Source organism: Phascolarctos cinereus, unplaced genomic scaffold, assembly GCF_003287225.1.
Source record: "Phascolarctos cinereus isolate Bilbo 61053 unplaced genomic scaffold, phaCin_HiC Scaffold_5;HRSCAF=322, whole genome shotgun sequence".
Lineage (NCBI taxonomy): Eukaryota > Metazoa > Chordata > Mammalia > Diprotodontia > Phascolarctidae > Phascolarctos > Phascolarctos cinereus.
The window spans coordinates 250,404,255-250,476,343 of record NW_027555958.1 but is presented as its reverse complement, the minus strand read 5'-3'; the positions used below and the strand labels follow the sequence as shown (position 1 = coordinate 250,476,343).

Below are 72,089 nucleotides of genomic sequence, written 5' to 3'. Positions count from 1 at the left end.
AAGAGGAAGAAGTAGATGTCAGAGCTGTTCGGAGAGGAGGGAGAGCATTTGGCTTATCTTGGGACGATACAGCTTTCCTGACAGATGTAGGAATCTAAAAGCCCTTACAAACAGGATGAGGTCCAGGGCAGAAAACAATCAAAGGAAATGGGGGTGGGGCTGGGTTAATGGACAAGGAAGGTGGGGCAGTCTGGACAGGATTCACTTGAAGGGTGAGAGCCCTGGCCAGTGAGTATGGAGGAGACTGGACATCACAGGATCTCAGATTCTGGGCAGAGTAGGAGAAAGGTGATTGGGGCTTGAAAGACAGCAAAATCCCTTCCCCAACTCCCTTCCAGTGGACTGCCTGGTATTGCAATTGCACCAAGTTGGAGACAAGCTGGAGAAAACGAATGGGCTGAACTGTGTAGTCTGCTTCACAGTGCCTTTCTGCTCCAGAATGGACTTAGCTCCCTGTCTCAGCTCTTGTTGCTGGAGCTTACTGAGGTCCTGGTTGCTAGCTTCAGGACAACCCTGCTGGTGGAGCTACTCTTCCTATCCACTCCTCCAGAGGTGGTGATGAGATAGCCTTATACATGGCATGATTTTTCAATCATAAGGCATAGATTGTGGATGGCCTCTAGTAACTTATGGGACAGGTTTTCTGGAATCATCACCCACTTTTTCCCCCTGGCACTACTGAGTCATCCATTTTACAGTCAGGAAGCATTGGCATCTGTCATTAAGAGGAGCTGGGACCTGGAAGGAGCAGCACTCTTTAAAGCTTTTGGCCAGCCAAATGAGAGGCTGCCATTTCTTTGGTGCCTGGTGGTGTTGCACTCAGTGGTTTCCACAGTCTTTCAGTGGCTTACGTGGTACTTTTAAAACTGCTTTCTCTTCGGTGTTTCCAGAGTCAGTCATCAAAGATCCAGCCAGGATTCTGTTTGTTCTTTTCATCATTATGCTAGTGAATTTACTAATGGCTGGTTCCTTAAACAAAGAACTTATCTTCTGTCCTAGCAGAACTGTGTCAAAGCACTGGTGGCAAATGTGGCCAGAACTGTTACTCTGGTTGTCCCATGGATCAACTGAAACCACTCTGACCATCACAAGTTCCTCTTGATCCTGTGGAATCTGGAGGCCCAGAACTCCATCGTCATCATTCAGGCTCAGGGGTAGCTTCCCTTCAGGTGGGGTCTGTGCTTCAGGGATCAAACCCGGGTGTTTTTTTTGGTCTTGTTTTTAGGTTATAAGGGTCTTCTTGAGCTTCTCTTAAAGGGCACTCCTTAAATATAATCCCTGTTAATGAGAAGAATAATACAAACCATTAAAAGTCCCATACACATGTTTAAGAAGACTTTCAGGTTAATTCAATGAGAGCAGCCACTGACCAGTAAGGAAAATCATAAACAAAATGGTTTAATAAGGAGAATAGCTAATAGCTAACATTTACATGATACCTACCATATGCTAGGCACAGTGCTAAACATTTTACAAATATAACCTCATTTGATCCTCATATAACAATCCTGGGAGGCAGATGCTATAATTATCCCCATTTTACAGATGAGGAAGCTGAGGTAAACAGAGGGTAAGTGACTTGCCCAGAATCACATAGCCAGTGAGTATCTGAGGCCAGAAGTAGCCCCCTTTAAGGACTCTGACCACTCAAGTAAGAGGCTCACAGTTCTTTGGTACCTAGTGAAAGATATTGTATGGGGTTACACTCAATGGCTTTCACAGTCCTGCTGTGGTTACATGGTACTTTTTCCCTTAAGTCTTCTTGACTACTCCAGACCTAGTGCACAGATCATCAAAAACATTAATGACTTAACTGTGACCCTAGGGGTCTTAACTGACACCTTGGGAGACTTTTTAGTACTTCCAGTTCAGTCTTTAAAGCAGATATGAAGCAAGAGAAAAATCCATTATGAATTACATTGGCAGGCATTTCTAAAATAGGAACTTCCATTAAATTACAGTCATAGGACCTGAGTTTGAAACTGGTCTCACTTGCTTTGTGATTTGGGTCAAATTACTTATCCTATATGGGACTTGGTTTCCTTATCTGTAAAATGAGTAGGGGGAAATATCAGGGGTAAAGTAAGAATGTCCATTATTACCACTACTACTTGGTACAGTGCTAGAAATGTTAACTACAGTAATAAAACAAGAAAAATAAATTTAGAGAATAAGCATAGACAAAGAGGAGACAGTTGATTGGTTATTTTTTTTCCCAGATTACATGATTGTTTTTAAGACCACAAAGAATCAACTAAAATTAACTGAAATAATTTCAGCAAAATTGCTGTACATAAAATACATCCACACAAATTATGAGCATTTCTGCATATTAACAATAAAATTCAGCAGGAGGAGAGAGAAATTCCATGTAAAATAACTACAGAATATTTAAAATACTTGGGGGTCCAATTACCAAGACATACACGGAAACTATGTTACAACTACAAAACACTTTATGGAAATAAAAACAGACCTAAATGATTAGAGAAACATTAACTACGACCTAAATTAATTTACTTATTCAGTGTCACACTAATCAGACTACTAAATGATTACCATATTGTGCTGAAAAAATAACAAACTTCATTAGGAAAGGGAAAAAAATCAAGAATTTTGAGATGAAAAAATGAGGAAAGGCAGGGTGGTTTAGCAATATGAGATATCAAAGTATCATCAAGATGATTTAGTACTGGTTAAGAAATAGATCAATTAGTGGATCATATTGAATATACAACATACAGTAGTAACCTAGTATTTAATAAACCCAAATATCTGAGCTACTAGAGTAAGAACTATTTGACAAAAACAGCTGGGAAAAATGGAAAGCAGGGGCAGCTAGGCGGTGTAGTGGATAGAGCACTGGCCCTGGAGTCAGAAGGACCTGAGTTCCAATCTGGCCTGACACATAACACTTAGCTAGCATGTAACTCTGGGCAAATCACTTAATCCCAACTGCCTTGCCAAAAAAAAAAATGTAAAGCAGTCTGGCAGAAATTAGGTATAGACTAACATCTCACAATGTATACCAAGAAAAACTCCAATTGGATATATAATTTAGACAGTAACACTGAAAATCAGAGCCACAAAAAATAAATCACTTTTTAGATCAATGGATTTAACAAAGGATAGAGAGGGTCACAGAAGATATAATGGCCAATTTTGATTACTGAAAATTAAAAAGGTTTTGCACAATTAAAACCAACACAGGTATAACTGGAAGGGAAAAAGATAACTGGTGACAAATCTTTCTCTGAGAGAGGTCTCATTTCCAAAATATACACAGAAGTGGTTCAAATTTTGAACAAGGGCAGTTTCCAGAAGAACAACTACAAGCCATATGAAAAAATGTTCCAAATCACTAATAATTAAAGAAATGCCATTTAAAGCAACTCATACCCCTCAGATTGGTAAAAAAAGGAAAATGACAAATGGAGGGGTTAACAGAAAATAGGGACACTAATGGTGAAGTTGTGAATTAGTCCAGCCATTCTGGAAAGCAATTTGAACCTACTAAGCAATGCATGTCCTTTGACTTGGCAAAATCATTACTTGGCCTATACCTCAAAGAGATCAAAGAAAAAGGGTGAAGACCCCATATCCGTAACAATATCCATAGCAGCTTTTTTTCTTTTTGTGGAGGAACAAACTGCGGTGTATTATCATAATGGAATATTATTAGAGACAGCTAGGTGGCATAGTAGATAAGAGTGCTGGGTGAGCCTAGAGTCAGGAAGACCTGAGTTAAAATGCAGCCTCCGAAACTTACCAGCTGTGTAACCCTGGGCAAGTCACTTAATGCTCTGTTTGCCTTGGTAAAATGAGGATAACAATAGCACCTACCTCTCAGGGTTGTTGTGAGGACTAAATGAGCTAATATTGGGAAAAGTGCTTAGCACGGTGCCTGACACATGATAGGTACTTAATGCTTATTTCCTTCCCTCTTTATTGTACTTTAAGAAATGATGAAAGGGACACTTTAGGAGAAGCCTGGGAAGACTTGTATGAACTGATAGAGTCAAGTGAGAAGAGCCAGAACTCACTCACTCACTCTCTCTCTCTATGTATTCATATACACATGTATATATACACACACATATGCATACAGCATTGAAAGAACTCTGATCAGTGCAATGACCAAGTTTCCCAGAGGACTGATGATGAAACATGCATGCTACCCACTTCCTGACAAAGAGGTGATGGGTGGATGGATGAACTCAGGTTGCAAAATAAGGCATTTTTCGGATGTGACCAATGCAGGAATCTTTTTGGGTTTTTTTGCTTGTCTATGCATACTTGTTACAAGTTGTTTTTTTAATAGGGGGAGAGGGAGTTTGGAGGGAGAGAAAATGGATTTTTGTTAATTGAAAAGAAATTAAATTGTTTATAAATGGGGGAGGAGCTGGAATAGATAGTCCCTGAGGTCTTTTACATCTCTATATCTAAGATCTTGTGATTTGGATGTTATTTATTCTGTAAACATCTGCTGAAAGCCTACTATACATACAAGACACTGCTAGAGATAGAAATTAATATGCTCTAACACTGTAGAGATGAAATCCACTTTACATATAAATAAAGTGAACATATGTCAATTCTTTTCAGAATGATAAACAAGTTGCTTAACATTTTGAAAACAATTATGTTCTTTTATTAGTGTCACCAATATACTCTTGCTACCCTTTTGTCAGTTTTAATATCTTAATATGTTGAATTAGGCAAAAAGGCTGTAGTTTATCAATTAGGCAGGATATGTTAGAGGAAACAGCTTGATGTAGAAAAAAAGGATTGCTGGCTTTGGAATAAAAGGATCTCAGTTCAAATTCTCAGTGTGTAACTGAATAATTTTATGATCTTGGACATGTCACTTAAACACCTTACATGGCTATAAAATGAGGGTGTTGAAGTAGATAGATAGGTGACCTCTAAGTTCCCTTCCAGCTATATATCTATGATCCTGCATAACATCTCATCTGTTTATATCATAATCATTGGAGGTGATGTATTAAAATGGATCAGAATTTCAATGAGGCTAGAGATGGTAAAAACTATTTCTGTTCTTTAAGTCACAAGATTTAAGACTGTGGGAAAATGTTCAGTCCATTGGACACATGGGTCACCTGTGGCCTTTCATCTATTCCTTCAGGAAGATTACCTATATGGGCCAAGGGGCTTTTGAGATTCTCCATTCCAACATACTCATTCTTTACAAATAAAGAGGCTTCTGTTCTTGACAGTCACCCAGTTTAGCCCTGCCACAGAGACTGGAACAGAGCCCATGTCTTTTAATTCTCAATCCAATGTTTTCCAAGACACCACCTGTACCTTCTGGACCACTAGGAAGGGAACGGCCAGTCAGACCTACTGTGCTTTCCCTGGCCCTGTGGGCAGGAAGTGTTATCTTACCAGAGGCATCCTGGGCCTGGCCTTGGATCCCACTCACAACACCTTGGTTGGGGATGGAGCTGTGAAGGACCACAGGAGGCAAATTGGCCCTGGTCACCCTGAGGCACGGTCTCATCTGTGTACTCACAGGTTGTGAATGATTTCCTATTGAAGTACATGATTTGTAGTATTAGTAGGGCATGTGGTTGAATTCCACCTTTCAGGGGCTTCCTCCTCCAGTTTAGGGCTCTTGATAGCACATACTACTAAGCTCCTCGCAGAACATATCAAGCAAGTTAGTATTAAGAGGACAGGCAGGACGAAATGGAGGAACCCCTTACAAGGGATACGTTCCCATTCCTGTGTGTGACTTTGAATGGTCAGACCTTGAATTTACATAGGGGCGATCCTGTTTGACCATGCCCTTTTCTGAATGCAGCCATACAGTGCATTGGGTTAGTGTGGGCTACTTCTCCTACTCAGCCCATGAATGGGTGTGGGATGTTTGGCTTCATGCAGGAAAAGTGCAGCAGCTTTTTGAAGCTAAATGGAGATTGTGGGAGAAGGGAAGGATGGACCAGTTTGGAAGACAAAGGCCAGAGGCCTGTCAATTTCACCATTCCAACATCTATCCAATAGATAGATTTTCTCCTCTCTTGACACTGCCACTACTCTAATGCAGACCTTCATCACCTCACATATATCACTTCAATAACTGCTGGTGGGTTTGCCAGCTTCAAGTCTCTTCCCTCTCCAATCCATCCTTCATTCAGCCACCAAAGTGATTTTCCTAAAGCCAGGTCCAATCATGTTACTTTCCCTCTCCCTATCCACTCAATAAACCCCAATGGCTCTCTCTTGCCTCTAGGATCACATACAAAATGCTCTGTTTGGCATTCAAAACCCTTCATAACCTAGCCCCTTCCTACCTTTTCAGTTTTCTTATACTTTACTGTCTGACGTGCTCTTTGATCTGGCAACACTGCTTTCCTGGCTATTCCATAAATAAGACACTCCATCTCTTGGCTCTGGGCATTTTCTCTAGTTGTCCCTCATGCTGGGAATGCTTTCCCTCCTCTGCTCCAACTACTGACTTCCCTGGGCTCCTGTAAGTCCCAACTAAAACCTCACTTTCTACAGGAAGCCTTCCCTGACCCTTACTTCCAGAGCCTTCTCTCTGTTAATTATCTCCTATTTATCCTATATATATAGCTTGCTTTGTATATATTTGTTTGCATATTGTTCCCTGCCCCTTATTAGACTGGAAGTTCCTTGAGGACAGGGACTCTCTTTTGTCTCTTTTTGTATCTCTAAAGCTTAGTATAGTGTTGGGCACATAGTAGGTGCTTAATGTTTATTGACTGATTGAATTTCTCTTCATATGAAATAATGTTCCCTGTCCAATACCCATATTGCACGTTGAATGTAGAAATTGGGGATCCTATTACCCATGTAGCCAGGTGGTTTTTTTCCCCTATACCCAGTGACAACAGTCTCTTAGACAAGGATGTAGGGGTGTATTGCACAGGGAGATACATCTCAGGTGCTGTGAGGGACAAACACTCCAAATCCCAATCCCCCAGTCTGCTACCCAACTCTCAAATTGGGTCCAAAGGCAGTCATAGGGAATATATTCTGAATTTCTTCATAAATTCCCACAAATACAGAATTGGTTTATTAATCTGGCTCTGAGTCCCTGCCCTGGTTTATTAAATACTGGAGAAACTTCTTTTCCCATAAGCTCTTTTATTCTCAGTCTTAAACCCCAGTTTAATAGGCTCGAATATCAATGCCACTGGTAATATTAACAATAACAGATAACACAAATATATGTGTGTATACTATATATATATATGTATATATATATATTTATATATAATGTGTACACACACACATACACACACATATGTTATCTGCTACTCTCAATAAATATAGATGTATATGTAGGTCACAATGAGTCATCTCTAACTCTCACCTGAAACTGCTGACTTCCCCACAGACATATGAACCACAGACTAAGAATAACTCAGTTCTTTCAGGACAGCAGTTAATGTTTCTTCTCAGGATGTCTTCTCCTGTCAAACTCAGTTCTCTCCGAATGTCTCCAGATTCTCAAGGATGACAGTTAACTCCTATGGTCTCCTTAGGAAAGTTCTTTTAGTCTTTTCTTAAAGCTTTCTGGTCACAAACTAACTGTTGGTCCTCAAGATTCTATTCTTAAGATCAAGTAACAATACCCAAGTCTCTGTGGGAAGGGCCATTTAAACTGGAGTTACACATATGCATTTAGGAAAACCTGTACATGACTGACTATATCCTGAGATATTCAGAGGCTTTTCTGGAGGACTCCAGATGCAAGCACAAAACTGAAAGGAGAAACTGGGACTGAACCCAGGGTATTTGGTGGGTGATAGAGGGACTGCTCATAATGGATGTCATCTCACCAATACAATTATTACCTTCATCACTGTAGACTGTAACCCATCAATGCCTTCTCATCCTGTGTAATTCTTATCCATGTTCTCCTATAGATAATTCCTAGAGGATCTAGCCAACATGCTACAAGTTTTTCCATAGGTGTTGTTACATTTTGTGGGTACCAGGATAGCACATGACCTTCCTGTCTCTTACCCTTTGCTTTCAGTACACGACCAGCCTTTTCTAGTTATACATGTCCTTGATTATATCGCTGACATCAATTCCAGCATGCAGACAGATCATTAAGTCTTAAGACTTAAAATCATACAGCATTACCGGGAGAGCATGTGTGCTTTGAAAAATTAGAGTTTTTGTGCCAGAGTATAGCTTGGGATTGTTGAAAACATGCACAATTTCCCAAATGCTCTTTTCCTGTTCAATTCTGGGTCCAATTTATTGACCATTGACATGAATGCTCCAGATACATGTTCTGACATGCCACCTCAATGAACTAGTCATCTAACTGCATGTCACTGTCTGGACTATAAGCATTTTGAATCTATTTGGTTTTTCCTGAATGGATTATTATTTTTAAAGTAAGTTTTAATTAATACTTTTTGGAATTTTTTTGACATTATAGATCATTAAATGAATCTCTTTGAGTATCAAAAGTCTTTTCATCAAATTCTATCTACTTTTGCAGTCTTTTTACATATTCATTCTCCTTCACTCATATTAAGGTCTGGTCATACTAGTTTTTATTTTAAAAATAAGTTTCATTGATATTTTCTGTTTTTTACATCACTATAGCATATAGTATCCCATATATCCCTTACCCTTTCCCATCCAGAGAGTCATCCTATACTGACAAATAGTATTTTTTGGAGCGGGGGAAAAAAGAGTCAGCACAACTATTTGAAAAAGTCTGAAAACATGTGCAATGTGTAACACTTGTAAATCTTTTACCTCCCTAAAGGGGTAGGTTAAGGGTGTCTTTTCATATCTCTTCATTTGAGTACCACTTGATCTTTATAATTTTGTTACATGTACTTTTACTTTTTTGATGCTGATTATTCTTTCCACTTACGTTGTTGTAGTTACCGTGTATGTTCTTTTCATTGTTTTCCTTGATAGTCTTGATTTTTTTTTCTTTTTTGCTTTTCCAAATGCATTTTCTTACCACTTTATCAAGCTTTGTAAAGTATCCCCTTGGTAATTTGACTGGTATAGCATAAAAGTGTAAATTAATTTCAGTGGCATGTCTTTTGTTGTATTGGCCCAGCCTGGCCATGAACAATGAATATTCTTCCAGTTATTTAGATTGTTATTTCTTTTTTTTGGTTTGTTTTTGCTAGGCAATGGGGTTAAGTGACTTGCCAGGGTCACATAGCTAGTAAGTGTCAAGTGTCTGGTCTGAGATCAGATTTGAACTCAGGTCCTCCTGACTCCAGGGCTGGTGCTCTACCTACTGTATCACCTAGCTGCCCCCAAGATTGTTATTTCTTTAAGAAGTGCTTTGTAACTGAATCTATAGGAGTCTTTTATGTGTTTTGGGATGCTGATTCCTCATATCTCACTCTTTTTGTAGTTATTTACTATTATATAGGAATACTGTTGATTTTGAGGCTCTTTTTGGAGCCTGCAATTTTGATGAAGCTATTAATTATCTCAATAAGTATCTTTGGGGACAGCTAGGTGGCACAGTGAATAGAGCACCGGCCCTGGATTCAGGAGGACCCGAGTTCACATCTGGCCTCAGACACATAACACTAGCTGGGCAAGTTTAATCCTGGGCAAGTCACTTAACCCCATTGCCTAGCCACAAAAAAAAAAAGTTATCTCTGTTTCTGAGGTTTTCCAAGCAAACCGTCATAACATCAACAAATAGGAAGAGCTTTATCTCCTCCTTAACTATCTTTATTCCTTTAATTCTTTTCTCTTTTCTTAGTGCTATTACTATAATTTCCCGAACTATATCAAATAATAGTGGGGATGGTGGGCATCCTTGCCTCACTTTTGTATTTATTGGAAAAGGTTCTTGTGTATTTCCATTGTATATGATGCTTACTTTTGGTTTTAGATGCTTTTTTAAATGATGTTAAAGAATGGTCTTCCTATGCCTATCCTTTGTAAGGTTTTTTAAGATAAAAGAGTGTTGTACTTTGTTAAAGGCTTTTTTCTGAATCTATTGGGATGAACATGTAGTGTAGGACGTTCTCATTTGTAACATGATTAAGTTGATTATTTTCCTAATATTGAACCATCCCACTGAATTATAATGAATGATTTCTTAGATGAATCACTGTATTCTGTTTGATAGGATTTCATTGAAAATTTTTGAGTCAATGTTCATTAATGATGTTGGCCTATAGTTTTCTTTCTCTGGTTTAGGTATTGGGATTATATTTATTTCATAAGAGATTTCTGGTAGTATTCTTTCTCAAATTTTGAGTGCAATTTGTGAAGCACGGGAACTAACTGTTCTTTAAAAGTTTGATAGAATTCTCCTATGAATCCATCAGGATATGAGTTTTTTCCTATTTCCTTTTCCAAGGTCAGTTTATTTAAAATCTGATAGCTTTGGTTTTTTATATTTTTGAAGGTGTTCTATTTTTTTTTTTCAGGGGGGGATTTATTTGATGCAGAGTAAATTTTCCCCATAATTTTAGTTTTATTTTGTGATTGCCTTTGTTTTCTAAATGTCTTTCTTGTAAGCATCTGATTGTATGATTCTGTCCAATCTGTCACTCTTACACAATCTGTCATTCGTTTTTGCTTTTTTGGATAGTTTAATCCATTCATATTTAAAGTTGTAAGAGCTAGATTTATATTTTCCTCCATCTATCTCTAAAATTGTTTTTTCCCCTGTTGGACTTTTCCCCCTCTGCTGTAAACACAGTATTATGTTCCTTCAGTTACTTTACTTTAATCTTTTTTAAGGTCTTATTTCCATCACTTTTCCTCTTCTTACCCTTGATCCTTTCCTTTTGTTTGTTACCCTTTCCCTTTATTTAAAAAAAAAAAGTTCATTTTTCCCTCTACTTTTATCAGGTTCTATATTTCTTTCCCCCTTTTTTTCCCTCTCAGTCAAGCAGATTTCCCTTTTCCCTAGTCCTGTTCATTAGTTTTTAAGATTTCATTTTTTTGCACCCCTTTCCAAAAAGGAGTTCTCTCACTCTCTTCATTATCTCTCTGTTTTCTCTAGAAACTAATTTTCTTCTTCATGACCCCTGTAATTATCTGGTCTTTTTCTTTTCTCTGTATTCTTCATGTAACAAAATCTTCCAAGGTATCCATTCTAGGCTCTTCCCTCCAGGGGCTTTCTGCCACTGCCTTGTAGGGCTTACTCCATGGATCCTCTTTTCCATTGTGCCTCACTCTCAAAATAATGCCCATTATTGTAGGTGTCAGAGAGCACAACACTGCCCATGGTGGAGTCCTTCCCCCACCACTGATCTATGCCCTCTCTTGTTGGGTTTTTTTTTTCCTACAATTACCTGAAAATCTCCTCTCTGTGTCCATGCTTTCTCATTCTTCTATGTGCCAGTCTCTCCCAAGGGTTCTAACTAAACTTCCCTCCCCCTACAAAAAGACAGGGAGACCTTTCAAGCACCAAAATCCCCCCTGGCCTCATCCAGTGTAAGGCTCACCTCCCTCACTGACCATGTCCACCCATAGGAGTGTTCATCATTGGAACCCCCTTCCACTTCCAAAATAAGGCCTCCTTTCTTTCTCTCCTTTTGAATCTTTGCCCCCTCCACCTCACTCAGTCCCACGTAAGGCTCTTTTCTTTCTGAGCCCACACAGGTCACCTTCCCTCATTGCTAGCTCTTGATTTGACTTCGGTGCATCACACACTCCTTTCTATCCTTTGCTCCCCTCCCTCCCTTTATGTAGCCTCCCATGTTGCAATGTAGTCCCAAAAGAGAAACACTGATTCACCTGTAAGTAGAGTGTCACCAAATTCTGTCCATAATGCCCCTATTCATCTCTTCACTGTTAGCTCTACCAGATTTCCGCCTTCATTCCTGTCTCCTTGTGTACATTTATAAAGAAGTCTCTTACTAGCTTTTCTGTTGTCACTCTGTTGCTGTTACTGTCTGCATTTATTCACTCCTCCAGCATTTTTGTTGTTTGGGACATTCCAGAAGTAAATAATCTCTTTAGTTATGGCTTTCTTTCTAAAAAATGTTTTAAACTCTCCTTTATTATTTTTTTAACTTTCTTTTGAGGGGGAGGCAATTAAGATTAGGTAACTTGCCCAGGGTCACACACCTAATAAGTGTCTGAGGTTGGATTTGAACTCAGGTCCTTCTGACTCCAGCGCCAGTGCTCTAGCCACTGCACCATCTAGCTGTCCCCTCTCTTTTAGTATGTAGAACATCTATCTTTTGCCCTTTAAGGTTCAGTTCACGTTTGCAGCATATGTCATTCTGGGCTGCATTCACTCTGACCTCCATTGCTCTTCAGAACATTCCCTCCTCCATTTTCTAGTGGGTGAGGAATAGTCTTGCATTATTCAAATGTCCTTTCCTTTGGAGTTGAAGCTTTCTCCTGATGACTTGCAGAACTTATTTCTGAACTGAATTGTTAAATTTAACCACTATGTCTCTAGGAGTTTGCAGCCTTGGGTGTTTTCTCCTGGAGGTGATCTGTGAATTCTTTCAATTAGAATTTCATTCTCAATGTTTAGAATTTCTAGGCAGTTCTGCTATTTCCTTTAGTCATGGCGTTAGTTTTTTGCCTGTCATGTTGGCAGGCAGTCTTCCACGTTTTGGAAGACCTACAATCCTTTGGCTGTCTCTGTGTATCCTGACTTCAAAATTCACATTTTGCTTGCAAAGTGAGCACATTTTCTTTTAATGTTATTCTGTTTTGCTTCTCTTCTTCTGGGTTGTTTTTCCCTCCTGTGTATTTGCATTCTTTGTTTTTATTCTCTATTATTGTTCTCCATTTTGTTTTTTGGTTAGGCTTACCATTGCAGATTCAAGTTTTCCTCTTCTGCTCATTATTTTTGCCGTGTAGGACATAAATTCTGCATTCATAATTCCCATTTCTGTTTTAAACCACTCAGGAAGTTTTTTGTGGTTTCATGTTCTCCTTAAATTCCACAGGTTTCCCTGTCTCATCAAGTATTGGATCATTTTCCTTTATTTTGCAGTATTTATTTGTAAATTCCTGACCTTGTTTACTAGACCTCGGGGCCATATTTCCTTTTGTTGTTACTGCTTTTCCTGCTGATTTAATATGTTTATGTTCAAAATCTTTGAGATTTCTTCTTCCTGAAATCTTTGGCACTTTCAGTCTCCCCCTTATTTTCCGATAACTCAATCCTTGACTCCCTCCCCTCTTAGTACAGTTTCTTAGGGGGATATATCTCAAAGTGTCTCCCACACTGGGCAAACTCACAGTTACCAGGCTGGGACTCTGTCCCTTTTGGGCAATCAGAAATGGCTCCTGTTGGATGCTGTGCTCTTTCAGACTTGGTGGAGTGCTGCACAGACTCCCACATGCACAGGGTCCTGTCCTGGTGACCTGTCCCTCTGTTCCTCAGTTCTCTGGTCCTGCACAGGCAGTCTAGAGCTTTTCAGTACTGATGCTTCTGAGCTGCAGCACTTGACAGGCTTTTGCTCCTAAAAGGCTGTGGCCAAGCTGACTGTAAAGGCCCAAGCAAACTTCTGCAGTCCCGAGGGAAGTGGGTGCAGTCAGGAGTGGAAGGGGTGGGGAAGGGGGGAGCAGGGTGTAGTGGTGGGTTTTGTTTTAGAGCCTGTGATTTTGTCTTTGCTGCTGGTACCATGGGAGGTTGGGGAGGAGTGTCATTCATTATGACAAAGATGGATTTATACTACGGATGCAACAATGCTTCAACGTTAGGAAAATGATCAACATAATTAATCATACAAAAATAAAAACATACAAGACCATCTGATTATCTCAATAGATACAGAAAATACTTTTAACAAAGTATAACATTCTTTTATGCTAAAACAACAACAACCACCACCTACCTACAAAGGATAGACTTGGAGGGATCTTTTTTTAATATCATAAAAAGTATCTATCTAAAATCAAAAGCAAGCATACTATGCAATTAGAAATTTTCTCAATAAATAAAGGAGTAAAAGCAAGGATGCCCACTCTCCCCACTATTATCTGATATAGTTCTAGAAATGCTAGCACCACCAGTATGAAAAGAGAAAGAAATTAAGAGTGTAAAGATAGGCAAAGAAGAAATAAAACTATCCTTTTTTACTGATGATGTGATGGTTTACTTAGAAAATCCTAAGGAATCAACAAAGGTACAGTAAAATAGCTTTAGCAAAGTAGCAGGCAATAAAATAAACCCATAAAAATCACAAGCACCTCTAAATAATAATCACAGAACCCAAGAGGCAATAATAGAAAGGAATAACTCATTCTAAATAATTAAAACATAAATAAAACATATGGAGATTAAACTACCAAAGCACTTGTATTTTTAAAAAATACTTGTATAGAGTCAATTCCAAAATGTTCCTCAGGGAAATAACAACAGCTTAAACAGCTGGAAGAATATGCAGTGCCAATGACTGGCAAGACGAGAATAGCATGACAATACTATCAGAATTAATTTACTGATTTAATGCTATAACAATTATAGCATTATCACATAAAAGGGATAATTTGTAAAATTCAATAAAATAATAACAAAAAAATTCCTTTGGGAGAAACAAAGGATTTAAAATATCAAGGGAAACAGAGAAAAGAGGCAGAGATGAAGAGAGATTAGCACTTCAAGCTACATTACAGAGCAGTAATTATCAAAATCACTGGGTATTAGTCAAAAGATAGAGAAGTGAACCAATGGAATAGAGTAGAAATGGGAGAATAGAAATAATGAAACTCAATAACCTAGTATTAGATAAATCAGAAAACATAAATTACTTAGGAAAAAAAATCCATATTTGAGTTTTCTTAAGTGCTCAGAAAACTAGAAAGCAGTTTGGCAGGAATTAGTCTAACATTTTACATCATATTCCAAATATATTTAAAATGTATATAGGACTTCAATATTAAAGATCATTCCATAAACAATTGCCAGAAAACAAATCATGTATCACTTACATCTTTGGGTAAGAGATGGATTCTCAACTAAACAAGAAATAGAAGCACTTACAAAAGATAAAATAGACAATTTTGTTTCTATGAAATGATAAAAGCTTCTGCACAAATAAAATGAATTCATTTAACTTAAGGAAGCAATCAAATGGGGAAATATCTTTGTATCATTTTTCAGGTAAGGATTTGTTTTCCAGACAATTAACACACACACACACACACACACACACACACACACACACACACACACCCCCATTCCCCAATACATAAGTAGTTAAAGGATAAGAACAAGCAGTTGTCAAAAGAAGAATTGGAAACTATTAGTAATCATATGAAAGAATGCTCCAAATCACTAACAATATGTGAAATGCACATGGAAACAAACCATTTTATCTAATGCTCTGCAATCAATGTTGGAGGGGTTGTAAAAAGATAGGAAGACCAGTGGATTGTTGGTGGGTCTGTGAATTAATACAGTCATTCCAGAAAGCAACTTAGAAGTACGCAAATAAATTGACTAAAATTTCTATACTCTTTGACCCAAGTATTCTACTACTAGGCATATATGCCAACAAAGTCAATGACAAGAAAGTTCTCATATACACCAAAATATTTTTGAGCAGCACTTATGACAGCATAGAACTGGAAATAAAGTAAATACTCAATACCTGGGGAATGGCTAAACAAACTGTGGTACCTGAACGTAATGGACTATTACTGTACTATAAGAAATGATGAGTACGGAGCCAAGATGGTGGAGTAAAAGCAGTGACTTTCTTGAGCTCTCCCCCAAACCCCTCCAAATACCTATTAAAAAATGGCTCTAAACAAATTCTAAAGCAGAAGAAATGATGAGTAAACTGAATACAGAGAAACATGGAAAGATTTACACAAACTGATGTTGAGTGAAGCAAGCCGAACCAAGAAAATAACGTACACAATAATTACAACAATGTCAATAGAACAACAAGCACAAAACAATCAAAACTGAATGTCGCTGAATTACAAAGAACAAGCAGGCCTCAAAGAAGAGACATGAGAAGATACCTCCCCCGCTCTGTGGAGGTCAGAGATTCACAGGATAGAATACTGCACATATTTTTTGGCTTTGTAAATGTATTGATTGGTTTTGCTGATTATATGAGATGGCTCTCTAGGAGGAATGTAGGAAGAAATCTAGGTGATGTAAAAACAAAAGATACTCAATAACAACTTATTTTAAAAATGTAATAAAGCACTTTTGGACCATCAAATACAATAAAAGCACTTCTACGTGCCAGACCCTGTGCTAAGTGATGGGAATACAAATATAAGCAGGAAGAAAGATGGTCTTTGCCCTCTAGGAGCTTATATTCTAATCAGAGAAGACTACATAGCTGAAAAGCAGGGGTTGGAGTAGGTGGGAAGAGGGTGAAGGTACCCACTTCAGGGGCATGGTAGAGGGTGTAGCCTGAAGAGGAATGAAGATATGGTTGGCCTAGATACCTTCCTTAAAGTACAGGTTCTGGGAGGAACCAGCCAATCAGAAAAAGAGGCCTCGGGGAGGAAAGTATTTCCAATGTCTGAAGTCCAGGGGTGGATCAAGGTTCCAGGGTAAAGGGGTTTCTGTGGCATCTGGAAAGTCAAGAGTGAAGTTCCTGGAGAGAACTTTATTAACAGAGTAAAAGAATAAAACTTCCAAAGTCTGATGACATTAATTTTAATAATAACTGGCCATTCTAGATCAAGAAGGCATTCTCCAGAGGGCAACAGATGCACCAGTAAAACTTCTGACCTTAATTTCCCATAAGCTTGGCCTTTTATACTTCAGGCGTCAAGGAAGCTTCTCTAATCCTTTAAGGTAATACCCAGAACATGGTACTGTATCCATGGTGTGTGGGGCCTTACGTGGGTCCCAGGAGGAAGGGAAAAGGAAGGGAAGAGAATAGGGATAAAATCATAAGGATGACGATGAGGAGCCAGACATACACTCCAGCCATAAGCACTGCAGTCATGGCAAGCTGACCATTCCTTCCTAGCAACAGTCCTCCCCTCCCCCATTTCCCATCCCACTTGCCATCCATCACCAAATCACCAAAAGGAGCAGCAGCAAGGTGTGATCAGCTATAGTATTACAAAAAGGGTATCCTGCCCAACACATTTCGCCTCTTGATGTCAAAGTCCTGCAGATTTTCAACTTCCAGCACAGAAATAACAAAACAACCTTGGTATAAGTAGCATTGCAGGAGGAACCTAATACAAATAATATTACATAACTGTAAATGATAAAAGCATAAAACAAAATAAATAATCTTTAAAGAGTGTGGGTAATTTCCATTCATAATAGGTCTTCTAACATGATATCTTGGTGCTAGGAATAGTGCTAAGAAGATGAGGTCCATAGCATAGATGACAATACCTCCAATGGTGCCCATTGCAGGTCTAGATCATCTGCACTGAGGTAACTAAGAGGTCACAGGCATCTCACATGCAACTTCTTGTGGAGCCTGAGTTGGTAGTGGGACTCACTAGGTATCACAACTCACCATCATGATTATAAAAAGACAATTTTACCTTCCCTTATCATTAAAGAACAAGGTACCTCCCAATAATTCTACCCTTGGTTCCCCATGTCCTTTCTAAAAGGAACTGTCTGAATCATCATAGGGGAAAGGACACCTGACAATTAAGAGGGAACTGAGTTATTTCCTGGACCATAAAGAACTTTCTAATGGGACAACAACCTCAAGGCCCATATGGCTATACACAAGGATGAAATAATGAAAGAGGTCTAGAAATGGTTACTTCGGACTATATTCAAAAGTAGTGATCCTGATCAGATAAGTTTCTGAAGGCTGGATCCAAGAAATTGCCAGAAAAGAAAGCCATCTACTTTTTTAAGGCAGCAATGATTTATCAAAGATACACCTCTAGGAGACAGGATACCCAGCCCTGATAATCAGGGATGTTATGAAGAAGCTCTTGTTTTAAAAGTCCAGTCTACCATTCAATAGTAAATACTAGCTGGCTGAGAGTAGTATGGGAGAAGGAAAACCTAGTCAATGAGGTGGCAATGGGCCCAAGACCTTCTTCTCAATAACATGAGTATTTTGATCAGAAGTGATGGTACAAGGGGCAGGGCCATAAGGAAGGATATGTTGTATATTTTTGATTGTGGTTGCTAGAGTAGCACTCTTGATTGGGAGTGTAATCCCATATGCTGAATATCTAATCAACTTGTCCTGAGACACAGGAAAAGTGCCAATATGATCATTCTGCCAGTCAGATATAGGTTAAGAACTATATTCTGATTAACACAAAGAATGTCACTGAATGGCATAATCCTTAATTAAGGATTTGGCCTTGAACCCACCACAGTATAGGATCACAACTCACACGTCCAGATCTGTGGACCCAATCTTCAGTCTGCAATTAGAACAGCTCAAGTGGGAGGGAAACTTCAGCCCTTGCCCTAAGGCAGTGACTCCCATTTAGTGCTTTGTGATGATGCTCCAAGGAGTTCCATACCACAAATTCTTTAATGGCACCTTAAAGCAGTAAACAATTGCCCATTAATGTTGTGTGTTTAAAGCATTACAGGTTTGTTTCTGTAGCAATTCAAAACTGTCATGATCACGAACATAATGAATTTGGTATTCACGTAGGGATTACATAGAACCGACTGCTTCCAAGCACACTATTTTCTTGCAGTTCCTCAACCTTTTATCAAATTGTTTCCAAAACGCCTCAGGCATTCAAATACAAGCTGATCCTCAGTGGATGGTCAGATGCCTGGGCACACCCGCATTTGCATTTTATATACTGCACCAGAGTAGCTTCCATGTTCACCTGTGATTTTGCAATCATACCTCGTTAGCTGTGTAATTGTATGATCAAGATGTTATGTTTGCTTATAGCACATATGTCAGGATGTTTGAAAACTATGATTGCTGGGTATGCACGTTACAAGCTAAATGGAAACCATCTCAAGTGTTCTACAGAAACAAATCTAACATTGCCTCTCATTTCACTATTAAGGCTGTTTTACGGTTTAAACTTATCCTCTATGTTACTATGTTAGAGGCAGCTAGGTGGGACAGTGGATGGAGCACTGGGCCTGGAGTCATGAAAGAAGACCTGAGTTCAAATACGGCCTCAGACATTCACAAGGTACATGATCCTGGGCAAGTCACTTAACCTACATCTGCCTTAGTTTCCTCAACTGTAAAATAGGAATAATAATAGCACCTACTCAACAAAGTTATGAGAATCAAATGAGATAATATTTGTTAAGTGTCTGGCACACAGTAGGCACTTAATAAATGCTTATTACATTCCACTTTCCCCATCTTCCTTCTGGTGGACTTTCAAATGAACTCACTGGCAACATTAGTCAATTATAGTAGTGTATCTGAGAGTGTATCTGATGTGCCAGTTATAAAAGAGAAGAAAGTAATTTCTGAAGAGATTCTTTCCTTAACAAAGGTTAGTTTCTATATAAATGTTGTTAAAAACAAAGCCATATGTGCAACTGAACTTTAAGTGCATTTACTGTTCAATATAGTGCTTGTCATTAGCCAATAGAAAAGTAAATATTTTATATCAGCTAGTTATTCATTTTAATTGGTTGTTTAGGTGGCTAAAAATAATGAATTTTCACCTTTTCATTAAGAATTTGTAAAATTCTCCTACCATTTTCCACCACCTGTAATATGAACAAGCATTTTCACTTTATTCTTGTTTTAAATCAAAGTAAAGAAATAAAGTAGATGTGGAACGAAATTTAATAAGACTATATTTGTCTGGTGTTGAGCCTAGTATTGTAAACCTTTGTTCAGATAAAAAAGTTTTGTTATCAAAATTGTTTATATGTGGTTATTATATTATAATATCTTCCCAAGTTATAACTTAGTTCATTAAAACATTTATATTCAACAACAGTTGTGAAATAAATTTAATGTGAAATCTTGCAATAGTAAACATGAGGTCTTGCTGGATTATTTCTTTTAATTCTTACAGAGTATCCCATATAAAATGTTTGTAACTATTTTCTAATTAGAACTTTATAATTTTATATTTTATATATTTACATACAAGTTGAACAAAATTTTGCAGTTATAATTATATATAACAAATTTTAATTTGGAGCTCTTGGGGGCAAAAGTGATCTATATATAGTTATTTTAAGCATGTAAATAAATCTAAGAGAATATTACAAGTGGTGTATTCAATCCCTGGGAGGGTCAAATTTTTTCTTTTTGCTGTTGAAAGGAACAGAAAATGTTGGGACTGATTGTTTCAGGGGGACTAATTCTAACAGTCCTCCAAATTTATACAAAAATCAACAATTAGGCAGGGTTGTCCTAAGAGGGTGAGGATATCCTAATACAGGCAAGGTAGAAGTATCCTTACTGCCCTGGTTCTAAATCTTCTGATGGAATTTTACTAATACCATTGTGTGTTAACCATGAACCATCTTGGTGACCCCATGTTTCAAAAGCCAGATCTAAATTTCCATATAGGAAAGGGTATCATCATCATTTGCCTATCTATCATGGCAGTGGTGACATCGTACCTCCTTGCATCATGTTCAGACCACTTACTTATGTGGACAGCTTCTGGGACTGCCTCTCTCTCTCTCTCAAACTTCACCAACTGATTTGCCCAGGTGTGTATAGTGAATGGTCTGGGCTGGGAAAGGCCCATAGTTAAACTCTGACCCGATTCTGGTGAGGCTGCCCCCAAAAGGCAGGATCTAATTGTATTTGAAGCAAGCTGGTAATGAGGTATTAATAAGGAGTCCTAGGATTCCTTATATATTCCTAGGAAGGAAACATAAATCCAGCCCCCCAAACCCATTTCTTTTAAAAATTCGTATTTATAGAGCCAAAGTGTACAGAACCCTCTATAAAGGACAATCTCCATCTAGAGCTTTCCATTGATTCAGCTGAATATAAGAGATGTAACTCTCCTGGACAATGGACCTGATAAAAATCTGAACCGTCCTCTGATCAGCCATTGTTTGCTCACTGTCCATCAATCCTCTGCCTCCAGAGGAAGAGACTCCTTGGGAAGACAAGGGGAGAAGGGGAGTAGTAGCAGGATAAGATATCTCAACATGAGTTCTAGTTCCCACTCCTACTCCTACACCTAGTCTTCTCATAAGCCTAATCTTGGCAGGGTCTGACACATTCTCCAGAGAAATCTCCAGGGCAGTGATCATGCATCCCATCCACAGCCTACTAGTCCCTACCTCCATGAGAACACTTTTTTTACTGATCCACTGACCACTCCTCTGCCCTCAAGGTCCACATTTTTTTAAAGATCAAAAGCTTATTTAATTTAATTTCAATTGCCTGATTTTGCTGTTTGCTGTTGGTCAGTCACGTCTGACTCTTAGTGAGGTTTTCTTGGCAAAGCTACTGGAATGGTTTATCATTTCCTTCACCAGCTCATTTTACAGATGAGGAAATTATGGCAGTGACTTGCCCAGAGTCACACAGCCAATGTCTGAGGCTGGATTTGAACTCAGGTCTTCCTGACTCCAGGCACTACACTCTACCTCGCTGCCCAATTGCCTAATACTATTAATAAAAGCTAGAGAATATTTTTGCTATCCCTATCAAAACCCTCAAGCATGTAACAGACCAATCCCACAGGATGAATGGGAACATTCTCCTTATCCCACTGACAGGGTTCCCCTCAGACAATGCTTTTACTTCAGAAAGCCAAAATACTCTATCTGGCCATCCCATCAACCAAGACTCCCTGTCTGTCACAACATCCTTTCTTCCACTTAAAAATGAATTTAATCATTAACTACACAAAATATTTTGGCCCAGGCCAAACCCAGGCCACAAGTAATTCAGATTTCAGCGATGAAATGTATTGAGACACCTGTGGACCATAAAATGAAATAAAAAATAACTTTACAAGTTAAAAATGGGCATTAACTCCAATAAAATTCTATTCTCCCTTTCATCCCCAAAACCACCAGGTCAGGAAGGCTTTCTACAGAGCCCACTTCCCTTGTGTTGAGCAGTAAGGAAGTCAAATAGCCTGCCTTAAGGATCAACCCTGCATACCCTACAGGAGCTACTGTCTGGGATGCTGACTACTGGATCAGGTGGAGAGCAAGGGGCCAGGAGTGAAGAAGAAACAGAAAAGAGAGTATCCAAAAGGAGAAGGTAATCAACACTGTCAAATGCAGCAGAGGAATTAAAAGGAATCAGGACTGAGAAAAGCCTATTATTGGATTTGACACTTCAAAGTCCTGCATGCTGCCAGAGGAAGACAAAATTCTGTCAGCCTGTCTCATTCATCCATGCTGTCCTGTTTCATCTGTGATATAACTGAGCAACACTACTACTCATCTCACTGACTTTATAGAATACCTCTCTTCTCATTCCCAATCTCCCAACTGCTCCTCTCTCCTTGGGGCCACTACCCCACGCACCATTCTGGGTAAGGTGACCTTGCTTCCCAGGACTTCTTTTTGAATACAAATTCCTTGTTATAGCTTCCATTTTCCCACAGTTATCTTCCTTGGGGTGTCCAATCCATTTCACTCAACCCTTTACCCTTCCCCCCTCACATCTGATTCCCTGCCCAGTCACATTCAATGGTTGGTAATCACTAAGATGGAAAAAGTGCTTTCCTCACAACAAAAGTATGAGGTGGGCGGTGCGTGTCTTATCTCCATTTTTATCCTTAAGGAAATTGAGGCTCTGAAAGGCTAAACTATTTACTCAAAGCCACACAAATAATGCCAAGATACAATCTTCGATCTCTTGACTCTGTTGAAAAGCTATTTCAGTGCTGCCCATATGAAATATTTGCCCTCCACGTTTAGATTTGCATATTTAGATTTTAAGACGTTCATTCACCCTACCAAGACCTTGGATCTGTAATGAAGGATCTGCAACAGCAGGTGGTGGGGCCTCTGTCAGTGCCCAAACTCCGATACTAGGATTCAGCCATGTTTACTCCTCATATCCTGGTTATATGTTTTTGATTATCATCATTATCTCAAGCTTCCAGGTTAGGCTACTTAAGGTGCGAGAACAATCTTTCTAAGTATCAAAGCCTTGCTTTTGTGGCTGTATCCGTCCCCTTTTCTTCCAGTTCCTCTGGACCTCCTAATTTCTGTACACCTGCCTTTCTTTGTTTGAATACCTCCTGCAGATTTTTTGATTGCTATATATTTGTAAACATTTCAGATAAGCTGTCTGGGCCAGTCCTGTTGTACTTACTGATTTCTATTTCTTATGTTGCCCAAATATTTTTGTGTCATCCTCATTCTGACAACTCATCCAGTTCCTTTGGCCCAGTGGTTAACTGAAAATGCAATTACAACTATTAACTTTCTAAAGTAAAAAACTGTATGTGTTTATGTATGTTATATACGTGCAATATATATTAAAACACACAAATATAAAGAAAACATATACATACATGTATACACGTGAACTCCTCCTCCAATGCCTTATTACAGCATGGGGTGACTCTGGAGTCTCAAAACCTGTACTAGCATAGCATAAGCTCTCATAGGCCCTACACCAAGCTGGAAAATCTTTAAGTGAATGATTATCTGTCATCCAAGGGCAGCATAAGTAAGTTCAAAGATGCTTATCAGCAAGGTTACAGATTTATTAACATGCCTACAGGGTTATATATTTTTTTGGCCACAGCAACTCTAGAAGACCATCTACAAAGTTGAGAGGTTGCAATCTTATCAGTGAAGAGGTTGAGGTTGTATTGTGTATCAATAAAGGGAGTACCCATACTAATGAAACTGCAGATACTTGAAGTATATAACAATTAAAACAGTTAAACACAAAAACTTTAAAGACTACAATATTTAGAGATGAAATATGTAGAACAAGCTTTAAAGGGGAAAAAAGGCAACTTAGGTACAATTCATTATCTTTTTTTATTAATCCTTATCTATTACAAATCACCTTTGAATCTAACCCTGTTTTATCCCCAAACCTAATCAGAAAGCTTCTTTCCAACTCACCCTGGATCTTAGTGTCAGATCTATCCTGAAGTGAGTACATGGTTCCCAGATTTCAGGCCACTAAAACTTAGGTTTTTTCCTTAGTCATTATTAACTACATTGAGAATCCTGTGACTACCATAGTTATAGGATATGACTGAGTCATATAGTCATGACTATTTTGAACAACCAGTGGCTTCTCCATTTTCCTGCTGTATATTTTTCTAGTCTTTCTAACATTCAAGTGGCATGATGAAGAAACTGCAGCCTTTATGTCTGTATCTCTTCTCCCTGTTTACTTTATTTTCCTCTGTCCTAATGAGGAAATATGCAAAACATAGCTATGTCTGAGAAACAAATCCTTTCTGGCCAAACCTTATTCTTGAAGGATTGGCCCTACTTCTTCTCAACAGGTATTTTCAGCTGCTAGCTAAGGTCTTCTAGCAATTTCCAGGCAATGGTGCCCTTACCAACTGCTACACTAATACTCAGGGAAGATAAAGTACCACAGAAGAAATAGGAGAAAGGCCAAAATCTCAAAGGTGTGGTTTAAAGTGAAATAAAACTTGATTCCCTTGAGTGGTAGCCAGAAGTCATTCCGTTTGGGGGTTGCCTTAAGCTCTTAATAATTCTTCATTGATTCCCCATCCTAATTTCTACAGGAACTATAAAAGTATGGGGACTGTGTGTATATGTTGGGGAAAAATGGAGGGCAGGTAGGGTGTTTAAGGCCTCTCTGCTTCTGTCTACTATGGATCAGGTCTACAGGCCTTCTAAGAGCCATCAACCAGAAAAATAATTATTTTCTGCTCAGTCTTTGTTTCTGGGAATGTTCTGTTCTAGCTCTCACGTAGTACTTATTATTGTGACTGAAGTGGAAGCTACCACTTAAATTTTTCTTAGATTTATTATGCTGTAGAGTTTTTCCCCAGGGGCCCCTCTTTGACATTTAATAAGGAATAAGCAAATTCTGAGTTTTCCCCATATCTGCCATGTTTTTCTCCCTTTGGCATGTGTACTCTCTGGTGCTGAGAAAGATTTGACTTAGTACAGAAAGCTTTCTCACATTTACTACAATGATAAGGCTTCTCCTTAGAGTGAATCCTCTGATGTTTAATAAGATTTGAACTATGACTGAAGGTTTTCCCACATTCGTTACATTTATAGGGTCTCTCTCCAGTGTGAAGTCTCTGGTGTGAAATAAGACCTGCTTGCTGACTAAAGCTTTTCCCACATTGATTACATTGGTATGGTTTCTCTCCAGTGTGGATTCTATGATGCTGAATGAGGCTGGCTTTGCTTCTGAAGGTTTTCTCACATTCTTTACATTTATAGGGTGTCTCCCCGGTGTGAATTCTCTGATGTTTACTAAAGTCTGGGCTATTACTGAAGGTTTTCCCGCACTCCACACATTTATAGCATCTCTCTCCTGGGCAGAGTTTACTATGGATTAAATTTGAGGCTTCCTTTGACCCAGTCTCTTGGAAAGAGTATTTCCTTGTTCTTTCTCCTATAGGTTTTTCCCATTGCCTTTGTAATGTACTCTCATGGTCATGTGCCTCTCTGTATTTGGTTTTCTCAGCAACATCACCTATGAATCTTCCTGATACCACTGCTGGAGGTTCTACTTTGGATATTTCATTTTTAGGTGTTGACTCTTCATTCTGAAGCTTGGACTGACAATCTGAAACAATAAATAGAATAGGCACATGTCAGTTCTCTGTGCTGGAAGAAGATAACTAATGGACTTTGCCCTCCTCTAATTTGAAAGGTATTTAGGTTCAGCTTAATTATTGTCAGTCACAATAAAAAGAACACATATAAATCACCACTAAAATCTAATGATCTTGGTGCAACTACAAACTCAAGTTTCTGAATTTATGTGTACACAAGGTCTTCATTATCCAAGCATAGCTGGTACCAGAAAAAGGCCAAAAAGTAAATGTCCTTAAAATGAAGACCAACACTTCAGAAGTAAGTAGTAAAAAGCTTTGATGGCAACTTTGTCAGGAAAAATGAAACAAAAAAATTAAGAAAATAAGTTTATTTTTTATTTTAGGTTTAATAAAATTTAAGTTATAAGTAGAACCATGTATGAGTTCTCTAAATGAATTAATGATGTATCAGGTGTTGCTTTTGAGGGGGGACAAGTTTTATGATAGCATAATACAACATCTTTCATGTTTGACTTTTGCAAAAGGATCACAAAGAGAGCCCCGGTTACAAAAACATTCAAGTGCTTCACCAATTTTCCCAAGAGCCTTTCTTAATGTTTGTTATTCAAATAAGTCTCTTTTGAAGTATCTACTGACAATGAGTAAAGAGATTTTACCCATAAAAGATGCTGACATAATGGGTGGTGATAGAAGCCAGTATTAAGTGGGTGGTAATGTATGAGTGGGAATAATTTTTATAACTGGTTAATGAATTCAACAGTGAATTTTTTAAAAAGTATGACCACTTTCAATTCTCTATGTAACTTCTTAGAAAATAATGGATAGGGAAAGGCCTCAGAGTGAGGAAGGTCAGGATTAAAGCCCCACCTATGACATATACAGGCAAATCTCTTAATCTTTCAGTACCCCCAGCCAACTATCTAAGATTTTAAGTCAAAGAATAGTTGCCCATATGCACTGGAAGAAGGAGCTTCCTCATTAGCAATTCACTACACCTATGAAGTCATAGGTCCATATGAAAACAAAAAGCACCCTAACAGAGCATGGTATAGAAGTAATTTTGTATGACTACATAACTGATATTAAGGAGAAAAGATGATGGGGCCAAGCAACAGGGCAGGGAGGGTAAATTGTGTTTGTGAAGGGGTCAGAAAAGAAGGCAAAAGCAAGGATAAGAGAATAAAAAGGGTAAAATGAATAAATGCAGGACAAAGTAACAATTCTATTTTTAAAATCCCCAACCTAAGGCCTATTTGTTTGGACGAAGACACTAATTCCCATGAGGTTTTAGTCATCAAGTCTGTCTCCTTGTTATACTTAGAAATCAAGTAATTGAGAAAAAAATGGGGGGAGATCTGATTATACCAATTATTCCTTGAAACAAGAAGCCCACAAAGAAACCACTTTGAATTCTGTTTCAAAACCTTGTTATGTTCTGTTTAAATGTTTTGTGATTAGGGAAGGAGAAAGGTGTGTTTTGGTGAACTTAGATGGCTGAGTAATCTGAAAACAACGTAGGGAAAAACTCCCTACACAATAAGAAAACCATCTAACAATATATACTACAACAAGCTTAAAATGGATACTAGTGAATATTAAAGGTCGTGCCATTAAAAAAAAAAGTAATAGAACCAGATCAGAATCTTTTCACTGCTGTTAGAATTCTTAACTAAAGGGGCAGCTAGGTGGTGCAGTGGTAGAGCACCAGCCCTGGATTCAGGAGGACCTGAGTTTAAATCTGACCTCAGACACATAACACTTACTAGCTGTGTGACCCTAGGCAAGTCACTGAACCCCAATGCCTAAACAAAAAAACAAAAAAAAAGTTTACCCCCCCCCCAAAAAGAATTCTTAACTAAAGAAGGGATGCAAAGGGATCACAAAAAATAAAATAGATTACTTTGATTACATGAAATTAAAAAGCTTTTGCATGAATAAAATCAGTGTAAAATCTTATCAATTAGGATAAGGAAAGGAGGGAGGGCAGGGAAGGATTTATATAGAGTGTGCTACTACATGCTAAGCACTGTGCTAAGTGCTTTCTAAATATTATCTAATTTGATCTTCATAACAACCCCTGGGAAGCAGGTACTATTAATATCTCCATTTTACAGTTGAGAAAATGGAGGCAAACTGTGACTAGCCCAGGGTCAAAAAGCTAATAAGTATCTGAGGTCAAATTTGAACTCAGGTTTTCCTGACTCCAGACCTAGTGCTTCATGCACTTCACAACCTAGCTGCTTTAGAATAAAAAGGTAAATTGTCAAATGAGAAAAAATCTGCATCAAATACTGCTGACTACAGCCTGATATGCAAGAAATATGAGACTAACACAAAAATGTAAAACAAAGAATTGTTCCCCAATAGATAAGTGGTCAGAGGACAAAGAGAACAAAGTCTCAAAAGATTTGTAAGCTATTAATGACTATATACAAAATAAAAAGAAATCAATAATAAGAAGAAGAATGCATATCAAAACAGCTCTTCAGATTCAGGAAACTGGCAAAGATGACAAGATGGGAATGGTCTATGTTGGAAGGGCTGTGAAAAGAAAGGCACGCTAATACACTACTGGTCCAACTATTATGGAAAGCAAGTTGAAATTATGCCAACAAAATATTTACAGTAACACTTTTTGTGGTAGTAAAGAATTGGAAACAAAGTAGATAGAAATGATGTATATAAGATTATAAGAGACTAAGAAGATCTGATCTGATATGATACAAAGTGAATGAAGTAAGCAAAACCAGAAAAAAAAATATACACTATGATCACAACAATGTAAATGGGAAGAAGAAAAATTAAAAAATCCAACTGAATACAGTATAATTATAATGATCCAATTTGGCCCTAAAAAGAGAAGAGAAAACATACTTCCCTGGCCTTCTTTGCAGAGTATAAGTTATTATGAATATTGAAATTATGAGTATGAAACTTTACATATATTGTCAGACTTGGTTGCCATGTTAGTTTTGCCGAGTTGCTTGCTTTCCTTCCCTTTCTTTCTTAATCTGATAACAATAAATAATTCTCTGTGTAAGGGAGGGAGGATGGACATATCTGGAAATGAAGATAGTATAAAAACAAAGCATATAAATGAAAGGGGTTTTTTTGGGAAGAAAAATAATAAAGCAGGATAGGTCAGAGACACATCCATGATAGTTATTAAGAGACCAAACCAGTGCAGATTAGGAATAGCACTGTTCTAGATTTAAAAAAAAAACAAAAGAAATGGTTGGCTGGTTAAGAAACCTTTTCTGGGGAGGAAATCCAAGCACAGCAGCTCATTTACTCAGTGAAAGGATGCAGTGCATAACTGGAATCTCTCTTTTAGCAATTGTGGCTCAGAAAGGCAAATGTCTTCCTCACAGGAGGAGACAGAAAAAGAAATTAGCTAGTTAAGAAATAAAAATGCTGAGTATCATCAGCCAAATTGAAAGCCTAGCTTAAGGCCAGGATACTGGCTGAAGGCGGTGCTTTGGGTTAACCCCCCATGCTCTCACAAGACCAACTGGGGCTACTTTAAGCTGACAAACAACAAAGCAGACCTGGGCAGTTTGAGTTGACTTTGCCATCAGAGAGCTTGGTCTGGGATAGCTATTCATTCTTTGGCTAAGGAGGATATAAAAATAATTTTAGGACTTCGGCAGGAAGCTCTTGAGACCCCACAAACTTCCTTACTAATTGCTGTTATCTTTCTGTAGTGAGGGCTATTGGAAATGTGTTTATTAAAAGGAACTGTTTATCTGAACCCTTGAGCTCTGAGTGACCCATTGCACTAGATGTGGAACCATGACCAGGTCAATGTCCACAGAAATTTAAAAACACTCAAAAACCAAGTTAAGGCCTCTAACAGATAAAAGGCTCCTAGGATTCTCACTTCTGGTAAAGTTGTTAAAAATTAAAAAGTTATACAAAAAAGCATTTTTTAAGAAGGAAGCGGTCCAGAGTAAGTTATTTCTTACTCAAGCATGGAACTAGAACTAGGTTAAAATTAAAGCAGGGCTTAAAAATAATGAATGATTAATGGGAAAGGTATGGAATTATGTCTAGGTATAGTATAATGGCATATCCTATTTAAACAGAATTTCTATGCTTATTTGTTATATATTTTATGGACTTACTAATTTTTATGTGTTTTAATAATTTTTATAAAAATTACCAAACTCCCTGTGATCTCGTAGAAAGAGCATTGGCCTAAGAGACAGTGAACTTGGGTTCTTGTCCTAGATTAGCCACCAACTAGCTCTCTGACTTCAGGCAAATCACAATCTCTCTAAACCTATTTCCTGAACTACAAAACAAAATCTCACAAGGGTATTGTATTTTGCAACTTAAGTATTTTGTAAAGTATAAAGTGCTATATAAATATAAGATGATGATGACTATTGTAAACTATGCCTAAGGAAAATCTTATTGTCCAATTAATTAATTAGAAAACAATGAAATACCTATTAAGTGTCAGGTACTATGCTAGGTTCTAGGCATACGCAGACAAAAAGATAATACTCCCAACCTCTAAGAACCACCCATAAGAATGAGTGTGTGTGTGTGTGTGTGTGTGTGTGTGTGTGTGTGTGTGTGTGTGTGTGTGTGTGTGTGTTGGGGGAGGGAAGAAGAGGGAAGTGGTTACTATCAGTTGGGAAGACTTTGAAAGGCCTTTGAGGCAACAAACCTTGATGGAAAAAGCAAAGAGACAGGAGACAGAATATCATGTACAGAGAATAGCAAGTAGCCCAATTTGGCTGCATACAAGAAAACAATGTGTAATAATCCTGGGAAATTCAGCTGGGGAAGATTGTGAAGGGCTCTAGAAGTGAAACAGATGAGTTCATATTTTATCCCAGAGGCCACAGGAAGCCACTGAAGCTTCTTGGATAGGGAAATGACAGAGTCAGATATATCTTTAGGATATCACTTTGGTAGCTATGAAGAGGGCCCAGGACCGAGTCTTGGGATATATCTAGAGTGTTGTTATGGATAATGACCCAGCAAGGACTAAGAAAGGATGACCAGACTAGTAGAACAGTACTACAGTATCACAATAATATCATAAAGACCAAGAGTGAGTCATCATAAGCTCAAAGACTAGAAGGGACATTGGAAGCCTTCCAGTCTAACCTCCTTAATTTATATTGAGAAAACTAAGGCTTGAGTATGCAGAAGAAGAGATCAACAGTGTCAGTTACTATAGGGAAGACAAGAAGACTGAGAACTAAGAAAAAGGTCACTGGATAAAAACAGTGGTGATTTTTGTGGATTTATTTTTTTAATTATTCCTTTACTGAAATTACTGTTTCAATGAATTTATTTGCTGATTCTCTGGGATTTCCTAAGCAAGCTACCATGCATTCAACAAATAAAGAGTTTTGTCTGCTTTTTGCCTTTAATTTCTTTCTCTTGTCTTATTACTATAGCTAACATTTCTAGAACTATGTCAAATAACAGTGCAGAAAAGGTGCATCCCTGCTTTATTCCTGCATTTATTAAGAAAGATTTTAGTGTGTTCTCACTGCAAATAACACCAGCTTTTGGTTTAAGATATGTATTTTTTCTGTCATATTAAAAAGTGGTCCTTCTATGCCTATGTTTTGTTAGTTTTTTTTTTAACATAAACGAGTGTTACACTCTAACATAATTGTATGGTTCTGAGTAGTATATGTTTTATTTTCATTTTTATTAGGAACTTGAGAAATATCAATAAACATAGACATCTCTGTTTTGTTTTTAACATATTAAATGTGTTCATTAATGTTGTCTTCCTAATGTTAAACTACATTTGTATCCTGAAGATTCAATTTGTCATTGTTCATTTAGTTGTGTCCTCATTTGGGGTTCTCTTGGCACAGAGCAGTTTGCCATTTCCTTCTCCAGATTATTTTAAAGATGAGGAAACTGAAGCAAAAACAGTGTTAAGTGACTTCCCCAGGGTCACACAGCTAGTGTGTGATTTGATTTCAGGAAGATGAATTTTCCTGACTCCAGGCTGTGGCACTCTATCCACTGTGCCACCTAGCTGCCCAACCTGAAGATAAATCCAACTTAATTTTATGAAATAATTTTTCATGTTACTATAGTCTGTTAGCCAGGATTTTATTTCAAATTTTAAATTGATATTCATTAGCAATATTAATCTGTATTTATCTTTATTTACTTTATCCTATCCTTGGTCTAGGTATCAGGAGCACATCTTTCTCATAAAAGAATCAAAGATTAAGAAATGGAAGGTAACTCTGAGTCATCTAGTCCAACCCCCTTATTTTTACAGTTAAAGAAAACTGAAGTAGTGTGCATTATTTTACAATTTTAAGACTAAAGTTATTAATTATTCTTTAAACACTTGATAGAATTCACTTATAAATCAATCTAGATGAGGAAGTTTTTTCTTGGATAGTTAGTTCTTTCACAGGTAGTTTGAATTCTTTTTTTCTGAAAATGAATTAAGATTTGTATTTCTTGTTCTGTTCATTTGGGCATTTTATATATATATATTTTAAAGATATTTCTCTTTTAAAATTTTAATTTTCCTGGGATATAATTATGGATAATAGACTCTGAAAATCCTTTCTACTTTTTGTTTATGATTTCACCTTGTTCTTCTATTGTTTTAGTAATTTGATTTTTCTCCCTCTTTTCTTTAACAATATCTTAGAGTTAATTTACAACATACACTTCAATACATATATATATATATATATATGCATACATATATATATAGTTATAAATACTTCTCAAAGAAACAGTGAACAATTTAAATAACTGGAGGGGATAGTAAGTGCTCATGACTAAGTCTTGCCAACGTAATACAAAGAATGATGAACCTACTTTAATAAATTTATGGATTTTGTGCTATACTACTCAAGCTACCATGGGGATACTTAAGAAAGCTAGACATAATTATAACAACAATTTATTCAGAGGAACAAAAGGTTTAGAACCTCTTGAGAAACAGTAAAAAAAAGTAGTAATCGGGGAATAGCATTTTCAGACCTCATATTATACTATAAAGCAATATTCGTTAAAATTATTTGGTACTGGCTTAAAAATAGCAAAGATCAATGAGAACAGGCTAGATAAAGAATTAGAAACAATTGTATTCAATGACCTAGTTCAATAAACTTATTTAGGAAAGAATTTCCTATTTGACAATAACTGCTGGGAAAATCAAAAAGCAGTTTGGAAGAAATTAGGTTTGAAGAAGAGGCTAACTGGATTTAGTAATTAAGAAATCACTGGAGGGGCAGCTAGGTGGCGCAGTGGATAGAGAACTGGCCCTGGATTCAGGAGGACCTGAGTTCAAAGCCAGCCTCAGACACATAACACTTACTAGCTGTGTGACCCTGGGCAAGTCACTTAACCTCATTACCTAGCCAAAAAAACAAAAACAAAAACAAACAAACAAAGAAATCACTGGAGAGGTCAATTTCAGCTAAGTGATGAGACTGGAATCCCAACTGCAAGAGTTTGAAAAGTGTTGCGATCAAAGCACTACTATCTACCAGGTAGGGATAGGTAGCTAAAAAGTGAAACAGTTATGCCTCAGAGGTTGTGCCAAGATAGAGGCATGAGCAATCTTGCAAGCCTATTTAAGAGATGTCAGGATTTCTAAGCTCCTTATACACTCTGAAAGATAAGACAGAAAAGCTCCTGGGGGACTGGGTAGCCCAAAATAGAGTTTGCATAGCATTGTATGACTAGGTTTGTAATGCTACTAAGGGGAAATAAACATATGATGTGTTAACATACCAGAATTTATAAAGTAATAACAAATCTTGGATATTTGTGTTATAGTCCTTAGATTTTTAAATAGAAAGAAACTGTGTAATAGCATCAGCAAGATCCAATCAGTGTTTCTTTCGTAACGTATTTCACTAAGTGAATGTACCTCTTGGTGTGCAACTGCAATTCCCTTTGAACACATGACTCTTCATCCCTCAAAGTACATGGGACTGTTATATAAGCATACAGTACACCTTCTTTAAGTAATAAATCATTACATCTCTCCTTGAAATCATTCGACTCACTCAAACACCATCAGTTAGTGACACACATACCCCACTCCTGCCTAAAATAATCACTGGCACTTTTGGAATCTTTTAAGTCCCTCTTTCCTGATGAGCAGAATCCCTATATTCTCTCACTGTTACCACTGCTGCCTATAAAGCACACCTTTCTTTATTTCTACATAACTTTCTAGTATCTCCAGCCTGTTTGTTCCCTAGCAAAAATAAGTATAATAACTATCTCCAGACCCTACTCAACCTACTCCTTGCTAGGAGCTAAAATCCCACAAGCAGCTTCCTTGGTCACTTCCAAAATTTTCCAGTACTGAAGTTTATTATTCCATCCTTTTGTAATTGTCTGACATGTGAACATCTTGTTTTATCAACTAGATAAAAATTCCTTGAAAGCACAAAACATATCTTATACTTTTTTTTTTTGTATCCCCTACAGTGCTGGGCAAACATTAGGCCTCAAGTACCTGTTCACCCACTCTAAACTAACCACCTTGGCAAAACAATCCACCCTTCCCTCCCTTCAGATGAATCTCTTTCTTACCAATCTTTTGGAGAGGGTGAGGATCCACAGATTCACATTTCAGCTGAGTCTCCATGGCCTGAACCCGAATGCTTGGTGACTTCTTCAATGTCACTGGAGCTGGGAACAGGGGTGTCACTCCTTCCCAGAGCAATGCTTGTTCTTGTGTATGGGCTGAGACCTAGAAATAATTAGGTGAGGTTAAGCTTATAATCAATCAGTCAACTAGCATTAATTAAGTGCTAACTATGTGTGATGAATTACAACAAGCAATGATAATATAACAATAAAAATAACGGGGGAGACAACACACACATATAAATACATATATATACACACACACACATACATATATATATATAAAATGAGTATATACATATATAATGAGTACATATGGAATCTGTAAAAAATAAATAAATAAATACAAGGTGGTTTTTCGAGGGCATACCCTACTAACTAGGGAGACCAAGAAATGCTTCTTGAAGAAGGTGGCAAAACCATTTGGGAAACTAGTTAAAACCTGAAAACAGTTCTCAGGAACAACTCTAAAGGACAAAATGCACTAGAAAAAGAAACCAGTTGCTTTCAGTCAACAAGCTATCAGGAAACAGAAAAGAGAAAAAGAGGAACAGTTTTTTCTTAGTTTTAAAACATTTTAAACTCAGCCACTCCATCCCAAATTCTGTGCCCATTACCCCTTGTGGCAGTCTAAAAGTCTGTACCCCCAGTCTCCTATGACACTGAATCATTCTCCCTACCTGCTGTCCTGGTTCATCCAATTCTCTCTCCAAATCTTCCAGTAGCATCACTACTTCCTCACCACTTTCTGGATGTCGTTCCTGCAACCAGATCTGGAGTTCCTCTGGTAGGATACTCAGGAACTGCTCCAGCACCAGCAGTTCCAAGATCTCCTCCTTAGTGTGCATCTCTGGCCTCAGCCACTCACAACAGAGTGTCCGCAATCGGCTCAGAGCCTCTCGGGGCCCAGGTGTCTCCTGGTAGCACAACTGCCTGAAGCGCTGCCGCCAGATCTCCTGGTTGGGGTGACTACTACTTTGCTGACTAGATTCTTGCTCCCAGGTAGGATCATCTTCCACTTTGATTATTATAGGCCCATCCTGATCCTGTAGAGCCTGGGGAGAAAGGATGGCAGTCTCTTTGGATTCTGCAGTCATCATACAGGCTCACAGGGTGGTCTCCCTCCAGACAGGATCTGTGCTGCAAATCCCAATTGTCTTTTAGGCACCTAGAGATTCCTGATGAGTTTCTCTTTATGATATTCTTTAAGAAAAAGAAATTGTTATTACTGAAGGATAGCTGTCATTTATATAGTGTATGCCCACATCCCAACCCCAGTCCTCCCACACATAAATACATGACCTTACTTTAGCCTCAAAAACAATTCTGTGAGGCAATACTGACTTCTATTCTCTTTGAAGTTGCTACAAGTTCAATTCAAAATGTATTAAATGCCTCTCATGTGCAAAGTACTCTGCTAGTTGCTGGGATATAAAGATAAATGAAAAAAGTCTCTACCACGAAGGAGCTTGTGTTCTACTGAGAGATACAGCCTACCAGCAGATAAAATACAAGGAGGAAGAAGAAATCATTACCAAGGAGGACGAAGGAAGAAGAAATCATTAACAAGGAAGAGGGCCACAGTAGGCTTTATGGAGGAGGGAGGCCTTGAGCTGAACCTTGAAAGAAGTTAAAGATTCTAAGATATAGAAGTGAAGGAAGCACACACCTCAGGCATGGCGGCACCTCTGTAGAGGTACAGGAAGGAAGATGGAATGCCAAGCTCAGTGAAGAACAAGGAGCCCAATTTGGCTAGAAGACAGATTGTGTAAAGTGGGTAATGTTTATCTTAGAAGCAACAGGGATCTGCTGGAAATTTTTGAGTGGTCAGCACTGGGCTTTATTTAAGAATATTACTTCAGTAGCTTTTAAGGAGAATATATTTTAGAGACAGCTAAGACCAGAAGGAACAAGTGGAAGGAATGACCTTCCAATTAGGAAGCTACTGCAGTAGTCCAAGAAGAGATGGTAAAGGCCTCACCTAACGTAGAGCAGAAAGAAGAATGGCATGAACTGACAATTAACTGGACTTTGTAAAGAAATAAGGTGAAGGAAAGAGAAGAGGCAAGGATGACTCAGAGTTTACAAATCATGAAGACTAGAAGAATGGTGGTGCCCTTAACATCAACAGGGAAGTTCTGAGAAATACCTGCTCTGAAAGTGTTGTATGAAAAACTTTTATGGCTTATATTAAAGAGATAGAAAATATATTAGGGCTTCAGACTTTGAGCTTTCACAAGCTTTCCTTAACCTAACTGGAGATATCCAAATGTTAAAAAAAAAATCAAAGCAGGGTTAAGAAAGACTGCTGAAATACCCTGTGCTAGCACATGGTAGTATATAGGCAGAGTGCCAGGACTATTCACTGAAATCAACATTTGTTAGTGGTCTTGACAATGTGATAAGAGAGTCAAGTTACTTAAACAAGGATACAAATAATTTGTGATACTTGCTTTACTAAAATACAAATGGAAGAACATTAACAATCTCTGAGCTAAAATTATCAATAACCCAAAGAACAATGAAAAGTCACATAATAGGTGTCACAGACACAGTGCAGCATGTTACCAGTAACAATTTTAATGACAAGTAGAATAAATGACGCTTTAGAAGATGTTTGCAAAAGAAGTTCCATTCTAACTATGCATCCATTAAGATGCAAGGGAACAAATACTTTCAGCATTTGGAAGATCCTCTATAAAGATTTAAAGGAAGAGAAGGACAAGAATTATTCATGATAAGGCATGCCCACACTGATGAAATTAGAATCTATCAAGGTATCTTTGGAGAATGGTGAGAATGTTTAAGTCATGTAGAAGAGCAGTCCAGGATCACACAGCTAAAAGAGTCCTTAGAGGTCAACTAGTCCAAACTCATTTATTTTACAGATGAGGAAAATAAGTAAATGACTTGTTCAAGGTTGGTTAAGTGTTGGGAAGATAGGAAGGAACCAGGATTCAACAACATTCAGAACGTTAGCATTGGATGACATCTCAGAGGCAGCACTATAATTAATTCATTTTGTGCCCAAGATAAGAATATACAATTGTACCACCTAATGCATGATTTGTTCAGTACAGTATTTTCACATTTCTAACTCAGAAAAAAACCTCACTAGCCATCTAGTTCAACTTATACTTGAAAAAGAATCTTTCATATACAACCGTCAACTAATCACACAGCCTCTGCTTAAAGACCTCAAATGTGGGGCAACTCACTATCTCTAACACAGCCTATGTCACTTATGGGTAGCTCTAAGTGATTGGAAAGGTTTTCCTGACTTTTGCCTCTTTGCAACTTCTACACTTTGCTTCTGGTTCTTCCATTTCCACACAACAACCCTTTAAATACCTGCACACAGCTACCATATTTCTCCTAAGTATTTTCCAGGCCTAAAATCCATAGTTCCTTCCACCAATCCTCATATGACATGAACTCAAGGCCACCATTCTGGAAGCCCTTCTCCAGACAATATCTGGTTACCAAAGTCTATTCTAAAATGGGTACTCAGAACCGAACACAAAATACACCCAAAGTTGCCTGATTAGGACAAATTACAATTAAGACTATGTCCTCCTTACATCTGGAAGCTATGCCTCCCTTAAAGGTTCCAAGACTGAACAAGCTTTTCTGGCAGTTATATCACACTGCTGACTCATGTTGAACTTGACGTTCTCCAAAACCCTTAAGTGTTTTCCAGATGAACTGCTGTCTAGTAAAAAATCAAGTTCTTGAATTTAAATATAAGATTTGACATAAATTTTTATCTTATTAGATTAATTTTCTAGTCTGTTAAGGTATTTCTGGATCCTGTCATCCAGTATCAGCTACCCCACCTAGTTTTTTGTCATCTATAAAACATATGCACCACAGATGCATATTATGTTCATTTTTTCTTCAAAACTTTTCTGCTTTGCATGCCAGAAACAAATGCTTCACTTGCCTCACCCTCCTTAGGACTCCAACCATTTGGTCCAATTTTTCCCGGACCAAGAATCATCCATAAGTAGTCATATAGCCTTCATTAAATACATGACCTTCTTTCTTGCCTTTTTGTTCACTTCATCTCATCAGCTCCTAGGAGTTCAATTACCATTTCTAAATAGATGATTCCCAGATCTTTACGTTTGGTCCTAGTCTCTCTTCTAAGCTACAGCTCCACATCACCAATACCTGCTTTTCCTCCTCTATTATGGCATTCCATTTCACTTCTCCATGTCTTTGCACTGGCTTCCCCATGCTTGGAACATTCTCCCTACTCATTTCCACCTCCTGTTTTTCTTTGGCTTCAAGACTCAGGTCAAATCTCACTTTCCAAAGGATGCCTTTCCAGTCCCCCAGCTGCTAGACTACCCTCCATTTACAATGCACAGATTTTGTATGTACCTAGTTACTTACAGCTGTACCTCTATTCGAATGTAAGCTCTTTGAGGGTGGGTTCTTTCTTTGTATACCCAGAACTTGGCTCCTGCCTGGCACAGTAAGTGTCTAATAAATCACTGCGGGCTGACCTCACTTCTCAATGGTCTTCCTGCCTTTAATCTTTCCCCACTCGACAACCAAGGTGAATTTTTAAAGGAAAGGTTTTACATATCACCCTCCCCCAAACTCCCATGAGCACCAGTGGCTCCCTATTACTTACCTCTAGGATCAAATACACTGTACAGCATAATGTGTGGGGTGGTAAAAAGAGAGAAAGGGCCTAGTGACAAATAAAGACAAGTGGCTTTGGTCGGCCACTTAGTTATGTGGGACTTCGGCTACGTCACTTCCTCTCTCCGGGCCTCAGTTTCCACATTTGTAAACCAACCCTCCCCTGAACCAGGTCCGCACTGTCTCCGAGGCTCAGAGGTATCCAGGAGCCCCGAGCCCGGGCCCAGAACCAGTGCCTGTTCGCTGGACAAGGGGGGTGTCTGTGTGTCTGGGGGGAAGGGTTCGGTGGGGGGGCACAACCTCCTCCTTCCCTCACTGCCCCTCCTCCCCTCCCCCGCCTCGCTCTCTGCTCTCGCGCGAGAGGAGGAGGAGGAAGGCCTTTTCCACCCGCCCCAGGCCAGTTTCGGGGACCGTAGGAGCTCAGAACCCACCCCCATCCCTCTTTCCCGGAACCCTAACCACTCACCAGCCCCAAACCGACCTCTCCAGAATCCTAGAGAACGGAACAATGCCGAGTTCACAAAGCCGGAAGTTTGGGACGAGAGATTCCCTCCCGAGGGCGCGAGGCAGACAGGCTTGCCCCTCTCTAGGACGGCTGGAGGACTCCACACCTCTATGGTACCCTCCGTTGGCCAGCTGGGAGCCAGGAGAAAGAAACCTGGAGGACTTCCCATTAGATTTGTTGACAAACTTAGTGGCCAAGACGTATTTCCTTTATTTCAGGGGTTCTTAACTTGGGGTCTGTGGGCTTGTATTTTAATCTTAAACACTTATTTGTTTCAGCTAACATTTGTGATCACTCTCTCACGCCTCTCCTTGAACGATTTTTAAAACCCTCAAACAGGCATGGTCCTGCAGAATAAATGCCCCCCAAGGCATGTCTCCTCCGGGTTGTTGAGCCCATCACATTGCTGGCAGGAGGCGGGTGGTATGAATCACCGTTTATCATTGTTTTAATCAGAATTCTAAATTAGTTTTTTCAAAATTGTTTTTCTCTGTAATGTTGTTTTGTTGTGTAAATTGTCCTCTTAGTTCTGCTTACTTCATTCTGCATCAGATCATAGAGATTTTCCTAGTTTCTTCAGAAAATGTCCATTTCATATATTATGGCATGATAATATTCCATTATGTTACAATACCAAGATTTGTTTAGCTATTCCCACGATAGTTGGCACCCCCTTCGTTTCCAGTTTTTGGCTACTATGAAAAAAACTGCTATAAACATTTTTGTACATTGTACATTTTGTACATTGGGGACCTTTTTCTTTTCCTTTGAACTCTTCTGGGGTCTAGATTTAGTAGTGATATGACTGGGTCAAAGGGCATGGACAGTTTAACTTTGTGAGCATGGTTCCAAATTGCTTGCAAGAATAACTAAATGCATTCAACTCACAGCTCTGTTAGCAGTGTATTAATAAGCCTAGTCCCTCAAACATTTATCATTTTCCTCTTTTGTTATTGCACATCTAATGAGCATAAAGTGGAACCTGAGAGTTGCTTTGAATTGCATTTCACTAATTATTACTCATTTGGAGCTTGTTTATGGTTATTGATAGCTAGGATGTCTTCCTTTGAAAACTGCTTGTTCCTATTCTTTGACTATTTATCTAATGGGGAATGTCTCTTAATCATATGGGTGTTCTGTCTGGTCCAACACTTGGTGAACTCTTTTTGTCCTACAAGTGAAGCAGAATTGCAGCAGCTCAAAATAAATGCAAGATGCGAAAATTTAGAGGTGGCTCCACTCCAGATACTCAAATGAACTATTTGTGCCCAACCTGTGAGAGAGCATTCTGAGCTCTTCTTGGTCTGGTCAGCCACAGTTGGACACATTGTATCTTGACTCCAACATATCCATGTCATTGATCCTCTTCCAGAACTAAAGACAACAACCAGCCAACCAAAGGGGTTATGTGTATTCAGTCCTGTCCAACTCTTCGTGACCCCGTTTGGGGTTTTCTTGGCGAAGATACTGGAGTGGTTTGCCATTTCCTTCTTCATCTCATTTTATAGATGACGAAATTGAGGCAAACAGGGTTAAGTAACTTGTCCAGAGTCATACAGCTATTAAGTGTTTGAGGCCAGATTTGAACAATTGGGTTTTTTCCTCTTTTCATCTCCATCTCATAGAATCTCTAACTTCCTTCAAGATACAATTTAAGTACCCCCTTTGAGATGACACATTTCCTGATCCTCTCAATTGCTAGGGCCATCCTTCCCTTATAGCTAACTAGTTTGAATTTATTCTCTTTTTATTATATATATATATATATATATATATATACATATACATATATAAATATATATATATACACACACATATATATACATACACACACATATATTTCTCCATTAAAATGTAAGCTTGTTGAAAGTAGAGATTGTTTTATTCTTTGTTTTTATATTCTAGTCCTTAACACAGTGCCTGACACATAATAAATACCTTACTGTAGTCCCTTAACAAAGTGGCGTTAATAAACAAGTAGTTTAATAATAGACAAGTAGTAACTTGTTGATTGGCTGCCAGTTTTACAAATGAGGAAATCAAGACTCAGAGAGCTCATCATCACATAATCAGTAAGTGTCCTAGGTGACATCTGACCCCAGGGGTTCTTGATTATAACTCTTATGTGCTATCCATCTTGCCATATTGAGTCTCCAAAATAATGTAGTACAAACTTTTTAAAATGCTAAAGGAATACAAAATAAAGGAGCCAGTTGAATGTAAGACCCTCGAGAAAACGGATTTTGTCTTTTGTATTCCTAGGGCCTGGCACATAGTCAGCCTAGATTATTCTTAAGGTTCCTTCCAGTTCTGTGATTCTACAATCTACTGCAAATGGATACAGACTGGTAAAGAACACAAGAAGTCATGATCAACACTGTTATACTCTCCTAGGAGTTGTGAGGAGGACACTTTTACCAGAATAGCAAACATATTATGAAACAAGGCTAGAAACGACGGCTGGAGATAGAACATGGAAGACCTTGAATGCCAGGATGAGGAGTTTGCATTTAAGTGCACCTATACATGAGGATTAGCATTTTAAAGGAATATTGCCTTCCTTTGAGATTGACAAGAAGGAAGAGACAATAGAGTGAGGCCTAGAGAGGTTTAGAAAAGTGTGTGTGTGGGGGAAGCTAAAGTTCAATTAATGTGTAGGTAGCCTCATAAAGATTTTGTATACATGGGAAACATGTAAGAGTATACAGTTTGGTAGCTGTTGGTGTTCTCTTGGTTGCTTTTTTTAAATGTCAATAAAGCCTATGATTTCTTCCATGCCTTTGGTATTTTCTTCAGATACCTTTTGAACTGATCCTCAGTGTACTCACAATTATGTCACCTCCAGCATGGATTTTTTATATACACATGCACACATAAATATACATATATATGTACATATACATATATATGTATATGTGTACATACACATATATAATCATGGTTCAGTTTTGCTGTTTTTTCCCTGGCTTTGTTCTCTGTAATGCCATTTCTATTGCCCCTAGAAGCTTGTCCAGAATTATGGAGTCAGAGTCTATAGGGGGTGGCACCGTTGTCTTTGATGTTGAAAACAGCTTGGTATAAAAATTTTTCCAAATCTTTTCCATTTTTCTCCTGTTTATATTACTCTTACCAGTTTTTATCCTTTAATTTCCTAAGGATAGCTTTCCCTCCACTGCTTTTCTCTGCTTTGTCATTGACTATAATACCCTGTTCCAATAATTAGCCCATTTTAAGCAGAGGGCAATGAAATGGCTCCTAAGATCAACTTGGTTCTGTACCCTTTGGCTTTAGGATTTTTTTTTTAATGAAATGTCCCAAGTTCAGTGACAATGGCTCTGAGCACCGAGTTAGGACAATACCTAACACCTAGGTTCTTTGCCTAGCCTTACCTTTGTATTGCTTTTTATATTAACCCTGGCCTTTTTCATTGTTAAGACTAAACTCTGTTTACTAGAAATTTGGGTAATGAAATATCAGATTATATTATAGTGTCTGTAAATAGAGAACTTGACAGGCATCAGGAGAAGTTGGAGGAATGCCTGACCTGTTCTTCATACTTTCCTCAACCTGGGTCTTCCACTCCAAGATACCTACAGAGCCAATGACTCTCTTTGATATCTCATTATCTCTGCCACAGTTTTTCAACTGAATTATTCTCTCCAAAGTTATTGCTTTTCTCTTAATTGCCAACCTAAGGACCTTTTCTTTTTTTTTCTTTTTTCTTATTTTCTTTTCTTTTTTTTTATTTTTTGGGGGCCTTTTCTAAATCTTCGTTCTCCCTGACTTCTCTGCATCCTTTGATATTGTTGATCACCTTCCCCTCCTTGACACTCTCTTCTATCTAGGTTTTTGTGACACTACTCTCTTCTGGCTCCCTTACTACTTATCTGACCACTTCTTTTCAGTCTCCTTTACTGGATCTAAATCCAGAGCATGCCTGCTAACTGTAAATGTCCCACAGGCCTTTGTCCTGGGCCCTTTTCTTCTTCTCTAGAGGCTTCAAACTTGTGGCGAGGAGGTTACAAGCAGTCTATAAAACTAAGTCTGAACCAGATTAAAATGTAATTGCAAAATACTTAAAATTAATAAAAATACAACATAAAATATAACATTAATTTGTGCTTTACTAAGTCAATATGCAGCCAGAAGGGATTCCTTTGTATCTTACTTTAACACCATTGCTTTATACTGTTTTACTTGGTGATCTCATCAACCCTCATGGTTTCAACTATCATTTCTATGCAAATGATTTTCAGGTTTTTTACTCAGCTCTCCCCTCTTTCCGGACTTGCATCTCCACCTGTCTTTTGGACATTTGAACTAGATGGACATTTTAAATTCAATATGTCCAAAACAAAAATTCATTATTTTCCTCTCCAAACATTCTCCTCTTCTGAACTTCCCTGTTACTATTTGAGAGTATTTGTTGTTAATCATTCCTTTTCCAAGAAGACCAATGACACCATGATGTGATGATGGGTGATGCCTTGACTTGCAGGTGAATTGGATTTAAGTGAGGCAGAATTTCGAAAAGTTAACAACTTTCCACAACTCTGCCTCAGAGATTGGGTGAAGGAAGGGAATTAAAGATACTGACTCATGTTTTTGTAGATTTGATAAAGTTCATTGTATACTTTAGATATGAGACCTTTATTTGATAAATTTTCTATAAAATTTCCCCCAATTTTGTTTTCATTCTAATCTTGGCTATATTTGCATTAATAGAAATCCTTTTAAACTTAATGTAATCAAAATTATCCATTTTACACCTAATTTTCTTGTAAAATCTCTCGTTATACCTAGGTCATTTATCCATTTTGACCTTATCTTGGTAAATAATGTGAGAATATTGGTCCATGTCCAGTTTCTGCCATACTGTTTTCCAGTTTTTTTATTTGCTGCTGTAAATTGTATGTTTACTCTATTCTATTGAGCTACCTTTCTATTTCTTTTTTTGGCTAGGCAATGGGGTTAAGTGACTTGCCCAGGGTCACACAGCTAGTAAGTATCAAGTGTCTGAGGTTGGATTTGAACTCAGGTCCTCCTGACTCCAGACCAGTGCTCTATTCATGGTGCCACCTACTTGCCCATACCTTTCTATTTCTTAGCCAGTACTAGATAGTTCTGATAATTACTGCCATATAATACAGTTTAAGATCTGGTACTGCCAAACCTCCTTCCTTTACACTTTTTTTTTTAGTATTTCGCTTGATATTCTTGACTTTTCTTTTCAAATGAATTTTATTTTTTCTAATTCAGTAAAATAATTTTTTTGTAATTTAATTAGGATGGTATTGAACATATAAATTAGTTTGGGTAAAATTGTCATTTTTATTATATTGGCCCTGACTACCCACAAACCATTAATATCTCTCCAGTTATTTAAATGTGATTTCATTTGTATAAAAAGTTTTTTTTTAAATAATTTTGTTTTTATAGTTCCTGGGTTTGCTTTGGCAGGTGTACTTTCAGGTATTTTATACTGTCTACAGTTATTTTAAATGGAGTATTTTTTTTTTTACTATCTTATTGTAGTTTTGTTTGTGATATATAGGAATGCTGATGATTTATGTGATTTACTTTATGTCCTGCTACTTTGCTAAATTATTGTTTCAGCTAACTTTTTAGTTGTCTTTGGGAGTTTCCAAGAATATCATCATATTATCTCCAAAAAGAGATAATTTTATCACCTCATTCCCTATTCTGATTCCTTCAATTTCTTTTTCTTCTCTTATCATTATTATGAGCATTTCCAATACAATATTAAATAATATTGGTGACAATGAGCATTCTTGTTTCACACCTGATCTTACTAGAAAAGCCTCTAAGTTTATCTCTATTACAAATAATGCTTGCTGATGGTTTTAGATAAATGCTTTTTATCATTTTAAGGATAAATCCATTTATACCAATACTTTGAAGTTTGAGAACTTTATCAAAAGCCTTTTCTGCGTCTATTTATATAATCATGATTTTAAAAAAATCTTTATTATTGACATAATCAAGTTTTCCTTGTTAAACCATCCCTATATTCCTAGTATAAATCCCATTTAATCATAATGTATAACCTTTGCAATATATTGTTGTAATCTTTTAGACAGTATTTTATTTAGGATTTTTGCATCCATATTCATTAATGAAATTGGTCTATAATTTTCTTTGTTTTTACTCTTCCTGGTTTAGCTATCAGTACCATATTTATTTTATAAAAAGAGATTGGCAGAATCCTTTCTTTACCTATTTTTCCAAACATTTTATTTAATATTGGAATTAGTTGATCTTTTTGATAGAAGTCACATGTAAAATCATCTGGTCCTTGTGCTTTTCTTAGGAAGCTCATTTATGGCCTGTTCAATTTCTTTTTCTATAATACATCTATTTAGATATTCTATTTCCTCTTCTGCTAATGCAATTTTTATTTTTGTAAATATTCTTCCATTTCACTTAAATTTTTAAATTTATTGGCATATAATCAGGCAAAATAACTCCTTATAATTGCTTTAATTTCATCTTTGTTGATGATATAGTCACCCTTTTAATTTTTAATACTAGTGATTTGGTTTTCTTCTTTTAAAAAATCTATTTATTTTATTATCTATTTTTTCCATAAAAACCAACTCCTAGTTTTACTTAAAAAAAACCTCAATTTTCTTTCACCTTTAATATTTAGGATTTCCAACTTAGTGTTTAATTGGGGATTTTAATTTTTCTAGTTTTTTAAAATTGTATACCCAATTCATTAGTCTGCTCTTTTTCTAAGTAAGCATTTAGAGATCTCAATTTTCCTCCAATCACTGCTTTTGCTGTATCCCATAGGTTTTAATATGTTGTCTCAATATCATCATTCTCTTTAATGAAATTATTTCTATGATTTGTTCTTTAACCCACTAATTAAGATGAGGTTGTAGCTTTTAATGTTTCCTTGGTCCCTTATTAAATATAATTTTACTGCATTATGACCTGTAAAGGATACTTCTAAGATTTCTGCTTTTAACTATGACATTTTTATGTATCAATATATGGTAAATCTTTGTAAAGGTACCATGAACTCCTGAGAAAAAGATATCTATCATATTTGGTATTCTTTGATAAATAGGTGGGACCAATGAAGATCTTTCAGAACTGATGCTGCCTTAGAGGGTTTTCCTCTGATGCTCTGAGAATGTGATGAAATCAATCAGGGTGTCTGGGTGGCTGCTGTCCAAGTCAAGTGTCTCTTAAAGAACTCTCTTTGCATCCTCCTATTTCCCTGGGCCATGCAGCAGGCAGTTTGGCCTTTGAGTAGAAGGTAGAAGAACACTTGTTAGCCCTTTCTTGGAAAACGTAAGAGGCACTCTCAAGCTTTTCACCACCCATAACCTGACTGACTTAGGCAGTGACCATCTTTGTCAAGAATTGTATCCTATATTTAGCTCTTCCATCTTTTTCAGCTCCTTGCAGGATAAGCTCACTCTATCAAGCTTCAGAAGTATTTGCACACAGCCTCAGACACATAACACTTACTAGCTGTGTGATCCTGGGCAAGTCACTTAACCCCACTGCCTAGCCAAAAAAACCAAACCAAACCAAACCCCAAAAGTACTTGCACGATCATAGCCACACTCTCTAAGCTTTCCCCCTTGTATAGTGTACACAGAGCACAAGTGTTTTTGTCATGGAAATAGAAGCTCCCATCAACAAGAAGGTCATATTGCGTATTGGTCACATCAACATAACCTTTGGTCAAGATCTGCAACAATTGCATCTCTCTGGCTTTCACAGTAGATATTCTGCAAATATGCACATGTCTGGGAGCTCTGGAAAGTGGCTTTAATCTCATCCAGAGTAACAACATACTTTCTCTATGCAAAATAACATAATTGACCATATTAATAACAAAAGTAATATAATTTCATTATATTAAAAAAAGTTTTTGACAAAACACAATACTCATTCCTATTTTAAAAAAAATACTATAAAGGTTAGGAAAAAATGGAGCTTTCCTTAAAATGATGAATAGTATCTAAAACCATGAGCCAGAACTATTTGTAATGGAAATAATGTTAGGGGTAAAGCAAGGTGAGGGAGATAATAAAGAGAAATTCCTCAGGCATTGAGAGAATCTAGGCCCTAGAGTACAAGAGGATAGATGTAAAGACAAAGATTGTATTAAGACCAAGATAAAGGTACAAGAGCTAGTTCAGAGTGTTGATTTCAGTAATCAGGTGAGGTCCTTACCAGAAGAGAGCATGCGTGTGTGTGTGTGTGTGTGTGTGTGTGTGTGTGTGTGTGTTAAGGTCTTGGTTTAGTGCAGAACAGCCACTATTAGGGAGTACTTGGTAACTAGTTTGATTGAGCCTATTTTTGTGACAAGGGCATGACTTGCTGATGATGGACAACATGAAAATAGTGAGTCTCCCAGGTTTTGCGTCTCATCCCAGCACCACTCTGCAGCTCAGGAGCAGAAATAGAGAAAACTAGACAGGGACAATCTAGGTTTGGTATAGCAGGCAAAGTACAAAGTCAAGGGGGAAGACAAGGAAGTACCAAAACACAAAGCCCTTAATGAACTTGTGGCTAGTTAGGGACATTATCTGAACTGAGGCAGTCAGGACTTGGGCTATGAAAAAGACCTGAATTCAAATGCTGCCTCAGACACCAGATGTATGACCTGGCCAAATCACAACCTCTTTCAGTCTTGGTTTCCTTATCTTTAAAGTAAGGCTGATAACAGCATCTACTCTCACAAGATTGCTGTAGAAATCAAATGAGATAATACATGTAAAGTGTGACACAAATGCTACATGATGAGTTATGCCTAGCTATCCAGTGTTAACAAGGGGTATGTGTATGTTGCAACTGCAATTTCCACACGACCAACTGAAACCAGCTCTGAAATATCACTTTCATCCCAGTTATAGAAAAGTGTCCTATGAAGGGGGCAGGATTTGTGGTTTTAGATTGAAGCTGAGGATGAAGAGCATGGTAGAGAGAAGAAATGGTAGAGGTCAGTCCCTTACAAAATTATTCTGCATATATACCTATACAAACTTTTGGTCCCATCTGAGGATTATAATTTTTGAGGAAGTTACATGTGTACCCTATGCAGAGCAGCACTTCTTAGGCAGCTTAGAATTCTCTCTCTATACAACATATATAATGAACAGCTACTTAACATTCTGCATATATTTACTGAAAGCAAATAACTCAGTAGCAAAGCTATTGCTACCCCCCCCAAATAATGCACTCAAATACACACCCTGATAGCTAGCCATTTATATAGTGCTTTGAAGCCTGCAAAACACCTTTAAAATATTATCTCATTTTAACATTGCATTTTTAAAAATAAGCTTTGATTTTATTCTCTACATTCTTGTAAGCCAAGAGGAGCCTTCCTTAAGGATGGTAAAACTGTAGTCCTGAAAAGTGACTTGAGCCAAGTCATCATAAAATTCATTACAATGAACTTATATTGAATGGGGTGAAGGACGGAGGGAAAACTGACTTTGTTTTTTAAAACAAAAATGTTCCTTCAGTTCTTTAAGTTAAGTGAAAGCTCAACTACATCTGGAAAAGTTTCAAATCATTTGGAACAATACAGCAAAAAATGAAAAAGTTTCATAAATAGGCTACGACAAAGTAAGAATGTAACTATTGGCTCAAACTTAGAGGGTTCCTAGGATGGGAAGGTTAAAGGAAACCATTCTACTGAGATGAGTCAATTCAGCCACTGGCAGTTAGTGCTTCTGTTTTTTTCTTTTTTGGAGGGTGAGGTGGGTAAAATTAATTACTTTTAATAATAATTTTAGATTTGTGTCAGATTATAGTGTCTAGTTTATCTTCTACTGACTTCATTCTCATCTTCATCCTATGAAAGCATTTTTTCTGAATGAGCAGAGTCAGAAAGCAAAGTGTTGTCATCTACAGGTGGAATATTTATTACATTTGATTGACCATGACCCAAGTAACATAAAACGGAAAAAAAATACAATCCTCATAACTTCCCATCCACAACCTTACCACCATATTTAATTTTGAAAAATCTGAACCTTTCCTCCCCAACATAGATCATTAATTACAAATCATAATCTTATTACCATTTACTTCATGAAGTACTAAAATATTAGCACTCAGTCATGCAGATTTAAAGAAACTCACATCAGTGAACTCATTAAATATTTATTAAGTACATATTAAGGACCTGTATTCTTTAGACACTACTGTAGCTTCTTCTGTAAAGTCTTTCTTACTTTGGATTTATTTAGTCTAAACTGCAAAACTGGGGATTGAAAAAGCAGAAAAAATTTTATCTAAGTGTACAAATTAAGATAAAGCCTGAATTAACTACACAAATCAATATATTAGGTTTCTCATTGTTGACTAAGCTGAAAGTGTGTATATGCCTAAAAAAACTTATTTTAAAATAATTACTGAATCTTAACTGTATACTCCCACCCCAACCCTCACACATATAATCTAAGAAAAGCAAGAATTTTAATTCACCCATCCCCTTTTCCCCTTCCCTCATCCTATTTTTTTGTTTCGGAAGAGGAACACCACTAACTGCAGAAGATTCTCTAAGCCAATGTTTTGGTTTTTGCCAGGAGAAAGGCTGACATTTTAAAAACATCTGGCTGCCTGTAATTAACTAGGGTGGAAGACAAGTTAAATATTTAAAGATTAAAATGCTTACATTCATTCTTCTACCTCCTCCCAACTACCCTTTAGTTTCACCTCCATCTCCCCGCTAAGTTCAGGGTACAGGGCTGTTGGCTCCCAAGATCCATCTTCACCCTTGCGAAAGATGTCAGTGAATTGAAGCTGCACCAGCTGCCTGGCTGCACTCTTCTGGATCCAAGGGTTAATGACTGAGTTCATACAAGAATGAAAATACCATCTTTTCAATCGTTCATAAAATCTTTGCCCTCTGAATGTATGTCTTCAGCTTTATTCCCCTAAAGAAGTCTAAGCAGTGAGTAACTGCAGAGAGGAAAAAACATTTTGTTCAGAAACCAATGAATGTTCTCAGTGATTAGTTGTAACCACTACAGGGGCAAAAGTCCCCTGCAAAAAATCATGAAGATTTTGTAGAGGGCTGTAACAGAGATCAGATGCCGGTCCTCTCCAATTTCCCTCTCTTTGCTTGAGAACAAATGGAGAAGCTTAAAATCATCTATTCTAGTCCCTTCATTTTACAGACGAAGAAACCCAAATTAAACAATTTGCCCAAGGTCATACGAGTTGAATAGTACATGTGGGTGTTTGTTGCTGAAGAAAAAAAACAGTAGATTATATAGACTTGCTTTAAATTATTTTAAAACTTGCTTTGAGCTGACAAATCTGTAAACTTAATTGGACAAAAAATTAAAAATATGTACTTTAGCTGAAAAATGAAAGAGATTTAGTTTTCAGATGGCAGAAAATTATCAAATCATTGCTTTTAAATGTTTAGTAGAGATATTTTCTACATTTACTGCTTGGGAAGAATTAAGATTGTCAAACTAAAACACACAACAATGAAAATTACTAAATTGAGTGACAAATCAAAAGCGATCCAGAGACCTTGGATGTAAACATTCCTTAACGGTATCCAATTTTTTCTTCTCATCCTAGTAATTTTGCCAGGTTGATCTTAACTTTTCTGAAGTAGAAAATGCCTTCCCATCCCTTTCACACACCTATTCTGCTTAAGATAAAAATTGGGAAACATCAAAATATAGCTCCTCTAGCAATGGCAGACACTAACGAAATTTAAATTTTTAGTTTATAAACCAAGTCTCTTTTAAGTTTGCCTATGAACAAACAGTTCACTAGGGTTTGAGTAGCTAACAAATTGCTTGACTGGCTACCGTAATAAAGATGACTAATCCTAAGATGTTATTAAGTAAATAACCAGGAAAAATGAAGATAAATCTTACACATCTAACCACCTTAACAACACCTTTTCCTGTTCATTCTCAATATGCCAGGGGTACTGTCCATAAAGAAACCTTTAAAGGTAACTTTTGAAAGTCTAATGGCAGTTGCATGAGGCCCATGTCTTCATCTGTCCAAAATTCTTAAAGCAAAAATACGAAATTACTGGATTAGTATGTCATGGAATGAGGGCAGCATAGGTGGACCCGATGACTTTCTCAAGGTACTCACTAGTTTCAGTTTTGTAATATTTCCTGATCCTTTATTTTCTCACCTTCCCCCACCAAGCCAACAAAGGATCCATTTCCTTCTCTGATAGTTAAAGACCCAGCCTCTGCTGAGACACAGAGAAACCACTTCTATTTAACTACCAGTCAAATCTGGCTATTCTATAGAGTTTATCGGTCTCCCTAACTTGACTGACACCAAATAGTATGAAACTCTTGCTTGTTTTAATTTCTTTACCTTCACAGAGGGGCAGCTAGGTGGCACAGGGATAGAGAGCTGGGCCTAGAGTCAGGAACACTCATCTTAGTGAGTTCAAATCCAGCCTTAGACACATACTAGCTGTGTGACCTCTGGGCAAATCACTGAACCCTGTTTGCCCCAGTTCCTCATCTGTAAAATGATCTGAAGATATTGCAAACCACTCCAGTATCTTTGTCAAGAAAACCAAACCTGGGGTCACGAAGAGTCAGATGTGACTGAAAAATTACTCAACATCAAGAACCGCCATGGAGGCGTTTCTTATTGTCTACAACTAAATTGTTTTCTTCTTCACTGCTCCAAACCTCTGCTGTTTAAATCTGGGGGAACAAGGTAGGGTGAAAAGGGAATGTTATGTTACAAAAATTTTTAAACAATAAACACCATACATACCCTGACCCCATGGGGCTTACAGAATAGATAAGTAATGGAATAACAAAACAAATGCTGACATTTTGGTTACAAGTAACAGAGACGACACTCAATATTTGTAATTTCTTAAAAGTTGTACAATTGTTATTTCCTTATGGTCTCATTTTTTCTCTTATTGATCCTTTGGAGTTAAGTTTGAGCTCCCCCTACAAGGTTTCTAAATTCATTAAGCCACTTTTTGAAAGCAACCTGCCATTTCCTGGTGTCAAATGAAGTAAATGTTTAGATCAGTTGTCTCAAATCTGTTATGTTTCACCTTTGTAGCACCACTTGCTACAACCTAACCTTTTTCTCTAAAGCCTTGTTCAATCTAGTTAAATCTATGGTATCAAAGGAAGAAAGGACTGCAATATACGTGGTCTAGAAGCAGCCTTTTCTCAGACATCTGCTGTGAGATTTCTAAAGGTGGCTTATTGTTGACTGCAATTACTTTTGGATGAACTCATTTTCCAGTAAAAAGAGGTGCAAACTTAAAAAACTAATAAAGACTGTATAGGGTTAGCAGCAGTCCAAGGGCTCAGATGCTTGCCACATTTTTCACATTTAAAGGGTTTCTCTCTCCGGAAGGAATTATCTTATATAAGATAAAGTATCAACTTCAACACCCATCTCAAATTTCTCTCTCTCTGTATATATTCACCTAGCAGGTTCCCTTAATTCATTTATCAAAATATATAAGTACACTACACATCTAGATGTTTTGCATATTTATTTCCTGGATTCTAGCTTTCTGCCTGACTGGAAGCAAAACACAACTTCAAATTACTAGCAAATTGAAGATTTTCTTTTCCTTCTTCCTAGTAGAACTGAAACAAAACATAAAACAAAACCCTTCAAAGAATTTCACAGGGTCAACTCATAGACAACCTTATTGAGCATTTAACTATATGGTGCTTTAAAGGGATAAAATGACTAGATGGTTACTCCGGAATTACACTGGTGCTGAAAGGAAGCCCTACCTTTTACAACACCATTACATTATGTCATATTTGATAAACTGATATCCCAAGTCATTGTTTTAGTCAGTGGCTAAGGTCAGCAATACCTTTAGAAAAAGCATCTCTCCATGTGGCTCTTCTTCCACTTAATGAGTTTTGTCATATCTTGGGCCAATGCTGAGCCAGTGGGACAAATCCAAATTAGTGAGAAGTCTCAACAAAATGGAAATTAACTGGGCTCCATTATAATAATACTTAATTTTTGAAGATGAAGGTATAGTTATGTAGCTGAAAAGACCAACGTGAGAATTATAAAGTCCTTCCTACACTGTCCAGCTGAAATTTCTGAACAACTTGTTACTGTTTTTGCTGTGGCCTCCTAGAATACAGGATGATCCAAAGTCTTTGCTCAAAAAAAAACAAAAGGAAAAACAACTCCAAACCTTCTGGATTATCAGTTTGGTCTGTGAATTGTTGCCCATCTATCCACAGTTACGCCACACTTCAGGAGGCTCTACTTCAGTGGATTCTTAAAGTATCTCTTCTTTCCCCTTTTCCTGAATCCTTGACTTCAGGTATTCTGTGAAACTGCCACCTAGGTATCCTGTTTTTCGATGTCCAGATCAGCTGTGTTAAGCATTACTTTTTACTAATATAATGCAGACATTCATGGACTTGGTTAATGATGATCTGGTCCTGTTAAACTCAGGTTCAGAACAAGATTGCCCACAGATGTCACTAATAACCCAGCTCGAGCAACTGGTCCAGGTTACAGAGCCACAACAGATGTTAGAAAAAGCAGCTCTATAGAGATTCAATTTATTTGGTGCCTGACTTTCAGCTTCTTATAAAACCCTGCTATCTTTTGCAATTTTAGTTTCCAACTTGTTGGTTGTGTTCAGTGAATTCTTGGACAATGTGAAGTCTTGTAGAATTCAGTGATAGCTTTCAGTTGTTTCTCCAGTTAAGATTTTCATGCTGTGTGTACGGTTTCCATGCTGCAGTTTTGTACATCTTGGCAAATGTGTACTATGAAGATTGGACGGAACAGTCCATTTATGTCATTTTCCATGCCCAGTTAAAGGGCAACCATCAACAGCTCTACATGCTCTTGATGACTTTTTCCATAACCTATGATGAAACTTGTGATTTATTGACAGGGAAGTGTCTGCCTGCTAGTTTTTTGCTCCCTATTTGTACTCTGAAGCATGGCTAGCTCAAAAAGGCTTAATAACAATGAATATGTGATTTCGTTCTTCCAAAAGGTTGAACAATTAAGACAACTCTTGGAATGGATCTGCTCCTGGGCAATAAAGGAAGCTGAAGGTTGCTGAAGTAGGAACCTTATGGAGAAATGACTACTCTATTTCAGAATTTGTGATAACAGAAGGGGAAATTAAGGCATAAACTCTCCAAAGAATAGAAAGGTTAGGTGGGATCTCATGGTCTAAAATTCTAGAGAGGAAGTCAGTTCCCAAGTATTAGATCCTAAAGACATCAACAATTCCAGTGAGGAAGAAAAGGGGAACTGGTTTAAAGAGAATGATGTGGATACACATCAACAAATTAATTTTTGGAAAGGATATGTATAGAAGGTGGAACCAAAAGCAGAAAAAGGATACTAACATTCTTATAAGAACAGTGTTAAGAATCCTAAAGTTCAGAATAAGCTTAATTTGTTGATGCATACTAAGGACAAAAGAAAAAAAAGTTTTGCATTTGTTTACTATGATGAGAAGAGGGGAAGGACCAAAGGGACAGGACCACAACAACAAATCTATGGAGATGATAAAGAGAAGGCAGATTTAATTCTTATTTTGTTGGTTTTCTTGGCCAAAAACAATCCTTGTACAAGAATAGATGAATCAAAAAATGGTTAACAGAAAGTTAAAATCCAAAATAGGGAGAGAGTGAGAACACCCAGTTATTCTTCTTGAGTTCAAGTCACCAGGTCTAGATAACCTAGGTCCTAGGGTATTGAAAGAGACAGAAGATGTGATTACTGGGCCATTTTTAGTTATTTCTGAAAGATCACAAAGAGCAGATTTGTCCCCATTTTCCAGAAGGAAAGAAAAGGAGGGAGATCTGCAAGGTATAAGCTGGTGAACTAACCCAATTCCTGACAAAATTTTATCACATAATCCAGAAAAGAGGAAATGATCACTAAGTTATTATGATTCCACCAAGAATAGGTCATGCTAAATATGCTAGTAAGGTAGCTTTGCTTACCTGTTTTCAGGAATATACTAAACTGCTGGATGAATGAAATACTATATAGTTTATCTAGATTTGCAGAACATATGATGAATCCTCTCATGCTAACCTTGTGGTGAAGATAGAAAGATACAGACTAGTTAATGATACAGTTAGGTGAATTCAGAACTGGTTGAATGACCAGACCCAAAGAATAGTTATTAATGGGTCACTGCTGAGGAAAAGGAAGTCTCTAGAAGTGCCCCACAGATCCATTCTTAGCCTTATGTTATTTTTCTTTTATTTTTATTGACTTGAATAGAGGGCAAAGGTAGCACACTTGCCAAATTTTTAAATGACACAAAGTTGGGAGTTGGCTAACTTAGTAGTAATAATCAGGATGCAACAAAATATTTCTACAAAGCTATTATGATAAGCCAAATGTATTAAGGACAGGGACTGGCACTGCTGGTGACTAACTTCCTCTAGCAATGTGGATTGATACTGTTATCTGCAATTTATAGGCAACTACCTAGAGCACTGAGAAGTTAAGTGACTTGCCCATACAACCAGTATGTGTCAGAGGCAGGACTTGAACCTAGATATTCCTGGCCAAGGCCAACTTTCTATCCATCATGTCACACTGCCTCTCATAAATCTACTAAAAAATTTAATAGAGGTAAATATAAAGTCTTACAATTGGGTTGAAAAAAATTAGCTTGACAAGCACAAGGTGAGAAAAATGTGACTTAGATGATAATTTGTCTGAAAAAGATATGGGGTTGTAAAGAACTGAAAGTTAATATGATCGGCAGTGTGACACAGCAATAGAAAAGCTGATACAATCTCAGGCTTCAGTTAGAAGCACAGCATCCAGTACACAGGTGATGGTCCTACTTGTCTGATCACATCTGGCACCCTATTGGCCATGTTGTGCAGGAGCTAACATGAGAGAATTATGGCTAGCATCTTACCACTGATAGCCACCAAAGGGAGTCAAAGTCATTGTTTCAATTAACTTCTTAAAGGTGATAAAAACGATGCCTCTGAAATCTTGTGGTACTTAGCCAATACTTTATATATTTAAAAAGTTTTTAAGTAGGCATGTAAGCAGGGCCTTCCTTCTATGCTTAAAGAGCTCGAGGAGAAGAGCATTCAACAAGAGTTTTAGAATTTTACATGGCAACAAATGGTGGTTTCTGCAGAAGTTAGGCTGGGTTATTCTACTTTAGCAGGGCTCCTGCTTCAGTGTGGGAGCCCTGGTAAGAAGTCAGTGAGTAATTATTTAGCAAGGAACAAAATAAGTCATCAGACAATAATCCCCCATCAGTTCTTACTAAGGCTATTAGGTAGGAGATCAGTTCCTTAGAATCTTGTTGGGGAGATAAGATTTACTACATTCATGAGACAATTAAAAGACAGTAAACAATCAAAAGCTAAATTGTATATAAGACTACGGGAACACTACAGCACTATAGGAGTTCAGAAAAGGGAGAGAAGTATTGTCATTTCTATAGAACTTCTCTGTGATGAGGATGGAGTCAACTACACTCCTATGGAGAGCTAAGAGTTGAGTCATCCATACATACTCTTCAGGAAGAGATAGAAGTCTTTGGTTTGGTTTTGATCTGCATAGCCTTAGATCTCTTCAGCTTTGGCATCCCACCTTTGATTCCCTACGTTTTAGTTTTAGCAGCATGTCCCAGCCCAGGATCCTACAAGTATCCTTCTATGGGTCATGATGTACAAAAAGATGTTGGGCAAGCATTGCTTGCTTTGCAGACAAAATAATGCCTCAATCTCAGTTTAAGCCAATTAATCAACAAGTATCCATTAAGCACTTACTATGTGCCAGGCACTATGCTAGGCACTGGGGATACAAATCTCAAGCTTGGTGGATTTAAATGATTACACTGGTGGCTGCAGACAGGGATCCCTTGTATTAACAAGTTTGACTAGCTTCTTATGAGTGTCCTCATTCCCAAAAAGTCTGATGTTTATTTTAATGTGTGCATGTATTCTTAAGTAAGATCATCTATCTGACTAACTTTTCTTGCAGAAGGTTACGTTGGAGAAATGCCCACAGATTAGACTGACAAAGGCAGGACTACTTTTTGATGTACTTTTTAAGTGTGATTTGATTATATATTAGAGACTAATTATTTTTCCCATGGGCACACATTTTTGACATTATATGGAAGTAATGGGAAATTTCACTTTATACACAGCTTTTCAGGAATGCACCAAATGCATCTAGTGAGGTGGAGCTGTAATCAGAGGCTCTCTCTCTATTATGAATTCTGTGATGCAGCGTAAGAGTTGAACTCCGGGTAAAGGCTTTTCCACACTTATTACACTTATATGGTTTTTCTCTGGTATGAATTCTCCTATGAAGAATAAGGTATGAATTCCGGTTGAAAGCTTTGCCACATTCATTACATTCATAGGGCTTCTCTCCAGTGTGGATTCTCTGATGTTTGGTAAGGTCTGAGCTCTGACTAAAAGCTTTGCCACATTCATTACATTCATAAGGTTTTTCTCCAGAGTGGATTCTCTGATGTAGTATAAGATTTGAGCTATGACTAAAAGCTTTCCCACACTCATTACATTCATGGGGTTTCTCTCCAGTGTGGATTCTCTGATGAAGAATGAGGTTTGAGTTAAGACTGAAGGCTTTCCCACACTCATTACATTCATAGGGCTTCTCTCCAGTGTGAATTATCCGATGTCGAATAAGACTGGAACTCCTTGTAAAGCATTTGCCACATTCATCACATTTATGGGACTTTGTTCCTGTAGGAACTTCTTCCTGTGTGATAAGGTTAGAACTCAGACTGAAACTTCTCCCCAGTCCCTTGCCTTTCTCTCGATGGCCTCGTTCTGCTGTGGGTGCTTTCTTATCCTTGACTGTCACCTGTCTAAACTCTGTCTTTTCTAGTCTTAATTTCTCCTCTAAGTTTCTCTGTTGCCTTTCTAACCTGCTTTCCTTTTCCTGTTCACATGTTGCTCCAAATTCTTTTTGGAATCTTCCAGATATTTCCCCATGAGATCCTGTTGCTTCTGAAATCTCTTCCTTTGAAGTCGACTCCTCATTGGTTGTCCTGCTTCCACAACCTGACAAACAGAAAATACAAATATCATCCATTTCTTTCGTTGAAAAAAAATAGAAGTGGTCAATAAGCAAGTGATGTTGTTTCCTAGGAAAACATGGCTACGTCTGCAAAGTAGCTTCACAAGGGAAGTAACTGACAAGGCCTAAGAAGGCAAAGCATCAACGGACAATCAGGAGAAGTAATTTTTAGAGGTGTTAAAGGGAAAGTTAAGTCAGCAGAGATGAGCTGCATGGATAATAAAACAAATTAAGACAGATGGACAGAAAGGGAAGAGGGAGAAAGACAAAGATTGGGTGATAAAAACAGGTAACTCATGAGAATGAGCAAGAGGAACAGGGCCCATTGGGTGAAGTTTGTATGTGGAGGGCAAGGGAGATGGCAAGAAGAAAAAAATGTCAATATGGAAAAAACAGAATAAAAGAAATGAGTAGGAGAAAGGAGGTTAGGAGCTGGAGTAAAGAAAAGGATAACAGTAAGCTGAAACTCCAATTGCCTTTCCTAAAATATTAATTCCTACAGTTAACCCAAAAATACCATGAATATATGTGTGTACATATATATATAAATATATAAACATATATATATTTACATATACATATCCATATAAGTCATTTGCTTAAACAACATTCTATTTTGTTTAATCAAATGAAATAATGTATATACAACACTTTGTAAGCATAAAGTAGTATATAAATGTAAATCATTACTTAATAAGATATAGAAGTTTCCAAAAAAGAACATCTCTCCTTTCTGTGAGGGCATTCTCTCGGTATGATGGCAATTAAGAAGCAGGACAAGAAGTTTCAAAGAGGCCAGATAGACCTTTGCCTGAAGAAACTCAAAGCATTTTCTCCATACCTATGATTTCTAACTAAAAAAGCAGTGACTGTTAGAATAAAGAGACAGAGGAGAGGAGCAAAATTAACACCTTCTCTGATGATCTACTGAGAATAACGTAGATCAAAGGGCAAACAGGATATAAGCCTTGAAGTCTTACCTTTCATGGTAAGATAACATACACAAACAAAGGTGCTCATGAGCATGGTTTAATTATAGCTCAGTTTAGCAATAAATATATTTATTCCTAGGAATGTTTTTATTTATACTTTGCTCTAAAACTTCTACATTGTTTTAAGCCAAAATCAGTTGTTTGCTCTCTTGATAAAAATGTCTATTTTTATAGGAAAAGTGAAAATAGATCATTTCTTAAATCACTGCTCTTCAGTTACACAGTAGGAAGCTAGGTGGCATGGTGGACCTTTGTTCACTGGCACTACAATAAAGAAAATTGGAGTTCAAATCCAACCTCAGACACCTGGTAGCTGTGTGATCCTGGGCAAGTTACTTAATTTAGTTTCCTCAATTGTAAAATGGATGTAATCAGCATTTACCTCACAGGGTTGTTGTAAGGATCAAATGAGATATTTTAAAGTGCTTGGCACATGGTATTTAATAAATTCTTGTTTCCTTCTAGAAGCTTAAGTACTGGAACTAGGCAACCCTAAGTAGGTATAGTCACCTAGCAGCAACTTATTGTGTTTCAGGCATAGTGTTTAGAAGAAATTAATTATCACAGAGACTTAATTCAGTGACCAAAATATCATAAAGGCCAAACAAAACGAACAGGAAGTTAAGCCTATTTTTACTTCCTCCCTTTCCCCGATTCCCTTCCCCTCTTCTATGGTAGTGGAAATCTTAGCGTTTGGCTTCCATTGCATGTTATTTCTTTGAGATATTACCTCGCAGGAACATAAAACTATAGAAAATTAATTGTAAACACTTTAAATAAATTAACATTTTCTGTTGGTCTGGTAAAACATTTTAAATGTAAGACTGTAGAAAAGGTACAACAGGAGAGGAAACAGATGAAGTCTCTCTAACAGGTTTTTTCCTCTGGACCCATAGCTCTTAGTAGGTAATCACATAAAGTCTGGAAATCCTGGTCACAAAGAAGGAAATGGGGAATATTTATGGAATTACACAGCACTGTTCTAGAAAACCATTCAGTGGGAGTGAATTAACCACAGAATATGTGTTAAAGTGAGAGGACCCTCCATAAAGTTCAGTGATATGCTTCCAGGGGACTAACAGGTATTTTGGTTCAAAAGGATAATTATTTATCTGCTTGTTTCCTAAGAGACAAAGAAAGGTCCTCAGTAATAATGTCCAATGAAGCAGGTGGAGGGTCATCTCCAGGTATCTGGAGGGATGAAGATAAGGCCACAAAACACAAGGAAGTTCTCTTTTTCCATTTTTACAGAGTGAACAAATGTTTTTGTGACGTTGGAACAGGTAGTTGAAACATCCTGCTTCTGAAAACAAACTCAAATGCTCTCATCTATTGACAAGCCCTCTTAGCCATTTCTCTGCTCAACACTCCACAACTAACAAACCAGGAGGCAAAGAAATCTTATTAGACAAGGATCTCCCTTTACACCTCCATTAGTTCTTACCTTGGGAAAACACGTTCCCATAATTCTCCGGTCTGTTGTCTCTACAGAGGTTCCTCCGAGCCAGGTTCTGACATCCCCATTCCTCCAGGATGAGAGACACAGCCATGTCCTCAATTTTTACCAATGCCTGAAACAATATGAGATTCTCATTCACAGTTTTCAACACATCTAGTGCTAACCTATGGGGTAGAGCCAAATGAATTAAGATTAAGAGAAAACAGTGAGTACTATAAAGGATCCTAAATGGGTATGGGCTTTTGGATGGGAAGAAAGGACAGATAGCAATTAAGACACAGGAAGTTAGCCTAATTTGAGTAGTAAGACACTGAAAATGAGTATGGAAGGTAGGATCTACAGAAGAAACTTTCAGAAGAATATGAAAACAAAGGTCTTAGTGAAGACAGAGGAAGCCTACAACTCACCTGAGAATCTGCTGTGAATAATGCCTGGTCTCTAGGACTTCTCTCATGGGAAACAGGAACATGGGAAGCAGGATAAGCTGGGGAAGAAAGGAGCTGTGAGACTGATGCTGTCTTAAACCCCCCCTTGAATGTAGAATACAAGATGACTCTATCCCCCTACTTTTAACCTCCACCCCTCACCTATGGCTAAGAACAATAACTCAAAAGAACGTAGAACTGATGTGACTGCTGCCTACTCATCCTTCAGTTTCAGGTAGTAAAATTCCAAAGGCGATTAATGGCATTTTAGAGCTGGAGCAGACCTGAAAGATAAACCAGTCCAACAACTTCATTCTAAAGAAGGACTGGGGCTCAGACAAGTTAAAGTGATTTGCCCCAAGTGTGACTTCCAGTTGGTCTTTTACTGTCACAGGCTACTCTTGATTTCTAAGAGTCACAACATGCAGAAGTAGATAACTTTGAATCCACGTACTGGGTCTGACCTGTGGCTCAATTTCATCCAGGCCAAGGGCAAGGACCAGAGGACTTGGTCATAACTGGGAAAATAAAAAGTGGCTTTAAAAATGCCTTAAGCAGTAGTAGTCTAAAAGAGAGTGATGCTCCTGTGTGAGAGTCTATGTATCTGCTTTTCCAATTTTATCTCTGTCTACCTGTCTGGCTTCTTTTCTTCCCAATGATTCTCTCCATTGCCTGATCATAATAAACATGCATTTTGAGAAAACACACAGGTTGAATGTTTAGACAGTGACAAATTTTGACAGAAGTGGGATATTTTATTACAAAATGTGGTAAGATCACAGTGAATTAATAGGCATCCGTGATGAGTTGGTCATGACTACACTAATTGTACTATGTATAAAAAGGAAGAAATTCAAAACAGAAGAATAACTTCTCATGTTGAGGAAACATAAGTAGATCTTAGAAGTTATTGTAAAACTGAAAATGTTCTAAGTGCAAAGAAACTGGAGATAAGAAATGGAAAGTGAATCATTAATAGAACTGAACCACTGTAAATTGTACACTGAAGTACAGCACCTCAGCCTGGTGAATCCACCAACACAAAGAGCATCATTGTCCAGGTCTTTTGATAACACTCTTCAGTGTCATTCCTCTATTTCCACAGGAATAAAATCTTGTTCCTTACCACTCTGTTGCAAAAGACTTGGCTTTCTTGTTACATGCTTGATCTGGGGTGTCCGATGCTGGAATTCAAAGCTTGAAGACCCATGTGCTGCTCCCAGTGGTACCATCTCCCGGGACAGCATTTCATGTCCATGTACACGGACTGGTACCTGAAGACAAGAAAGCTGGGCTTATTAGGGAATCACTGAGGTAATGAGATTTAAAACTTCAGAGAAAAGACAAAAATCATCCCCTCCAAACACAGGACATAGAATTTAAAAGTCAAGAAAACAGGACAAAATGGGATACCTAGCATTCAACAGAGGAACTAGCTCCAATTTTAACTCAGTAAAACCTTTAACAAAGCAACTTCCCACCCCAATGTCATGCTGAATTCCCTTACTCCAGTTTCAAGGCCTACACTCTGCTCACCCAATGTATGTTTCGTTTCTCCTTTCCCACCTGCTGTCCTGATAAATCAAGCTCAAGATCCTCCAACAGTGTCACTGCTTCCTCTCCACAATCAGGACGGTACTCCTGCAACCAGCTCTGGATCTCTCTGGGCAAGACAGCCAAGAACTGCTCCAACACCAGTAGTTCCAGGATCTGCTCTTTTGTATTCATCTCAGGCCTTAGCCATTGATGGCAAAGTTCTCTGAGGCGACCAAGGGCCTCTCGAGGCCCAGAAGTATCCTGGTAGCAGAACTGCCTGAAGCGTTGGCGGAAAATCTCCGGATCAGAAGGGCTATTACTTCTTTGAACGCTAGAATCCTGGCCCCAGAGGTGTTCCTCTTCATCTTCCTCTTCCACCTTTACAATCACAAGTCCCTCTTTATCTTGTATAGCCTGGGGGGTCATGACTGCAGCGTCCCTAGATTCTGCAGTCATCATTCAGGTTCAGAGTTGATCTCACTCTGATGGAATCTGTGAGGCAGACTGACACTGGAGATATCTGAGGGTTTTTTTTTCCTTGCACTGCTCCTGAATTACAAAAAATTCTTATTAAAAAACAAAAGGTAAAATGACTTATGTTTCTAGGGCATCTAACATTTGCCCACCTTCACCAAAGGAATTCACTGAGGGCAACAACTCTGATTAGTAATAAAACTGACAAGCAATTGTGACATTAATGTCTAACTTTATTTCTTTAGGTTTATCACAATGATATTTACCTGGGGCAGGCTAGAAGGCCTACCTCAAAGCCAAGAAAAACTGAATTCAACTCCTGCCTATTCAGGTGGTGAGACTGTGGGCATGTCACTAAACAACCTGAGGGTTCCTAGGCAACTGTCTAAGTCTCCAAGTTACAGAACAGCTGCTGATCTGCATGGGTAGAGGAAGCTTCCTCCTAGAGAGCTCCTACAGCAATTAAATCACCAGTCTGGTAGTCCTCCTCCTCATTTTCCCTCCTTCCCCTACAGATTTTTCCTGCAGTTTTTGCTGCCAATAAGTGAGGAACAGTGCATTCTTTATGTGAACTCTGGTCTGAGAAACAAGGCACATGCTTTAATCTGAGATCCATAGTAGAACCATGAATTTTCTACTTCATAGCTTTTAAAAACTGAAAAATAGAACATTTATTAAAACATAAAACATTAACAGAAAAGAATACACATATCTCTACTTTTTAAGAAACCTGAAAAAATGTGGTATCTTTCTCACCTAAAATGAACTGTTATGATTCCTATTCCAATGCTAAACATGCACAGAGTTGATAAAAATGTTCTTTTGTAATTCATCCTACTTCTTTTAATTTAGATCTAAATCTCTTTCAAGGGTATGGTTCTAGGCATCAGACTAGGCAACAAAAACCCTTATAGCAACCCACAGCAGCAGGCCCTGCAGGCTACTAACATAATTCTCTTTAAGCTTTAGCAGCTTCCTTTTTCTCCCTCAAAGTTCTTCTTTTATTTCTTTTCAAAGACAGAAGTAAGAAGAGAATGAAATGAGAGACACATGATCTTTTTATATAGACAACATGAATCCCAATCAGCAAGGATTAACTGTTCACTCTCTACTCAAAAAGAGGTTCCCCTCCTCCCAAGCTTCAGGTATTGTTTGAAATTTGGTAGTTCCTCACCTTGATTCTCTTATTTGTTAATGACACTATTCTTTTAGTCACCCAGGACCAAAACCTAGGAATTATATTTGATTCACCCTTCCATCCACCTAATATTCTTTGTTCTTCTGGAGTCAGTAAAGGTAACATCGGGTAGATATTGTTGAAAAAGGAATTATGGGAACGGAGAGTAGTTGTTAAGAGGTGACATAACTCCATTTTGTCCTGTATTTGCCTTTTTTTTTTTTACCATGCGGGACACCTGTCTCCTATAATACCTCTTTTCCCCCTGTTTTTATAAATACAGAAGAAAACTTGGAGGACTTTGGGAATTTAAGGAAGTTGTCCTCCTCTTCTTTCTCCTACCAGATAAAGTAACAGTATAGCTTCCTTGGGTCTAGTGTAAATGACTATGCTAACAAGGACGTATTTTTTTTTTCCTTTGTAACAAGAGATAAGAATCCTCTTTTGTACCTTGTAAAGTACCTTTACCCCATCTAAGTGATCTATCTGCTCAGGAAGAATCACATCTTCTCTTTTGTTAATCTCTCAGGCTGAGTAGAAGAGGATATATAAATGTCATCTGTTAAATTATCAGACACATTTCCATCAATTGCTAGTGGGATGTGTTACACTGAGTGAAATACCCCGCAGTAAAACGTTTCTCTGATTCCTGCTAGTTTATTGGAATTAGCTAGTTAAACAGATAAGAAAATTCATGCAACAACAGATACCACATCTTGTACAGTGTGAAGGCCAGACAATTATTTCTTCACAAAGTCTCTAAAATCTGTTTCCTTCCATTCCTTTGGGCCTTAAGACTAATCTTCCTAAGAAACAGAGACTTTCATCATGTTACTACTCCCCTGCTTAACAATCTTCCAATAGCTTCCACAGTCTAAATGTAAACTCCTTAGCTTTGTATTCAAGGTCCCCAAACAAATATCTCTCACAAACTTTATCAACCAGCCAGAACCTTGTCAAAACAATCTATCTGCTCACTCTTTTCCTGAACATATATATGCCTTGTGTTTTCTTGCCTTCAGTAAACCTTTGCTCATCCTTCAAAGCCAAGGTCAAATCATTCCTTTCAGCCCACAATAATCTTTCTTCATGGAATTGTAACAGTAATTATTTCTTTATTACTGGGAGGCAGTGTTCTGTAGTTGAAGAAGAGTTGCACTTGGAATCAGGGGAACTAGGTTCCAATCCTACCTCAAGATACTTACTAGCTATGTGACCCTACAGGAAATCATTTAAGTTCTGAGAGTTATAGTTTTCTCGTTTATAAAACAGGCTACTTACTTTACAGAATTGTAAAAAGCACTTTTTAAATCTTAAAATGCCACATAAATGGGATTTATTATTGAAAACATTTAGTGGTAAAATATTTTTTTCTCTTTAAATCATATTTGTGACTTCATACATACATACATAGAACTTCTAGTGAAGAAACTCCTACCACTGATTCAGATGATCACCTGTCCCACATCTCTTCTTAGAGATTTGTCTGGGGCCCTGAGAAGGAGAGATTTGGAGACCTGTCCTATCACCAGTATTTATCTTAGGTGAGTAGCAGGCACCTCTGTATCCACTACTCCTACAGCTGCCTTTTAAATTAATCATATTCTCTTACAAGATTATTTACTTTTCTTGTCTATTTTATTTACTATGACTTGTCTCTCCAACTAGATTCTATGCTTAGGGTGGAGGTGGGATGGGAAACCTTTTAAAATTAAATTAAAAAAAGTTATTAAAGACCTTTTATGCATCAAGCACTATACTGGTGATGGAGATACAATGACTAAATAAGGCAGATTCTACCTTCAATGAGTTTTAATCTAAAAGGGGAAAAAGGACATAAAAACCAAAGTACAGTATAAAATAGAGGTACAAGGCAGCACAAGATATTTAGAGGAATATTGAGCTTGGGTCAGAGTAGTGAAGGATGGCAGGAAAACATAACAACGGGGTCACAAAAGTAATGATTTTAAAAGGCAAAGGATATCAGGGGTGGTGGTGGTGAAGGCATCCATTCTAGGCATAGGGGAGTGCATGAATAGAAACCCTTCAGCAAGGAAAGGGAAGAAACTAGGAATGGCGGAGGGAAGTGCTTTGCTGGAATACTGAGTATACAAAGGGGATGAGGGGTAGTATGAGATCAAGTTATAAAGATAAACTGGTGCCAAACTCTGGGTGGCTTTGAATGCCAGAACAAGGAGTTTATATTTTATTTAAAAAGACAATGGGGATCCACAAAAGGGTGTATACATTGCGTATATGTAGAGGAATCAGTTCTGAAACAATGCTTTAGTAAGATTACTTGAGAAACAGCATAAAGGATGAATTGGTTAGGCTAACTATTTATGAAGATGAGAAAATGAAATGGGCCTAAACCTGAGAGATTAAAGTTAGAATAGTAAGGAGAACAGAAAAGAGTTACTGAGGAGACAGTCCTACTGACTAGACTTTTGGACTCAGTCAGGAAGATCTGGGATTCAAAATTACCCATAATATTACTTAAGTGAAACCTGGACAAGTCACTTAAATTAACCCCTTTGTGCTTCCATTTTCTTATTAGTAAAACAGGATGATTAATGCCTATAGTACTTACCTCTCAAAGATGTAATGAGGCTGAAATTAGATAATGTGTATCAAATGCTTCTAAGTTCTATAAATGTCAGTTACCACAGGCTGCCTCTCAATATATATTCCTAACCTTGGCATTTAAAGCTCTTTATCATCTGACTCCAGCCTACTTTTCCTAATTTAATATTATTCTCCAGCATACATGGTTCTTAATTTCCAGTCAGAAGCCTTTCCTGATTCTCTTTAGTTGTTACTCCTTTCCCCCCCCTCAAATTATTTTGCATTTATTTATCAGTTTATGGGTTACATATTCTCTCCCTTCCCTAGTTCCCTCTTTCCCTTCTTTTCTCTCCAAGTTCCTTGATGGATGGTTGGGACCTTTTTCTCCCCTTCCATTTTAATTTTTGCATCCCCAGTGCCTAAGGACAGTAGTCTGCATAGAGTAGGCCTTAATACATATTTGTTAAATTGACTTCAAAGAAATGAGGGTTAGCAATATTAAATGACAGAGAAATCAAGTAGGATGAGGATTTTAAAAGGCCATTTTATTTGCCTACATGGATCTCATTAATGACAGGGTAGAATAGTAGGAACAGAAAAGAGATTATTAGAGAAGGGGAAGGACAGGCCATGAATACAGGCTATTCTTTCTAGAAATCTGGCAATGAAGGCAAGGAGCAATTGAAAGACAGCTTGAGTATGCTAGAGGGGGTATACGTATCCCGTCCACATGCATAGCTGATACCGCAAGCAGGCACTTAATAAATATTTCCCAATTGCTTCATGATATTTCTACAGGGAGACAATGCGTACATATATAAGTATTTACTAAATAAACACAAGGTAAAGGCTATGTGAGAGGAGCAAAGTGGGCAGGGGAAAGGAAGCTTTGCTTTAAACTTTCTAGGTAACTAAGTTGATTTAGTTGATTTGAAGAACAAGATGCCTACACCTACTCCTTTTAGAGAATATTTTAAACAAATATAAACTCCTGCAAAATAAATACATATATGCATATGATTTTATAAATAAAATAGTTATCTCTAATCTATTCTAAAAAATCCACAAAGAAATTACCGAAATACAATGATCTGGCATTTCACACCTGGAAGAGTAATTGATGAAGTAATCGACCACTTTTGCAAATTTGAAGATTTCACTCTGTACAACATTTTTCAGTTCATTTATAATATATGCAAATAAAAATGGAAGACAACAGGGTACAGCAGGCAGGACAATGATCTGTCAGGAAACCAAGTAGTTCTAGTGCTTCGAGTTGGTGTGACCTTGAGCAATTCAATTCAATAAATATTTACTGAATGTCTACCAAGCTCCAGGCACAGACTCAAGTATTTGGGGATACAAATAAGAAGACTGAATCTTCGCTCAGAATTTACTGTCTAGTGGGGAGTTAACTCCACGAGCCTCAATTTTCCCATCTGTAAAAAGAAGGAATTAGAATGAATAGCCTCTAAGGTCCCAAAGAACTCCTAAATTCTATGATCTATAATCCTCTCCAGGTGAGATTAGAAAGCTAAGAAACCAGCTTTCCCATAGCATTATATACAAATAACTTATTGATGAGATCTTGGCATCCCCCAAAATACTGCCTTTTCTTCTAGAAACTGTTTCTAAATGGACCAGCACAAAACTTAAAAAAAAGATAAACAGAAAATCCACCAGATTTTAAAACAGAGCCATGAAGCCATTTCACCCTGTGAATACAATGCTAATTTAACAAGAAATTCTACCCCAGGTATTAGAAGGAAAAAGCTAAGATTTAATACGAAAGCTTAATTTAACATTTAGATCCAACTCAAAGCATGTTAAAACATATAAAGAATATTTAAATCAAGAAAAAGCTAAATTCCTATTAAATTTTGAAATATGCCCAATGATCCAGAAAGGTATCTGCCAACTAAACAGTCACAATAATTAAAGTGAAAGTAGTAACCAGCAGAAAACTTTCCAGGAGAGTGAAATGATCTTTTGTATGACAAAGCCGTTTTTTCATAGATGGCTGGCAAACAGCAACCGTGCTCTGTTTTGGTTGCACTAAATTCTTCACAATTCAATCGGGCAACTGTTCGTAAACCATAATCTGCCTAGAACCGGGCTTCACAATAAATGCTTTCTTTGGTCCCAGTCCATGTAATTTCCACTTTCTATGATGAAAGTATCTTATTGTGTATTGTGGGGGTGTAGAGAAGGAGGAGATTCAGCTCAGCTGAATTCTTCACAGCTCTATTCACAAAATAATAGGTCTGGAACAGTCTTTGGAAGATCATGCAATTCAATTTCTTCATTTTACTAATGTCTTAATTTTACAGATTAGGGAAACACTGATCTAAAGAATCCAAAGTTACTCGTCCAAGGTCACACGGCTAGTTAGAGACAACACCAGAGCCAGAATCCAGATCTCTACACTCTGGGGTCTAGTGCTTTTTCTGCTAAAGTATGCAGCAACGCCCTTCGGAATACAAACAAAATTTCCAGCATAGAGACGTCAATTCAACCCTGGTCGCCCTGACCTAAAAACAAAACAAACAAAAACAAGCAAAAAAAGCCATCTACACACCTTAACGCCAAATCGCTCATTAAAATGCAGCACCGAGTTCCAAAAATCGGAACACAAAGGATGGGATTGCACCTAAGACCGCCCCACTTCACCTCTTAGGCCCAAATCACGGCGTGAACAGCCCCAAGCGGGGTAATGGCCAGCCTGGGCGCAGCAGGCGTGCCAGCTCAAGCCTCGGACACCAAACAATCCCGACGGGCTCCTTAGGACGAAGTGTCACCCGCCCTTTACACCTCAGTCCCCCCCGCCCCGGAGTCGGTGGCAGCCACGGAACCAGAAAGCCAGCGCAATAATGACAGCGAGGTCACCCCCCGGCCCACCGAGGGACCGCAGTCCGAGCCCGGACCGCTCGTCTCCGGGCTGACACCGCCCCTCCTTCCCATCCCCCACTCCCAGCTCGGGCTGCAGCCCCGAAGCGGACAAGACGCCCCCACGCCCAGCCTCAAGGACACCCCCCGCCCCACCTCCCGTGCCCGTCCGGGATCTCCCCTTTATCGTTCTCCGTCCAGGGGCATGGCGAGTCCTCCGGCTGCAGCCGGGCAGGTAGCTGCTCCGCGCACTGGGCCCGGGCCCGGCTCGGGGTGGACCCCGCGAGGCTGCAGACTCTCCGCCCTGCTCCGGGGCCCACTCGGCCGCGGCGCACCCCCACCCCCACCCCTCGGGCCCAGACTTACTCACCGCGGACCCAGAGGCAGCTCTGGGCTGGGTGACAAGGGAGGGGCGCAGACCCCTGGAAACGGGAGAGACGAGAGGAGGAAGGACGAGAACCAAGGCCCTCCGGACGCCTAGAAAGACACAATGAGTCACAAAGGGCGGAAGTAAGTCAAGGACTTAGCTTCCGGGACGGAACAGAAATTCTGGGGACTCTCTAGAAAGTCCGGAGGTCTCCACGTCTCTTTGGTCCTTTGGTTTGTCTACTTTCTATCAGTCCTTGGCCCGGGCACCTCTGCCAAGTTTAGGAGGAAAGGCGTCTTTGTTAAGAATTAACTAACGGGCTACAAAATAAACCTTCGGAAATCAACTATTTCTATAGCAATAATAACAAAATCCAAGAGGCAACAATAGAAAGAGAAATGTTCCAGGTAACAACAATATGCATAAAATATTAGGGGATCAGTCTACCAAAGCAAGACTTGTATAGATACAATTACAAAGTGCTTTTTTTTTTAGAATAGTGGGCAGCAGTTATCTTTATTTTCAGTTAAAAGCTCTACCAAAAATATACATTTTCCTTAACATTTAAAAAACAACACAAAATCTGAGTGGCTGTCAAATTCTCCACTGTTTTACAAATAATGATGGATGGTGGAGGCAGAAGTCAGGAACAGTGTGCATTCCTTAACCTAGTAGGAAAATATTCATTTCAAGAGTTTTACTTTTTCCTTTAAGAGCCTGAAAATGGGGTTCTTGCTGATCTTCTTGTTAAAGATGACCAGCAGCTCCTCTTCAGATTTGTGGTGTTCGTTAGTCACTGCATAGTATTGCGCTAAAACTTTTTCCCTTAACTTTTTAACTGATATTTCATTGTCGGGGACCTGTTTCAGAACAGCTTTGATAGTTCCTTTCCAGTTGAATTTCCCTTTTATAGGTGTTTCACTTTCTTCAAAAGTGCTTTTTTTAAAAATGAAGAACAACTTAAATAGCTTTAAGAGACTATTCAGTGCTCACAGCTATTCTGTACCAAGGAAGGAAGCATTTATTAAGCACCTACTATCTCACAACAACCCTGGGAGGTAGGTACTGTTATTATCCCCATTTTACAACTGAGGAAACTGAGGCAGAGATTAAGTAACTTGCTAAGGTTCACCTATCTACCAAAGTATCATGAGGCCAGTTTTGAACTCATCTTCCTGACTCCCTGCCTAGTGTGCCCCCTAGCAGCCAATAAAATAAGAAATGACAATAGTACTAAAAAATGAATTGTCATTGGTTGCTGCCTCTAATAAAATATGGGGTATCAGACCTCTGTGCTTTTTAGTGTTTTAGTGTTCAGTAATAGTATATATACCAAAACCTCTTGACTAGGCATTGCATAGTCTACAGAGAGCATTTTATCCATATGCAATAATAATGATAGTAGCTATGTTTGTCATAGTTTATAATAATTAACAATGATGTGACATAGGTATGTGAATGTAGTAATAATCCTAACACCACACCAACCTCTAATTTAAACTCCTTGAATTTAGCAACAAATTATTTCTGTTTTCCCTTTACATCTTCAAGTACCTAGTACTATGCTTGCATGGTAAGCACTTAAATGTTGAAATAGGTTTTCAGAAGAACTGTCTAGCCTTTTTAAACCCTGAGCATCCTTCCTAATTCCAACCATTCTCACAAACAAATCTAGTCCCAAATCAAAGCTATATGTCCGCCCTCAGGATTCTCTTCCATAGAATCCTGGGAGATTGAAGTGATTCTTTGCTAATACTGTCTTCTTGAGCCCTTATTACAACACATCAATTGCCAGTGATAACCCCT

At 38.0% G+C, this 72,089-nt stretch overlaps 2 protein-coding genes across 5 annotated transcripts; both read right to left on the bottom strand.

The window, feature by feature from the left end:
* Positions 1-23,508: 23,508 nt before the first annotated feature.
* Positions 23,509-39,398, bottom strand: ZSCAN21 (zinc finger and SCAN domain containing 21). 3 transcript variants are annotated; one of them, XM_020979114.2, is made up of 4 exons: positions 39,305-39,398; positions 34,851-35,373; positions 34,114-34,273; positions 23,509-25,562 (listed from the first exon to the last, which is right to left on the bottom strand). In XM_020979114.2, the coding sequence occupies exons 2-4, from the start codon at positions 35,268-35,270 to the stop codon at positions 24,787-24,789; spliced, it is 1,356 nt and encodes a 451-aa protein (XP_020834773.1). In that variant the 5' UTR covers positions 35,271-35,373; positions 39,305-39,398; the 3' UTR covers positions 23,509-24,786. The 3 variants fall into 3 exon arrangements, with proteins under 3 accessions (XP_020834773.1, XP_020834772.1, XP_020834774.1); XM_020979113.2 differs by having other exon boundaries at positions 39,290-39,397; XM_020979115.2 differs by lacking the exon at positions 39,305-39,398 and adding an exon at positions 38,813-39,147.
* Positions 39,399-49,221: 9,823 nt separating this feature from the next.
* Positions 49,222-70,563, bottom strand: ZKSCAN1 (zinc finger with KRAB and SCAN domains 1). 2 transcript variants are annotated; one of them, XM_020979111.2, is made up of 6 exons: positions 70,287-70,563; positions 62,815-63,363; positions 62,405-62,552; positions 61,261-61,337; positions 60,839-60,965; positions 49,222-58,386 (listed from the first exon to the last, which is right to left on the bottom strand). In XM_020979111.2, the coding sequence occupies exons 2-6, from the start codon at positions 63,271-63,273 to the stop codon at positions 57,491-57,493; spliced, it is 1,707 nt and encodes a 568-aa protein (XP_020834770.1). In that variant the 5' UTR covers positions 63,274-63,363; positions 70,287-70,563; the 3' UTR covers positions 49,222-57,490. The 2 variants fall into 2 exon arrangements, with proteins under 2 accessions (XP_020834770.1, XP_020834771.1); XM_020979112.2 differs by having other exon boundaries at positions 62,845-63,363; positions 70,287-70,557.
* Positions 70,564-72,089: the final 1,526 nt, after the last annotated feature.

Coding starts and splice junctions, on each gene's coding strand:
- ZSCAN21 (XM_020979114.2), bottom strand. CDS start 35,270: ATGATGACTGCAGAATCCAAAGAGACTGCCATCCTTTCTCCCCAGGCT. Junction 34,274..34,850: donor TGGATGAACCAGGACAGCAG/GTAGGGAGAATG, acceptor AATTATTTCTAG/GTCTCAGCCCATACACAAGA. Junction 25,563..34,113: donor TCACCCTCTCCAAAAGATTG/GTAAGAAAGAGA, acceptor TTATTGTTTCAG/ATTGTCAGTCCAAGCTTCAG.
- ZKSCAN1 (XM_020979111.2), bottom strand. CDS start 63,273: ATGATGACTGCAGAATCTAGGGACGCTGCAGTCATGACCCCCCAGGCT. Junction 62,553..62,814: donor AGAAACGAAACATACATTGG/GTGAGCAGAGTG, acceptor TCTTGTCTTCAG/GTACCAGTCCGTGTACATGG. Junction 58,387..60,838: donor TGGGAACGTGTTTTCCCAAG/GTAAGAACTAAT, acceptor TCTGTTTGTCAG/GTTGTGGAAGCAGGACAACC.